Source organism: Petaurus breviceps, unplaced genomic scaffold, assembly GCF_028583685.1.
Source record: "Petaurus breviceps papuanus isolate PSGF00001 unplaced genomic scaffold, PetGlider_PUasm1.0 207, whole genome shotgun sequence".
Classification (NCBI taxonomy): domain Eukaryota; kingdom Metazoa; phylum Chordata; class Mammalia; order Diprotodontia; family Petauridae; genus Petaurus; species Petaurus breviceps.
Window position 1 is genome coordinate 13,336,839 of NW_027185850.1, and position 55,079 is coordinate 13,391,917.

The 55,079-nt window shown below is 46.0% G+C and overlaps 1 protein-coding gene across 1 annotated transcript; it reads left to right on the forward strand.

The window, feature by feature from the left end:
- The first annotated feature begins 3,513 nt into the window (after positions 1–3,513).
- LOC138164909 (KN motif and ankyrin repeat domain-containing protein 4-like) lies at positions 3,514–35,233 on the forward strand. Its single transcript, XM_069092868.1, has 9 exons — positions 3,514–3,599; positions 10,639–12,402; positions 14,756–14,867; positions 18,078–18,308; positions 20,361–20,448; positions 21,082–21,301; positions 27,595–27,737; positions 32,755–32,955; positions 34,237–35,233. Exons 1-9 carry the CDS (start codon positions 3,584–3,586, stop codon positions 34,339–34,341), a joined length of 2,880 nt encoding a protein of 959 aa, XP_068948969.1. The 5' UTR covers positions 3,514–3,583; the 3' UTR covers positions 34,342–35,233.
- The last annotated feature ends 19,846 nt before the right edge of the window (positions 35,234–55,079 follow it).

Sequence of the window (55,079 nt, forward strand, 5' to 3'; positions counted from 1 at the left end):
GAGAGAGAGAGAGAGAGAGAGAGAGAGAGAGAGAGAGAGAGAGAGAGGAGAGAGGAGGGAAAGAGAAATAGAGAGGAGAGAAAGAGAAATAGAGAGAGAGAGGAGGGAGAGAGAGACAGAGAGCGAGAGAGAGAGAAATAGAGAGAGGGAGGAGAGAGGAGGGAGAGAGAGAAAAATAGGAGAGAGAGAGAGAGAGAGAGAGAGAGAGAGAGAGAGAGATGGGGACTTTGGATGAGATGTGCGTTCACATTCTGCCCAGGTGGGTGCTTAATTTCTCCGTTTTCTGAGCCCTTCTTGAAGTCTGTACATAGCAGAGAAGCTGCACTGGTAAAGGGCATTTCCTCACTGGTTAGCTCCCTCTCTCACTAGAGTCACAGGACTTGTGTCAATTCCTACTGAACCACTAGAATTGTGATAAGATCGTGTAAACTGACGTTGCCTCCATCCTGGTCATTCTCATCCTCTTCCTCCTCATTAGCACCCTATGGTTTAGAATTATTATTATTATCAGCATAGAACTGTCCCAGGCACAGGCACCACAGCAGAGACGAGAAGTCTAAGAAACTGCCCCATCCTTAGACTTAGAGTCGGGATTGGGAGGAAAAAGGGGATATACCGAGCTATTAGAGAACAGTATCAGACCCGTGGATACAAATATAGAATGGAACACTGGGATCATTGAGGGCGCTGGGAACCTCCAGCCTGATGGGGGCTGACAGGTGGTCCGAGATGGGAGCTTCGATCTCACTTTAGGAGCAAATTCAGAGATTCTTTAGTCCAGCCTCCTTCCTTTTACAGACAAGGAAAGTGATTCCCAGAGAGGTTGTGACTTGCCTGATGTCATACAGGTAGTATCAAAGGTAGATCCTAGCCCAGATCTCCTCTCTCCTGGGTCAGTGATATTTTGATAAAATCAAGCACTAAATACTTAATATATTCTGGGCATAGCATTGAGTAGTAGGGACCCTGTGCTCAGGAAGTTTACATTGTATCAGAGAAGACCATGAATATGTACAAGCATATTCAGAATAAAATACAAAGTGATTAAATATCAGCTGGCAGGGAGGGCACTGGCAGTTGGTAGAGGGGCATCAACATGGACCCTGGGCCCTTCCCTGTCCTGGTTGACCCTCTGTGGCCACTGTCCATTTCATCAATGTCCTTCATAAATGGTGGTGCACAGACCTAAGCCTGGATGGCCAGATGTGGTCTGAGAAGGGCAGAGTCCCATGGGAAGGTCTCCTCCCTGTTCCTGGAGGTTCTGCCTCACCTTATACAGCCCAAGGTTGTAGGTCACTGTTTTTGGTTCTCCATGGGCCTTCCCAATCCCCTCTAGATGTAATAAACACACAGTATGGTATCCCACCTTTGCACCATCCCTACATGGGAGGCAACAAAGCTGCTTTTCTGTGTACACACCTATAAATTTCTCGGGCTGGGATGTAAACTCCTGAGAAAACGAGGTCTCTCAGGAGTCATATGCAAAACACCCAGGCAGTGAGCAGTCCAGTACAGAATCAAGCCGATGGCAGTCTAAACTCTGGAAGACCCTTATTCTGGGCCTCTAGCTGCATTTCCAAAGCAATGATTGAGTCGACATTTAAGTTCAGTAGCTTATGTTTTTCTGATGTTGGTTTTTTGTTTTTTTAAAAGCCTTCTAATCATTCAGTTCAGCCACCAGTCAGCAAGCATTTCTTATCAGCTAGTAAACATTTATTAAGCACGTACTATATGCTATGCACCATGCAAATACCCTCAAGAAGCTTACATTCTAATGGGGGAAGAAATGGGTGGGGGTGGGGGGGCAGAGACATTCTCCAGAAGAAGGAGACCTGGTTGGCCTGAGTGACTGTCCAAGAAGTGAAGGGGATCAGGAAACCGTCCTGAGGATGGTGGGTCTTTAGCTGGGACTGGAAAGGAGAAGATTCCAGGCAGAGGGTGGAGGGGGGCACAGCATGTGAAAATGTCTGCAGTTGGCAGCTGGAGGGTCTTGTTGGAGGAATGGCCGGGAGGTTGGTGTCACTGGATCCGATTATGTGGGGGTAGGGTGCGAGGCATGGAAGGTTTAGTAAGAAGACTGGAAAGGAGGTCAGACGTGCTAGGAAAATTGGAGTGGCAGCCGTGTGGAAGATGATTTGGAATGCTGGGAGACTTGAAGTAGGGAGGGACACCAAGCATCCAGAACTTTGGCAGTACTAGGGTCACCGCTGCTTGATTATTGGAGGGAATATAGGCTGAGATGGGACGGGAGGGCTCTTCCTGGCCATTCTAAACCTCCTCATCCCTCTCCTACTGAACCATGGACTTTGTCCCCCTGCACCCATCCCAGGCTCCCATAGGGGAGCTCTCACCTCATCTTGCCCAGAATTAGGTATATGTGTCCCTTAAGGCTACTTCCAAACCATGTCACCATGTCATGTCCCTCATTCCCTTTTCTAGCTTCTGTTATTTTCCTTCACAATTAGAATGGATGCTCCTTGAGGGCAGGGACTGTCTTGCTTTCTTGTATTATTATATCATTGTGCCTGACACATATTAAGTGCTTAATTAATGGGGAAGGGAATAAACATTTATTATTTTTTAAATTTATTTATTTTTATATATTTTTATTTTTTAATTAATTTGTTTGTTTTCTTTTAGTTTATAGGATTCAATTCCACAATTCCTTGAGTTTCACATTTTGTCCCCTTCCTCCCCTTCCTCCCCTCCCCACCATGGTGGCATATAGTCAAGTACAGGATCTGTAAATACTTTCACATTATACATTAGTCAGGTTATAAAGACGGATTGTATCAGATGGAATGAAAAATGGTAAAGAGGACATAAAACCAAATAAGAAGGGGAATAAACATTTATTAAGCTGTGTGCCAGCCATATGCTAAGCACTTTTTATAATTATTATCTCATTTAATCCTCACAACAACCCTTAGGAGGTAGGTGCTGTTATTATCCTCATTTTAGAGTTGAAGGAAACTGAGGCAAACAGAAGTTAAGTGACTTGCTCAAGGTCACACAGCTAGTCAACTTCTGAGGTCATATTTGAATTCAGGTCTTCCTGATTTCACGCGTATTGCTCTATCCTCTAAGCCACCAGCTGCCTTTTTACCCTTCATTCATTTGTGCTGTGGACATGGAAATAATTAAATTTGGCTACTGATTAAATGTAGGCGGGGGGGGGGGGGGAGGGGGAGGATGGGTGAGGAGTTAGACGATGTTAAAGTGGTGAATCTGGGTGTGTTGAAGGATGATGACATCCTCAACGGTAACAGAGAAATTTGGAAGAGTGTTGGGTTTGGGGAAAAGATAACGCCTTGTTTTGAATATATTGAATGTTAGATCTCTATAGGATTTCCCACTAATAAGAGAGAAAAGATCATTAATAAGAGGTGAGTAAAAGAATTGTCATGCCACGGTGGCTCCCACCTCCGTGTCTTTGCACATGTCCCACACAAGGCTGGCTCAGAGCTTCCTCCTCCAAATAACCACACTTGGACTTGTCTCTCACGGCTTACAGAGCTTGGTGACCACACCCCGTGGACTCAGCCGATGAAGTGACCAAGACTGCCCTTCGAAGCCCCCCAGGATGGAGAAGACAGACGGTAGGTGGTCTGTTTTCTCACTGACTTCAAGGAGAGTGTTCAAGCCACTGTGGGAAGGTGTCTGGCTTACCCTGAGTGTGGGGGCAGATCTCAGGGTAACCAGCGTTCCCCCAGCTCCATCTCCATTGTCACGACGAGAATATCAGCTTACATGTGTTCAAAGTGTTTTCATAGACAGTTTAGTACAGTGGCAGGGGAGATAAATGTGGAGTCGGGGGACCTGAGCTCACATCCCTCCTCTCCCTTGGCTTCAGTGTCTTCATCTGTAAAATGAGCAGAGGCTCTGAAGCCTCTTCCAGGTCTAGAATCCTGTATGTGACCTTGGCTAAGTCACATTCCATGCCTCAGTTTCCCCATTAGTAAAATAAGGGAATTGTAGTAGATGGCCTTTGAGTTCTTCCAGTTCTGGAGCTATGTATGGACTTCTGACTATTGGAGTTAGAAAGGACCTTAGCAATGATTTAGGCCAGTCCCTTGATTTTTGGGCAGCTAGGTGGCAGAGTGGACAGAGCGCTGGGCTTGGAATCAGACTCATTTTCATGAGTTCAAATCTGGCCTCAGATACTTCCTAGCTGTGTGACCCTGGGCAAGTCACTTCACGCAGATAACCACAGAGTCCTCATCTGTAAAGTGAGTGGAGAAGGAAATGGAAAACCACTCTAGTGTCTTTACCAAGAAAATTCCAAATGGGTTACCCTGGACAAGTCACTTAACCCTGTTTTACTCAGTTTCCTCATCTGTAAAAGGAGCTAGAATAGGAAATGACAAATCACTCCAGTGTCTTTGCCCAAAAAAAAACCCCAAAATAGGGTCATGAAGAGTTGAACACAAATGAAAAATGATCTATTCACAAAAACCCTCAATTTTTGGAAGCTGCAGCCCAGTTATTTAGTGGGTGAGTGGTGCTCAGCGGGGCTGGCCTGGCTCCTTGCTCAGTGCCCCTTCTGCCCTGAGGGGCTGTCTGCTAAAGAAGTAAGAGGAGTTCCCATAATTTTCCTCACCCCAGATGGCCTCTCACCAGCCCTAGCCCCCTCCAGGCCTGGTCCTCTGCCATCTTCCAAAGGCTGTCAATCACCATGTCTCACATGTGCCCAACACATCCATGGCCTAGCCCTGAGACATCATGGGTCTTCCCCTTCCCATCTGTTCAGTCGTGTTGGACTTCTTGAGTTCTGTAGCCTCTGGTTTACGAGGGTTCCCTGGGCCTGCCTGGGGAAAGGCCCCAGCTCTCCTTTCCTCCGTGAATTTCCCATCTTCCTTTTGGGGCAGATGAGGACAAGGGATTAACAGGTCCGATCTCTCTCCTGGCTTCTTCCTGAAAGAGACTTAATTCACCTTCGATTTGACTTTTTTCTTTTTGATTCCTCTCTGGTATTTGTTTTTCAGATCATTTTGGAAAAAATCCATCTAAATCCATTCTCCTCTTCTCCCTCCCATTCAAGGCTTCTTGGGTCTGGCACCTTTCACCCTTGTGGCTGTTTCCTCCTCAGAATCTGTGTGGCCACTGTCTCCCTTAGGGTTCACTATCCCAGCGTGATTCTGTTGTAGTCATAGTTTGAGAGCTGAGAGACCACAGAGGCCAAGCCCTTCATTTTGCAGAAGGGTTAAGTAACCCACCCAGTAAGTGACTGAGTCAGGCTTTGAACCCAGGCCTTTTGTCCCATGCCCAGGGTCGCTTCACTGCAGGGAGGCCAGTAGGGCTGAATTGTAGGCTGAGTGGAGGAGCTGATGTGTGAGGAGAGCAGGAAAGCAAGAAGGGCCAGGCTCTGAAGGGCCAGGCACAGGGTTTATGCTTGCCCCTGCATGTAAGAGGGTGATATGAAGCCCTGTGATTGGGCCTAGGCTTTCATAAAATCTCTTTGGCTGCTGTGTGGGGAATAGATTGGTGAACGGAGACACACAGACCAATTCAAAGGCCATTGCAGTAGGATTAGAACTTAATCAGAACTGAACATGTACCAGGTCTCACAGCATGTCTGACCAGGCTTGCTTGGGAGGGCCATTATTCATTGGGGGAGTGGCAATTCAGGATTCTATCGAGAATTCAGGAAAGCATAAGCTGATACCACAGCTGGATGGCTGCTTTAAAAAAATAAAATTAAAATGCCCTAGCGGCAGAGCATATATATTAAACCCATATTTCTGACTTCTCGTTCCAGTGAGGCCTCTTGCTTTCCTTGCTTTTCTCATGGGTAAATTTGCCTTTGAATTGTCTCCACTTTTTTTTTTAATATCATAGATATATATTCATGTTTTTACCCTTTTTTCTGGGGTCCTGGGTGTAAATCAGGACTGTTTCATTAAACTGAAGCCGTAAGAAGATACATAACACAATTTCCCCATTCGCTGAGTCTTTGCCGTCTGGTCCTCTCCTTAACTTCTGCCTCCTTCATTTGGCTCTGTCAATCCCAAGACTTCTGGGTGGAGTGAGCTCTCCAAGAGTTCAGTACAACGTGATTTATGAAAGTAGGGAGCTGGCAAGAGGTAGGTGTGGCACACTGGCATGGACTAGATTCAGAGTCAGAAGATCTGAGTTTGACTCTTAGCTGTGTTATTTACTAGCTAGGTGACCTTGGGCCAAGAATTTAGCCTCTTGTCTTCAATTTCCCAATTTATAAACTGAAGAAGTTGGAGGAGATGGTCTCTAAGGGTGGCTTGTAGCTCTTGATGCCCCTGGGGTAGGACATAGGGCCAAAAGGGTTGTTCAAGGTTATTGCATCCAATTCCCTCTTTTAATGAGGAGACTGAAAACCAGACAGATGAAATCGCTTGTCTAAAGTCCCATAGGTACTAAATGGCAAAGCTTGGATTTGAACTGAGGCCCTCCAACCAACTGCTAACCCAGCCCTGTTTCCACTCTCCCATGCTGCCCAGTCCAGTGATGGACACTGATTGGACCAGCCTAACTAATTTGGAAGAAGCTCCTTGAATGGTTGGTTGATTTTTTTTTTTTTTACCACAGAAGTTCTTAAAGGTCTTGAGTTGCAGAGAGTTTGTCTCTCTTAAAAACATGGAGAAAATACAACCTTGGTCTATTGGGATGAGATTTTTGTAAGTCAAGGCAGGAACAATGACCCCAGAGCTGGTCCTCCACAGGATATGCACTGGAGATTCATTTTCCTGCACAGGTGATGAGTTAGCACTGAACCCTTTGAACTTGAATGGTCCCACCCTTCTTCAAACAGCACATGTTCAAGGTGGCCACATGGGGCTCAGAATGTGCAGCCTCTGGCTGGGGACCAGAGAGAAGTCAGTTGACCCATGTCAAGCTACGATCATGCCCGGACAAGAATGGAGTTTTTGGACTTGATCTGTAATTCCTTTGGAGTGAGGCGCCATCCTCTAGCAGCACAGGTGGGCAAGTGCTCTACAGTTCAGAGTCTTAGAGTGTGACCTGATGCCCTCGGAAGGTCAAATATCCAGCATTTGCAGAGTTAAGGTCAGGCAGTATTCATTATATCACACTGTGTCTCAGCCTTCTGTAGAATAACTGCTATCATCATTACTTCATATACGTGTTGATCTTATCACTTCTTCAAAAAAACTCAACAATGAAAAACAAAAAACCCAACAATGGCTAATAGAGGTGTCCCGGCTACTGTTCCCTTCTGGCACCTTTGCCCGCAAAGCCAATGCCAAGCCTTGTCCAGAAGGAGAGAATTGCTGTGTGCTAGCAGAGGGCAGGCATCTCAGGACCAGCCAGTGAAGTCCCACGAGCCCATGACCAGAGACCCTGGTGAGGTTTTTTCAACCATAGGAACTCACAAAGACCTTACTAAGGTTTTTCTTTACATCAGTGGCTACTTTAATAATATATCTAATCATGGAATATGGCCTGTGATAGTATTAGTAAAGGGAACTTCCAGCGGATTCTCCCTCTACCCCTGCAAAACTGTACTTGGTACACATTTTATGGCATTGGAGGTGTCGGGGGCACAGAGAGGTTGATTTGAGCAGGGTCATGCAGCAGTCTGTGCCAGACGCCATCTTTCTCTCCACTATCCCATGCTTTCTTTCATATTTAAACATGTTATATTTAATCATCCTGCATGCATATTATGACCTCATATCCATATACACACAATTATATATTTGATGACTACATATTTTGACTGTATATAGACACATGGGACAGCTAGGTGGCACAGTGGATAGAGCACCAGGCTTGGAATCAGGGAGACCCAAGTTCAAATCCAACCTCAGATACTTACTAGCTGTGTGACCTTAGGGAAGTATCTTAACTCTGCTTACCTCAGTTTCCTCATTTGTAAAATGAGCTAGAGAAGAAAATGGCAAACCATTCCAGTATCTTTGCCAAGAAAACCCCATCTGGGGTCATGAAGAATTGGGCACTGTTGAACAACAACATTTTATATATATATACTCACAATTATACATTTTATTGCTATGTATTTTGACTCTGTGTATACATATATACACAATTATATTTATGATTGTATATAGGGCTATTCATGTATACATAGTCATGATATATAAAAATGCACAATTGCTGCTTATACATGTACACACATGTATAAACATACATGTATACATGCATGTGTGTATATAGCCATGCACACCCATAATACACACATATGGTATTAGAATCCACATTAGAGTTAGAAGGGTCCCCAGTGATAATCATATTCATTTTATAGGTCAGGAAGCTAAGGCCCAGAGAGGACCAACAAACTTTTGGCTGGATGGAGGGTCTTCCCTTTGCTCATGGGGCCTCCCTCCCCTGGCCCCCTCCAAAGAGGCACTCTTGGATTTCTCAGGGATAGGTCTGGGCATTTTCCTGGCATTCCCTGAACTGGCCTTGTGGGAAGGCTGACTAGAGGAGCTCCTTGTTCCCAGGTGTTTTTTGCCAGGGGCTGCTTCCTCCTCTCCACTGTGTTAGCAGCCAAGCAGCAAAATCTATCAGTTAGTATATAAGGAACATCTAACACATTTAGTTAGGGTCCTGTGTTGTGTGTTAGGCTGGCCAAGATGAAGAAGGGTTAATTCACAGGAGCTATGAGTCCGTGGAGGCTGTCTGCCTCAGTTTCCTCATCTGTAAAATGGGGATAATAATAGCACCTCCCTCCCAAGGTGGTTGTGAGGATAAAATGAGATATTTGTCAAGCTTTTCACAAACCTTAAAGCGTTATGTAAATCCTATCTGTTACTATTACTACTGGTATTTCTGCTATCCTCTAGGACCATGTAAGTGGTAGAGAGGCTAATATATTAAACAGAGAAAGTTAGGGGCTGGCCTAGATCCCTTCAATGCTCAGCTCAACTTACGCCTTCTGCAAAAGGACATTCTGACCCCACCTGATTTGCTAGTCCTTCCCCCACCAACAACTAGAATTGCTCCATATCATGTATTTTGATGTGACTTATCGTCCTGTATACATATTGTGATTCCCCCTCCCTAACCCAGCAGTAGGGTGGAAGGTTCTTGTCTTTGTATCTCTCATGCCTTGTGAACGGTAGGTGCTGAACAAATGCTTACTGGATGAATGAATGACTTCGGGTAGAACAGAAGACCAAAGAAAGGTGAGAGGAGGCTCAAAGGGAGAGGTGTGACACAGGCTGGGATCAGGAGGAAGGGTTACAATTGGAGGGATGGATGCACTTGACTAAATGTCCCCTTAGGACCAGTGTAGCTAATTTGGGAGAAGTTCCTTGAATGGTTGGTTGATTATTATTATTATTATTACCACACAATCTTTCAAAGGTCTTGAATCACAGAGTTTCTCTCTTAAAAACATGGTAGAAAACACTACCTTGGTCTATTGGGATGAGATTTTCGAAAGTCAGGGTGTGAGGAGAGGATGAGAAGAGGACATTCCACTTGGGAAAGGACAGCCTAAGAACTGGAATAAGTATGGTACTGTGTGGAGCAGAAGGTGATGGAATGGGAAGGGCACCACATTTGCCATTGGAAGGCCTGGATTTGGATCCTGCCCCGGGCCAGTTAGTGCTTGTATTTGGGCAGGTTTCTGTTTCCTTATTTATAAAATGAGTGGTTGGGAGAGATGATCTTTAAGGCTCCTTCCAATTCTTAATCATCTGGTCCCATGAAATAAGGTTGGATGAGTGGAGTGGGGCCGCATCATGGAGGGCCTGAAAAGACAAGCATAAATGTTATATCTCCATGCTACTGGCAATCAGCCAATCAATAAACAAGCACTTATTAAGCCCCTTCTATGTGCTAGGCACTAGGGATGCTAATGGTAGCCCCTTAATTGCTTAAATTGGGGACCTTTCTGTCTTCAGTGGCTAGAAAGCAATCAGCATTTCCAGGTGGATTGAGGCCTCCCTGTCATGTGAATTTGTCCTTTGACCATCAGGGGAAGTAGACTCAGTTCCTTTTTTCCAGAGTTGCAAGAGAGCTTAACACATTCCAAGACCTTCAGGTGGAAGGGGTCCAGAGAAAAAGAAGGGGGAATAAGCAGGAATATTCCTCGATCTGGTTCGTTCTCTCTGCTGCTCACATTTTTGGAAGTTTAGCCGTTGAAGAAAGCCCAAACGACAACATTATAGATCACTTAAATCTCTAGGCTCAGCAAGATTTGCTGGACTTTATTTGACTAATGCAGGGTTTTATTTTTTTTGGATGCTCAGACATTTGTGGCTCAACCTTTGAAACCTTCCATTTACTTAATTGCCAATTAGTGGCCCAATTTGGCAAATTCTGGGCTATCTCAGTGTGGCAGTTACATGAGTCAAACCCAGCAGCAAAATGAGACAGTTTTCTTGTTTCTCTGTGGCTGTATCTCCAGGCAGATTCCTCTCCAGCCTTTCCAATGACATGCTGCAAATGGGAAGCAATTCCCTTTCCCCCATCCTTGTATTCTGCCTCAGTATAAATTGATTTCATCAGGCAGCTCTCCATAACACCGAAAAGACCATTAGCATTCCAGCATGTTTCCGATGCTGACGAGCTTTGAAGGAGACACCAGAGAGTGTCGGGAGATAGAATTACTCTTATTGGTCTGTAATTTTTTGGATTTTAAAATAAATAAGTATACGTGTCTCCTTTTTTTTCCAGCCAGAGACCAGCCATCATCCCAAGGGGATGGAGACAAAGAGCCTCCCCAAAGCCACCCATACTCGGTGGAGACACCATACGGTTTCCACTTAGATCTGGACTTCCTGAAGTATGTCGATGACATTGAGAAAGGGAATACCATGAAAAGAATTCCCATCCGAAGGAAGGCTAAGCAGCCCAAATTCAGCACCCTGCCTCGCAACTTCAGCCTCCCCGACAGTGCTGCCAGGCCCCGTGGAGCTTCGCCCCATCACCCCTGGACCTCTTCCTTCTCGGGCCTGCCCACTAGGGGGTCAGAGGAGCCCCCCTGTGATTCCACCCAACCGTTGGCTGCTGGGGGTGAGATCAGCTACAGGAGGAGAGTGCTACTGACCGAGACCATTCGCCACGTGGAGGCTACCCCGCCTGCAGAGGCTGAGCTCGATGGGAGAGGGCGGCCCCAGCTGCTAAGGGCTTCCAGCATGCCAGTGACCCTACTACTACAGCACAAGGTCTCTGATGAGCTGAGCCTGGGCTCCGCCCTTCCTGAGCCCCCAGATGAAGGTGGCTTCTCAGACGCGGCCTTTGGCCCCGCAGAGGGTTTTTCAGACCCCCATAGCTCCAGTCCACAAGCATCCACGCAGCCCCAAGTGAAGGAATTGGCAGATCTGGTGCCGGTAATTCCTGACCTTGTCCAGGACAGGCCGGAGCATAGGGACCAGGATGAAGGGCTGCAGGACCACAGCTGTCTCCCGAGCCCGCCTTCCTTTCCCCAGGACCTACCTGTGGTTTTAGAGAGCGCGGAGGAAGAGCTGAAGGTACCAGAAGTGGAGTCGCTGGCCACGCCTGGGACCCCCACCCCAAGCCCTCCCCCTCTTCCGTCACCCATCCCTGAAAATGAATTCACCCCTGAAATAGAACTGAACATCAGTGAAATCCCCCCTCCGCCTCCCGTGGAGATGGATGTGAGAAGTATTGGGATTAGGGTGACGGAGGAGAGCTTAGGGCTTGAGCCTCGGTGTTCAGACGCCACAGGAGCCGATAGTGTGTCTGCCCTCAAGAAGCAGATTGTCATCCTGGAAGGAGAATTGTCTAAGAGAACCGAGGAGCTAGAGAGGGTCAGGGTGGTCCTTCAGCAGCAAGGAGATGAGATGAGGAACAAAGAGCTAAACATTCAGGAACTGATGGACACCGTAGCTCAGCTGGAAAATCAGCTCAGCCACAGAAATGCCAAAGACAGCCGTAATGATGCCGCTGTGAACACTGACCCAGTCAGCGAGGCCTGTGACAAGAGTGTCCTGGTCAATCTGCCCATCATCACGGAAGCCAGCCCACCAGTCACCCCCGGGCAAAGGTCACCGCTCCAGATCCTTGCACAGGATCAGGACGCCCCCAAACCCAACCACAGCTATCTCTGTACTGAGCTCAAGATCGAAGAGGCCGACCCTGAGCAGGGGGACGCTGAGGCTCCTGCTGGGGGAGCGGCGGGGGGCTCCCCATCAAGCCTGGGTACCAACGGCTCCTCCCCAGGGACAGAGCAGCGAAGCCCCCCTCCGGACATCACCATTGGCCAGTATGTGAAGAAGATTCAAGAACTCCTGCACGAGCAGTGGACCTTCCTGGAGCACGGCTACCCCGAGCTGGCCAGCGCCATCAAGCAGCCTGCGTCCAAGCTCAGCTCCATTCAGAACCAGCTGGTCAATTCCCTTAACTTGCTGCTGTCCGCATATTCGGCCCAGTCACCGCCCGAGCAGGAGGGTGCTGCCAGCAGACCCCCGCCCCCGGGTAAATACTGGCAGGAGGCGGGCGGGGGTGGGTGAATATGGTGAGAAGGGAGGAGGGTGCCTTTCCTTTTTCATACCAAAGATGGGGCAAGGAATTTATTCTTACATCTGACTAGATGAAAAATATTAAAACACCCAGAAAAGCTGCACGGGCATTGAATACAACCGACCTCTTTTCTGCTCTCAAATTCTCCTCTTTGTGTCTTTGCCCAGATCATCCTGGCACTGCCAGAACCCTCGCGCCATCAGTCAGGAGGCTTGGCTTATATAGGAGTAGGAACAGAACCCATTGATCATCAGAAGAGCTGGGTTTGAATCCTGACGGTGACTTCCTGTCGATTTGACCTTGCTCAAGTCATTTCAGTGCCCGCCATAAATGGGGGCAGGGACTGCATGACCTCTGAAGTTGCTTCCCTCCCCAGAGTTTTAGTGGAACAACAGCCTCCCTGGGCTGTGTTCTGGCAGCAGGCTGGGTTCAGATGGTCACTGAGCATCGCTGGGTCAGTGGGTTATGGATAGAGCTGGAAGGGAGGGACCTTCAGGAGTGAGGCCTGAAGACCTGGAGTAATCTACCCAAGCTCGTGCAAATAGAGTTATGGAATTTGGACCCAGGTTTTCTGACTCTAAACCCAGCATTCAGGTTCCTAGGAAGTTGTGGGTCTCACACTGGATATTTCTCTGTGGCTGGTTTGAGGGTGTTATTATTTTGATAGCTTGTTTTACTAAATAAATTGTATTTGCAAGGGAGGAAGGAAGGGAGAGGGAGAGAGGTAAGGAAGAAGAGAGAGAAAGAGGGAAAAAAGGAAGGAGGAGGAGGTGGAAGGAGGGAAAGAGGAGGAAAGGAGAGAGAAAGGAGGGAAGGGGAGAGAGAAAGAAGGAAGGGAGGACAGAAAGGAGGGAAGGGAAGAGAGAAAAGAAGAAGAAGAGAAAAAGAAGGGAGGAAGGGAAAAAGGGAGGGAAAGAGAAAGGAGTGACAGAGGGAGGGAAGGGGGAGAAAGAGAAAGAGAAAGGAGGGAGGGAGGGAAATGAAGAGGGAGAAAGAGGTGAACAGAGTAGACGTGAGGTCTGGCCCACATTTGGAGAGCTGCCTAGTGGCATAAAGGCGTGCTCTGTTGTAACCGATTGCACACCCTTTGCATTTTTGGATAAGTAGAACCAGACTTTGTTTGACTGAGGGGTCAGGTGGTGAGGGCTCAGAGCTCTGGTGGCCGCCACGGGCCCCAATTTGCCTGGTTGCTTGTTGTCTGAGTAGAGACAGGAGGATTCATCACCTTGTCTTTCCTTTTTTTGCCTTTAAAGCACTGGTGTGAGGGAGGGAGGACAAGGTGGGGTAGTGAGTAGAACCTTGCCTTAGGAGGAGGAAGATCACCTTTTGGCCGATCTGAAGGCAAGGGACCTTCCTGCACCATCTTGGCTCTGCTACACCATGCCAATGTAACCTTAGTCAAATCACTTGGTCATCGATTTCCTCATCTATAAAATGAATGCATTGGAAGGACTTTTGAGGTTCCTTCCAGCTCTCATTCTACAATCGTGTGACTTTGAGCACAGCTGTATCTGCCTTTACATCTTTGTACCTGTAACCCTTTCGGAGCCTCAGTTACCTCATCTGTAAAATGGGGTTCATAGGTTTTGAGCTGGAAAAGGGTCCTAAGAGGTCTGGCTTCTCCTCTCTCACAGTTCCAGAGATAGCCTAACATCCTCATTCAAGGTTTAGAGAGGGCCACAAAGATGAGAAATCCAATCCAGCTCCCTCATTCTACAGGTGAGGAAACTGGGACTCGGGGACATTTAGTAGTGGTGTGGTAAGTAGCCTAGGTAGGATTTGAACCTGGGTCCTAAAACCTCAGAGCCCTTGGGTACCATGCAGTCTCTCTAGTTAAAACCAACTCAGTTAACACCTGCTCTGCTCACTTCATGATGTGGCCTGGAAGGTCATATGATAATGGCTAAACAATAGGCACCATATTAATGTGAAATAGAACCATTATTAATCTTTTTTGTTAAAGTCTTAAGGCTGTGCCCGCATAGGAGTCCCCTGAAGTAGGATACTAACTGCAGGATGGAGGCAGGCCGACCTCAGAATCTGGAAGCCGTGGGTTCAAGTCACACTGTCACACACTGACATACTGACTTTGTAGCCTGGGGCAGATACCTTGGTACCAACACAGACAACTTTCTAAGACCAGATCGTGGTGTACTGTTCTGACTTGCATTGGGACAGAGCGCTCCTCTCCTTCAATGCCTGTGCTAATGTCCACCCCCATTCCCAAAGTCCCAGGCCTTCCCACATCTGCATTTGGATTTTCCATTCCCCATGACTGCTCCTAACCGCCTCTGTTGTGTCTGCCTAGAGATCTCCCCGTCGACAAGCCTTAAATCCATAATGAAAAAGCGAGACTATGGCTTCCGTGCTGGAGGTAATGGGACCAAAAAGAACCTTCAGTTTGTTGGGGTTAACGGTGGGTAAGCATCGTTCATAAAGGTCAGACTGCCTTCCAGTGTCTAATGTCAGCTCCGTCTCTTTCCAGTGGGGGTGGAGGGGAGAACCTGCTTTTTTTCTTTCATTTTCTCATGGTTTAATAATATAAAACACTTCATAAACCTGCCTCCTGGGTTTTTTATGAGTTTGGCATCCTAGCAGCCTGGAGAAAAAAGATCTTGGGTTGTTAGTGGGCTATAAGCTCAAGATGAATAAAGCCTCTGATACGGCCTCCTAAAAGAGCTAGCGCCATTTTAAGCCGCGTTAAGGGGCATCTGTCTAGGGCCAGAGAGGTGGCAGTCCTGCAGACCACATCTGGAGTGGAAGGTTCAGTTCTGGGCACTACATTGTAAGTCCAGTGATAACCTGGAGAGGAGTGAGCTGGCTGACTTCTGGCCATACACCACCTGAAAGAAAAGCTTTCTCTAGCCTGAATCCAACCCTGCATTTTTGCTGCCCCAGATTCACTGGGGGTCTGCAATGGCATCATCTGCCTTTTCCTCCTGGCGCCTTTGACACCTAACCCTGCCCAGATGCCTTGAATTAACCTTGATATTCAGGATGCTGTCCCATTGAGGCTAGCTCTGGGTCCCACCAAGCCACGTGGGGGATGTAATCCACAGGAAGTGTGAAATCAGTGACTCCAAGGCACACTTTTTTCACAGATGTGCCTGGAAGGCTTTCTTTCAGTGAATGTTTACTAAGCCCCTTTGCCTGACACTCCAAGGCAGATTGTGGGACTACAAAGGTGAACAGCAACCCTGAACCCAGTGTGCCCAAGAGTCAACCCCTTAATCATCGGGGGTATTTAGCAAGAGCCTGTTACATGCACAGCAGCATGGGGAGAGCTGAAAATGATGGGAGGCGAATGGAAGAGGGTCTGATATGACTGGGGCCCATGACATGGTGGCCTGAGATCTCTTTCTGTTCCAATAGTTTTGACTGTCATTGACACACACATTATATATATATATATATATATATATATATATAAAATAAGTATGTATATATATAATATATATGTATGTATATATACATATATAATCCATTTGTAAAATAGGGTTCATATATATGTATACACACATAATATATATAATTTATTTTTGACATTCATTTAAAAAAATTTTGAGTTCTAAATGCTTTCCCTCCAGACCCTTCCCCACCCATTGAGAAATCAAGCAGTAGAATATTGATTATACATGTGAAATCATGGAAAATATATTTCCATATTAGCCATGATGAAAAAAGAAAAAATAGAACAAGAAAATTAAAGAAAGTGAAAAAAAGGTATGTTTCAATTTGTGCTCAAAACTCATCAGTTTTCTCTCTAGAGGTAGATTGTTTTTTTCTTCATGAGTCCTTTGGAATTGTCTTGGATCATTGTATTGATCAAAGTAGCCAAGTCTTTCATAATTGCTCATTACAATGTTGCTGTTACTGTGTACAATGTTCTCCTGGTTCTGCTCACTTCACTTTGCATCAGTTCATGTAAGTCTTCCCAGGTTTTTCTGAAACATCTCACTTGTTATTTCTTATAGCACATCACAGTCATTTCCCAAAATTGCAGAAGTCTCTTAATTGACCCCCCTGCCTCCCATGTCTACATCCTCTAAACCATCCTCCACTCTGCGTTCTCTTATTTTTATCTTATTTGATTCAGCCCAGTGTTCTAGCCTGAGAAGGTTTTGGGTTACTGATGCTGTTGTCCTGTGGATTAGCTATCCTTCCCAGCTTTGTATCAACTTTTAATTTGTCAAGCTTGCTGTCTATACTGATTAAAGCTTTAAACTGCACTGGGACATTTGGGATACCCTGTATTAGAAAAGGGACAGGCAATTGGAATTGTGATTTCATCCATGTATATCAAAGCAGATCAGTCCCTTCTCTGCGGTTTAGTGTTAGAGGGTCAAGTAGAGAACTTAAGTGACTTTCTCTACTATGCCAGGCTATTTTCTGTAGAGCAACTTTAATGAGCCTGGGCCTTCCTATCATTGTGATCAAAGAATAACTTTTTAGGCCCTTCTCTTAACAGACAATGATCTTGTGGCCATGAGAATGGACACACCACTGGCTCCTGCTTCATGCCCTGTGAAGGCTCTAGAGAGGCCTGGCTGGGTCTTCTCTGCTCAGGGTCTTTTGTAGTTTTCAATTCAAGAGACTGCTCTCAGCAGTCTTTCCCCTGGATACTCTGTCATCCTCCTTCCCTTGCCAAAGGGCTTCTGACCAAGCAAGCTGGAGCCATTTATTCCTTGCCCTTGGCCCTCTCATGTAGACTTTCCTCAGTTTAATCTGCTTCCTCTTCTTCAGTCTTCTACAGAGGGCATAGTTCTGAGAAGCTTGTGTACAGAGAAGGGAATGCAGAGTTTTTGCCCTCTTCCAAGTGGGTGGGGAGACGGGCTGTAGTTCTTAGTAACTTCAATTCTGTGAAAAGAGTGCTGGCTTTGGAGCAAGAGTCCCTGGGTCCAGATTTTGACTCCAAACTGCCTGTATGATTTTGAATAAGACTCTTAATCCCTCTCAGGATGTCTCAGTTTCCTCAATTGTAAAATATGACAAGCTTGAAAACCTTCCAGTTCTAAATCCATCATCCTATGATACAATAACCTCACTTGCCCAGCTTGGATGTGTGACCCTGGACAAGTCACTTGATTTCCCTGATTTTACTGATTTATTGGGTTACTGGGTGATGGGTTGCTTCTTTTGTTCCATCTGGGGAGAGCTTGCCTGAGTACTCATTGTCTCCAATGACCTCTCTGAATCAAGAAGCTTCTCATGTGGACCAGACCCCCCTGGAGGGCTCTTCCTCCCTGTCTTGCCTCATGGATTCACTGGCTTCCTACATGACTCAGTTCAAACCCCCTTCTTCAACCATCCTTTGCCACTTACCTCCTCCCCACTGCCCATGTCTCCCTCTGAGAGTACCCCCCTCTCCATTTACACTGTCTACATCTGGTTTTAACATAGTTACTGGCATGTTGTCTCCCCATTAGAATGGGAGTTCCTTGAGGGCAGGGACCATGTTTTTGCCTTTTTGCATATGCCCAGCACTTACTTGGCATGTGGTAAGTGTTTAATAAATGTTTGTGGCCTGATAAACTGAAACTAATACCAGGCTCCTGCCTACCTAAATAATGCTTGAATGCCCTATTGCAGATTTAGGCCTGTTTAGGGTGACATTTGGTCTCCTTCTTCAGCTATGAGACAACCTCCAGTGAGGAGACCAGTGGCGAAGACAGTGTGTCGGAGGGTTGTTCTGACACCGAAGCAGACAAGAAGGGGGATAGCCCCGAACAGCTGGGCACAGCTGCAGAGCAAAGCCAACAGGTGATCCCGGGCACAGAGGAGGGCACCAGGAGCGTGGGCCCGGGGAGCAGCACCAGCGGGGGAGAAGGCGCAGCTGCTGGTGCTCATCACAAGTCTGAGAGGTACTTTCTGTCCCCACCAGGATCCGATTCCCTAAACCTGATCTGTAAAAACAGGAGATGATTAGGATAAGTGAGGACAATGGTAGCCCCCACCTTCAAGTGAGATAATATTTGTCAAGTTCTTAGCCCGGGGTCTGGCAGTTAGTAGGTGCCATATAAATGTTAGCTATGGGTATTATATTTTAATAACTATTAAAATAAAATTATTTCCCTTTGTAATCTCATTCTTATACTTTATCTTATGCATTTAAAAACAATATTCCGAGAAGGGATTGTCCGATTTTCCCATTTTTGGTGTTGGCCCCTCGGGCAGTCTGGTGAAGCCTGAGGGCCCCTTCTCAGAATCATGTTTTAAATGCATAAAATTCCATAGGATTACAACAGAAATCTATTATATTGAAATGCAGTTATCCAAATATTTTTACAAACAAGTCCGGAGACCTCACGTTAAGGAACTCTTGCATTCTACTATGCCCCTTTTTAGTGCCATTATAATAACTCTCATTTGTGCCAGATGTGGAAACTGAGTCTTGAAGAGGATCTCTCAGTTGTCCAGGGCACCTAGATCTCTGAACTAGGAGTCACGAATAATAAGTAACTTCCAATTGGCAAGCAGGTTTGCAGGCTTCTGAAAAACTGGAGGTTGTCTTCTCTCAGAAGAATGGTTAGGATAAGGAGCTGAGTGAGCCAAGCACTCCATCTGACTATGTACTCAGTAAGTTGTATCACAAACCACACAGTGGCCTTGTAACAGGGCAGGCTTGGTACGCTATCATGGTGGGACTCAATGGCTTAATAATAGATAGTCATTTTTATTAAATCTATTATCAATTTCTTTGCCCTTCAAGGAAGACTAACTTGGAGAAAATTGCTTTCACAGGGCTTGGGTTCTTGGGATTATTAAAGTCCTTGAGGCAGAAAATTCTTTTTGTTGACAACAAAACAAAAAAAGCTTCTTTCCACTCCATGCCCAGTGTTGCTACTCGGCCCATGGACTGCAGCAGCCCTGATGACCTTGCTCTCCACTCTGGCAGTATTAGATCGACCACAATAGTGCATTTGGCTTCATCTCTAGGAGAGCTTGGGAACTAAGCCAGACGTGTCCTCTGTGGAAAAACCAGATTTCTAGATTCTAGGAAGTTCTCCCATCTTGGTGTTCTAGCATCAGAAAGACCTAGTACTATAGAATCAAGGGGGCATATTGACTAAACCTGAAGGCTTTTGATATATTGAAATCAAAATATTGATATTTGATATATTAGGCAGAACTAGGAGCAGAACTATCGAGAAATGTTTATTAAGTTTATTAAGCTCCTACTAGGTATCTGGCACCTCTGTGGGAGCTTAAAATGCAACGATGACAAAATGGAACCAATCCCTGCCCTCAAATGGCTTCCATTCTATCAACAATATATGCACATTGGGGCGGCCAGGTGGCTCAGCGAGTAAGAGCACTGGCTCCAGTGTCAGGATGACCTGGAGATTGAATCCCGGGCTCAGACACTCAGCACCACCCCCAGAAATAACTGGCCGTGTAACCTTGAGCAAGTTACTTAACCCCGATTGCTTTAAAAAAAAACCCCAAAACAATATATGCACGTGTAGTACATAGAACATTGTTACAAGGCGGGTCTTTTGTGTGTGGTAGGGAGAGGCATCAGCAGCTGGGGGAAGCAGGGTGGTTGGTGCAGATGGTGCTTGAGTTGAGTTTTTAGGGAAACTAAGGGAAATTAGAGAGATGCAGATCTGGACAATGGGTAGAAGATGCAAAGGGTGAGCTGTGGGCTCAATGGAAAGATCTTCCCAACAATCAGGCCCCAACAGCGGGATGAGCTGATTGTGGGCATAGCAGCTCTGGACCGAGCCTGTATGACTGTTTTGCAAGAAAAAAGTCATAGTGATTGTTGTGCAGACCAGGGCTGCTGTGGGTGGCCAGTGAGGTCCTGTTCAGCTTTGGGGATTCTGACTCTGTGAATCCCGTTTTAGATTTCCCTGGAGAGCTGGCTACAACCCCTAGGCCTTAATTGATTTTATTTTGCTTTTTCTGTTTAGATATAAGCCCTCAGAAGAATTTCTCTCTGGATGCCACCTGTTGAGCAAACATCTGCCTGAAGTTTGGACTACAACTGACCAGCAACTGGTATCCTTCTTACTCCATGGATCTAAGAAGGGTGGGGATGTTTAAGCAGTTAGTCTTGACCTAGAAACATGCCAAGCCCAGAGTAGGCAGTGTGAGCCCCTGTCACAAGGCTCCCAGGAGCCCAGTGGAACTTTCTACACCTCTCTTTGTCCAAACTCTGCTACTGGGAGCTTGTAATCATAAGGAGGAGAACTGTTATTAGAAAGGAAGGAAAGAAGCATTTATTAAGCGCCTTCTATTTGCCAGCCTTTGTTAAGTACTTTATAAATATTACCTCACTTGATCCTCACAACAGCCCTGGGAGGTGGGTGATATTATCCTTCCCATTTTACAAATAGGTAAACAGAGGCAAACAGTGACTTGCCCAAGGTCACACAGTTAATGTGTGTCTGGGATCAGATTTGAACTCAGGTCTTCCTGACTCTAGGCTCTATCCCCCATTCTACCTAGCTGCACAGCATAGGTCTAACTCTTGAAAGTCCTTCTCAAAGTAAACAGTTAGTGGGAATGCAGAACCCCAGGGAAGCTGATGGGTCACACTTGGCTTCAAATCCCCAAAATCCACCACCTGAGGCAGGACACTAGCAGTCATCCAAACTGGGCACCAGTAATCAGGCCATCTTGGTGTTTCAGAGGCAAAGCTTGAATACCATCAGTCAAGAATGGTTCCGAGTCTCAAGCAGGAAATCCTCAAGCCCCTCGATCGTAGCAGCCTATCTCAGTGAGTTCCAGCCCAGTAACCCCAGCTGCCTGAAGATGCTCGTCAACCTGGCAGATGACAATGGGAACACGGCTCTCCACTATAGTGTTTCCCACTCCAACTTCCCCATCGTTAAGCTGTTGCTTGACACAGGTCAGGACATTCCCTTGCCTTGTCTGCCATTTTCCTTTCCCTGTAGAGACCTCATGACCTCCCTCCTGTAGCCCTCTCTGTGAGAGGACCTGCCAACAATCAGTAATCAGTAGCATCCAAAGGGAAGGGTAGAGGTGGGTGTCTTTTTAAAAGACTGGCTGGACTGGGAATCAGGGGGTGAATTCAAATCTCAACCCTGATAGTTGTTCAGCTGTGGGCCTGTCAACAAGTCAATTTATTTCTTTGAGCTTGTTTTCCATGTCTGTTTGAAAAATCGCATTACTTCTACTCTCTACTTCATGGTGCTGGCATGAGGATGGTACTTTTGAACCTTGAAGTACTTGAGCAATGTGAGCTATTCTTGAAAATTTATCCTCCAAGTACAGTGAATATGATCACTTTCTATTAACCAGAATATTCAATTAACCAGAGCATCCCAAGGTGTCTCAGGTTTCTGCTTACATGAATGGTTACAATTGTGTAGGGCTTTTTCAAGAGTACATCATGCCTTATGTAAGCACTCTGAAAGAATAATAACAATTTCTTTCATTTAGCAAGTTTTACTAAGTGCCTACTGTGTGCCTATTGGGGATGTCAAGCAAAACCAAAATGGCCCGTACCCTAAAGGAGTTTATATTCCATCAAGGGAGCCCAGTTGAATAAACACAAAGTTCGCAAAAAGTACTTTCAGAGTATTGCTGCCCTCATCTCACAGAGCGGTACATTGAGGTTACCGCTGGCCCTCTGCCTCCATGTATGTCAGTCTTTCCAGAAACCGCACTGGCTGGGCCGCAAAAGTACAGTTCTCATATCTGCTGCTCTCAGATTCTTCTGGATCAAGCTAAAGAGTCCCTATTAAACGGAGTCATTTAAAAATTATTTGGGGATTTTTCATTTAAAATGGAAAAACCCGGTCAAATCCCGGCTCCATCATCGCGCTCAGAGGTTAAAGAATGTGTCTCAGGTGATTGGGGCTCTCATTTTGTTCTTTTGTGTATGGCTATTCTCCCTGACTGGTAGGCCTGCAGGGGCTGGGACTTATGTGAATGGGGGCTTGGGAGCAGGCCCTTTAATCGTTTTAAATGACAGCCTGAGGAGGGAGGCTTTGTTGCTCCAAAGCCCCGTCAGCAGCCATGATTCCTCTCTCCTTCCTCCTGCCATCTTTCTTCCCTTGTTACTGGCCCAAAAGGGGTCATTGAAGTCACCCAAGGTCCCTCATTCTCTATCAAATCCTCACCCAAGGGAAACATGCATACAAATGCAGGGCATTTCCTTAGATCTAACAGAGACTCAGATCTGAAGCTCTCTCATTTCTTCAGAGCTGATGTAAACTAACCATATAGTTAGAAACAATTCATTAATATGGCAGTACAGACTTGAAGTCAAGGCTCGGAAAGTACTCTGCTCCTCACTTCTGATTGGTCAGATGCTTTCAGAGGTGCTCATGAACCTGGAGGACGGAACCAAAGTCAGTTAAATAATAAATTCTAACCTGGAGATTTCACACTCCCTCCCTTACTTCCCCCCCCCCCCCAACTACAACTACTACTACTACTACTACTACTACTGCTACTACTACTGCTACTGCTGCTGCTGCTGCTGTTGCCAGTGCTACCACCACCACCACCACCACTATCACATACTTGTTATTAATTCTACTCTGAGTGTAGTAGTGTGTACGTGTGTGTGTGTGATTGGGTGGAGAAGCAAGCTCTATTTTCCCCCCTTTCTCCATCCCTGTAGCTAGCCCTGAGTTCTGCCTTTCTGTTAGGAAGTCTTGGGACAGTGGATACTCACAGACTCCAGGAAAGGCAGCCACCATGAAATGGTACAAATTTCAAGAAATGTTATTTGGAAGAAAAAGCAGAATTGTGCCTCAAAATCCAGATGAGAAATACTACCTAGGTAGTCTGGTTTTCATCACAGTTAAAGTGAGAAGAACCTTTTTTGGAAGAAGGAACTATTTTGCTCTGATGTAGCCCTTGTAACAGAGACACAATGCTCAGGCTCACATTAGCAGCCTTTGTTGCCTCTCTAGGCTTTTGGCTTCTAGCCAGGAAATCTAGAACGATACATGCATGAGCAGATTCACAAATAGTTATTTTTGTAGCCAGAGAAAGCAGCATGAAGTATATTCTCAATTCAGCTTTTTAACATTCTAAATTTTAGCACCCTGGACAAAGCCCGAGTTGCCTTGCCTTAGTTACTGCTTAATGCAGGGTACTACATGTTATTCACAATATTATACAATGGAAATCTTTGTATCAAAAGCAATTGGTCCCAAAGAGGTATGACAATCCCCACAGCCACTTAACGGCCCTGAATACGGGATCCTCTGGCATAACCCTTAACCCCCTCATCCTGGCTTCGTTTACTGATGGTAGGAGGAAGGGCAGGGGGACAAGGGCCCTCATCTTGTCTCTAATTTCCCGCTCTTCTTCATTGTGCTTTTAGCAGTATCTATGCATGACTCCCCAATTCACAGAAGATGACAACGAGGCTTATTTGTCAGTCTTTCTATAGCGGAAGAAACCATCGTGGTCACCATCACCCAAGACCTTAATCTCTGTCATCCTCCGCTCCTCACTCTTAGACACCCTACGTACCCAGGCTGTGGCCAAATCTTACTGTTTCTCACAAATGTCTCTTGTATGTGTCCCCTTTTCTTCACTCCCATAACCACCACTGGAGTGTAGGCCCCGGTCTCCTTGCTTCCAGACTATCCCAGCAGCCTTATAGTCAGTCTCCCTGCCTCAGCTCTCCCCCTCTACACTCTGCCCTCTACACAGCTGCCAGAGTGACCTTTCTGAGCTGCAGGTCTAACCATCTCACCTCCCCTCCTCAATAAACTTCAGCAGCTCCCTGTTGTCTACAGGATCACATAGTAACTCCTCTCTTTGGCTTTTAAGGCCCTTCATGACCCGTCCCCTTCCTGTCTATGTGGCCTGTCTCCATGGCCCCCACAGCCCAGTCATTGCTCACGGGTTATCCCACACACAGGGTACCACATCTCCCAACTCTGTGATGCCTTTGGATTGGCTGGACCCCGTGCCTGGAATGCCTTCCCTCCTTGTTTCTGTGTCTTAGAATGCCAGCCTGCCCTCCAGACTCCACTCCAAGTCCACCTTCTATAAAAACCCTTCCTGAACCTCAGAGATGCTAGTGCCTTCCTTTATAAGATCACCTTCCACCTCTCTGTGTATGCTGTTTATGTGGTGTCTCTCCCATGAGAATATCAGCTCCTTGTGAGGGCAGGGATGGTTGGGGTTTTTTCTTTGTATCTCCAATGCAGTGACTGGCCCATCTTGCTTATTAAGTGCTGGTTGGTTGATTGTTTAATTTATTATTTTAATTAATGAATCAGTTTCACTTCTTAATGCAGGATAAAGGCAGACACATCTAGAGTCTTTGTCCTCTCCTCTGTTTGCCTGTGAGTTATTCTCTAGTCCTTCCTTCTTTTCTTTCCCTTTCCCCAGACTCTGTTACTACCCCTCATCAACTCCAGGCATCTCTGTGCCAGATCTGAAGTCATAGGGCTGGGTTCTAATCCTCCCTGCCCTTCACTGTCTGTGTGATAGGGGTAGAGCAAATTCCTAGCCACCCTGTACCTCAGTTTCCCCACACGTAAAATGAGGCATTTGGGCCAGGTTACCCCTAATATCCTTCTAGAGCCCTCAGGTAAGTGTCCAAATGAGGGAAACAGACAGTGAGTATCCTGGGATCAAATAAAAGAAGCTAGAATGTAGAGCTTAGAAGGACCTTTGAGGTTCTGAAGATACTGAGGCCCACATTGATTAGGAGATCCACTGGGGAGAGTCCCTGAGGTAGGGATGATTGGAGGAGACCTTCACGGAGAACAGAACATCCCGGGACCTTAGAAATGATTTAGTTCCACTCCTTGATTTTACAGAAATAGAAGCTGAGGCTCAGAGAAGCAGGATAATTTGCCCAAGGTCATGAAGCTGGAATGATGACAGAGCCAAGGTGGTGGCCTTTCAAAAATTTGGACTAGAAAAAAAAAACTAGAGCAGAGGGGAAAGTTTTCCAGAAGAGAATGACAGGCCTGGAATAAAGGAGACTCATCTTCTTGAGTTCAAATCCTGCCACAGTCACTAACAGTATGACCCTGGGTGAGTCACTTAGCACTGTTTGCCTCAGTTTCCTCATCTGTAAAATGAGCTGGAGAATGAAACGGCAAACTACTCCAGTGTCTTTGCCAAGAAAACCCTTAAAAGGGTCTGGAAGAGTCGGAAACAACTGAAAACAAGTGAACAACAGCAAACATTCCAGAAATAGGGAGAAGTATGAACAAGGCACAGAGGTGAATGCTTGTGACATTTGGGGTATGGTAACAGAAAAATTAACCTTGATTTCTGGTGGGGGTTCTTAAGCAGGTGTCTACAGAACCCCAAAGAGTCCGTAGATAGATTTCAAGGAGTATGTGAACTTGGATGAGAAAAATATCTTTGTTTCAAAATAGTTGACTTTAGAAACATGATTCTGAGAGTCCATAGACTAGGCATTTTGTCAAATGGATCCATGTCTCACACCTACACCCATACCCCCCCACACACACCCATACCCTCCCCCCCCACACAGAGACACACACACCCATACCCACCCACACCCCCACACACATACATCCACACCCACACACAAACACCGCCCCCTCCCCCCCCACACACACACACTGCTAACCCTAGAGGTTCATGTTTTAGAAGCGTCAGCTTAGTCAGTGACGGTGCTAGCTGGGAGTCTTTGAAAGGTGCCATCCTTGACAACTGAGAGCTACATCCAAGTCTGAGTTCAGGGAACACTAAGATGACGCCCAGAATTGGTGAGCTGGGCAGAGTTGCCCAGTGGCATTCTGAGTGTTCCTGAGGAGGGAAGTCTGCAGATATTGTCAGCCTTGCTGCAGGCACTGATTGTCCCCTCAAGTCATGAATGGACCCACAAACTATTGCAGCTGAAACACAATCTACTCCAGCGACTCCCCAGGCTCCCTCCCACCACCGTGTTGGCTTGAGTTTCCCTCTCCTCTCTGGAGCCCATTCTCTCTGGGCAGATCTGTTTCTTTTCCTTCCAAGAACCTTTCCTGCTTTCCCTCCTAACTCAGGTCTGTACTTTCCAGGGTAAATGCTCCTTTCATTTAGTCTCTGGTCTCTGGGTGGTGTTTCATGGTTCCAACATCCATTTAAATGCCTCTTCATTTTTCATGAAATTTCATATTTTCCTTTGCCTGGGGCATTGGCATCGTCTCTTTCACCCCCTTCAAATTCATTTCCACTTTCTCTCCTTTGCACTTCCTCCCCTCTCCCCCAGGCATGGTGCTTTGCTCTCAGAGGGCCAGTCCTCCACCTTGCACTTATCTGTTCATTTTCTTCTCTGGGTTGGGTCTAGTGCAGCCCTCCCAGCATTGTGTAGCTTGTTCAGTGATACCCAGAGGTTCCTTCTTACTTCTGTGTCCCCTCCACCCCCACCAACCAATCAGGTGCTTGAAAGTCACTTTCCTTTGGATGAAGCTGACCTGTGACTGTGCCCCACTGCTCCCCAGCCTGAACCATCCACTAAGGTTAGGGGGTCAGTTCACTTACCAAGTTCGTGCTCCTCAACCTGGAATTAATGACATCCTAACCCCTCTGCAGTTAGAGTGAGGAGAATGAAAGAATGAATGAAAATCTTTATTAAAGTGTTTATGGTGTGCCAAAGACTCTGCCAAGTGCTGGGGAGATAGATATGAAAAGGTTATAGCATCACGGGCACTTCTCTGGTGGGCATTTATTTCCCTAAGAAAGTAGGGCTTGGGCCACCTTCCATCTCAGTTTGTTCCATGGCCTCTGGCCATGAGCCTTAGAAGCTGAAACTCTGGGACATTGTTTGATGTCTTTGGTCTCCTTTAGGATGTGGCTCTCCTGGGGTAGGGAAAGGGCTTTTGGCTGGGTAAAGAAATAATGCGAGGATCAATCAGTCAGTCCACAAGCATTTAGTAAATCTCTGCTGTGTGGCAGGGACTGAGCTGTGATGCAATCTCGAGATTCTAAGAGGCAGAGGTGAGCAGGGAGGGCATTCCTGGCTTGGAGAGGCAGGAGAAGGAAGTCTGGGAGGCTGGTGAGCCATGAAGAAGAATGATCGGAGTATGGCTTGGAACGGTAGGCAGGCCGGAGGGCCAAGGGGCTTAAGCTCGTCAGTTACCTCTTGGTAATGACCAGCCCCTCGGGTGGGCTGTGCAGGGCTCTGCCCACACTTGCCCCTCTCTCTGGGATGCTTTGCCAAGTCTTGACCTCCTTCTGCAGGTGTGTGTGAGGTGGACCGCCAGAACAAGGCTGGGTACACGGCCGTGATGATCACCCCCCTGGCCTCGGCAGAGACAGACGAAGATATGGAGGTGGTCGGGAAACTGTTGAAACAAGGAAATGTGAATATACAGGCCGCTCAGGTAGTCCTGGCCTTTGGGCCACTTCCTCTTATTTGAATTCACATTGATGGAGTGCCTACTGTGTGCAAGGTGCTCAGCCCAGCACGGAGGGCACAAAGATTAAAAAACAATGAAGTTCCTACCTTCAAGGGACTCAGAGGGTGGGGAGGATGCCCCCTATACACAGGGAGGGAAGGTATCCATCAATCAACATGCATTAAGCACCTACTATGTCCCAGCCACTATGCTAAGCACTAGGTATACAAAAACAAGCAAAAGACAGTACCTACCCTCAAGGTGCTTACAATCCAATGGATGTGATAGTCTAAAGGAAAATCAGACAGCATGTACAGGAAAACTTGAGAATGAAGAGGGAACTTTGAGTTGGGAATGCAGGGTTTGTGGGGACAGGGAAGGCTCTGCAGGATTCTAGAAGTGGGAAGGACAGCAGTGCCTAAGAATCCCAGCTGCACCATACACTGGCCCCTGCCTGAAGACTCCCAGTGAGGGGAGCCTCCCATGTCCCACTTGGGAACAGCACCAGTGCTGAGGCCATGGCCTTCACACTTGCCTCCTAGAAGCGTTCACCTTCTTTGTTCTTGGTTTTGTCCCCTGAGGCCATCAGAGTAAATCTGATCTCCTGTGTGCTGAAGTACTGGAGATCCCCACCTTGCCCCCCAGAAAGCCCCTGCTTCTCCACCTGGAGGCAGGTGCACAGAGAAGTAAGGTTAAGGTTAAGTAAGGTAAGGGAGCTTTTGATGGGGGAAGGGGAGGCCAGCACTCACCGCTGCACACTGTGGTTGCCTTCCTCTCGCTAATCAATGCCCTTCCTCCATGATGGCGCCCACAATGGAAAACACTGTCCTCCAGAGGAGATCTGACCATGACATCCCAGACAAGCAGACATCTGTGCTCGTCCTCGCAGGGAGAGATGAGGACAAAGGACATTCTCAGCATGAAGACCACCTGGGCACATGAGCAGAGGCTGGAGATGACACGCTGGGTCTGGGGAACAGTGGGATAGTTAGGAGCACGGTGTGATGGGAATGTTGGGAGCGTGAAGGGGAGTGGTGTGGAGCCAGCCTTTATGGCCAGGCTGGGGGCATTTGGGTCCTGAAGTAAATGGCAAGGATTCATCCCAGGCCTGCCTGGGAAGAGGGACTCACCCATACCTAGCAGAGCTTGATGCCAAAGGAAACCGTGCAGCTCCCAGCCTCCCAAATGGCATCCTTCCAAAATGCAAAGTTTGCTTCCCTCAGAATGCTGAACAGGCTGGGGCAGAAGTCGGTGAGTTCCTGATCTGTGCCCCAACCTGGAGCTGGACAAGCTCCATCTGGGCGCTGACTTTTGGAATATTCCACTGGTACAAGTCACGAGGAAGCATTTGCAGACTTGGCTGACCTTGCAAAACACCTGGAAGATGCCCATAATTCCTCATCACACACATATATGCCACACACATGCATGTGCACACATGTGACTGCATACACCTGTATGCAACATGCTCACACACTACACATGCATACACACACCACACACATACACCCCCCACACACATGCCATACATACACCCACACACACACACACACACACACACACACCTGCACGCTAACTCAGTTGTATCTCTGGGGAGCTGAGAGCCCATGGCTAGAAGGGGCAGTGAGTGTCTGCACAGAAGGCCCTGTCCTTTGAAGAGGACCTTGATCCTTAACTTGCCAGCTCCTCCCTCCACCAATGCTACGAGGGCCAGGGCCGAGCTGGGTTGTGCTGGTAGGGCCCTTCACCAAGCAGTGCCAAGATTGCCCACACCCTTTAATGCTGGCAGGTGATAGGCAAGTACAATAGTAATTAATTAATCCACCAGGAATCCTTTTTGGAGAAAAACAAAGAGGGGCCATACACACGCCTCACCAGCTTTGTTTAAAAAAAAGGCGAAAGGAAAGAAAAGGATGGGTTCTTGGGAGAGAAGGGGCAGCTGTCCCAGGTGCAGTGCAGTAGAGTTTGAGTGGTGGGCTAGGCAGACTGTCTATAGACCCAGCTGCTACACTCCTCCCTCTTCATACCCCCTTCCCCACCCCTCCCCCCACCCAGAGAGAAGCAGGAAGTGGTCATGTTGGTATGGCTGCCTTCCCAGAGCTGCATCTTTATGTACGGAACAGTCCTTTTTAGTGCAGTGAAAAGCCAGCTAGCTAGATGTCATCACCAAGGACCTGGGTTTGGATCCTGACTCCACTGTTTTCCTCCTGGAATGCTCAACTGTAAAGTTAAGAGGTTGGGTTCAGGGGTGGGGAACTTGTGGCCTTGAGGCCACACGTGGCCCTCTAGGTCTTCAAGTGCCACTCTTTGAATCCAAACTTCACAGAACAAATCCCCTCAATAAAAGGATTTGTTCCGTAAAGTTTGGATTTAGTTAAAGGGCCTCCCTTGAGGACCTAGAGGGCCACGTGTGGCCTCAGGGCTGAAGGTACCCGCCTCCAGATCTCTGAGGTCCCTTCCAGCTCTAAATTGCCCCTATCTCTCCTCTGCTCTCCACTCTCCACAGTCTGATATTGCCTCAGACATAAAGTCCACATTGATTCTAATCTAACCATTTATTATATAGAATAAATTTCTTGAGGAGATGTAATTTGGGGGGACCCCAACTCATACAGTATGGGCTCCCACAGAGCATCACTATATCCCATTCAAAGTATTTTCCGGGCCTAGACTCTTATGAGCCCCCACAGATTTTTTTACTGTTTAGTAAAAAGGCACAGTTATTTCAAAGCAGAGATATGATAAGAAAATTAGCGACTTGCCCATAAATGTGGGGTGCACTTTCCTGAGTAAACATACTATTCGTGGGAGGAGTGGAGTTTGAAAGTGGAGAGTCACATAGAGGACACATGCAGCCGATGCACCTCAGTCAATCCCAGGTTTACTCTGTTAGATGCTGGAAACAAGTGGAAAAATTCCTGCCCTCAAGGATCTTACATTCTATTGGGAGAAAACATCTATACAGATAAACAACATAGGAGATGTACAAAGTAAATAAAAAGCAATTGATTCTGCTGGAGAAATGTAGCAGAGGCTTTAAAAATATTGGCTAAAAAAGGGATTGGTCTTTTTCCCAGAAGACATTGTAACATTGTAATAAGTGGGATATTAAGTAAAGATACTGTAGCAACACAGATGTAGGTATGATTTCAGGAAAAACTTTTCTAGTGATCAGTTATCCCAGAATGGAGTAAGCCTCCATGTGTGTGCTCCGACCCCTCAGCCTTCAAGCAGAGAGAGGCAGGCTGTCCACTTGTCAGGAATGTGGCAGGAGGGATTCTTTTAAGTTTGGATTGTGTGGCCTCCTAAATCCCTTCCAAGGCTGAGATCGAAAGTACCTGCAGGCTTGCATGCCTCTGTGTGTGTGTTCATTGGAGTTAGGAGCAAATAGACTTTGATTTAACCTCTCAAGAGGTGATGTGTGTGTGTGTGTGTGTGTGCGCGCTATAATTGAAGTCACCAGGTGTCTGAGTCGGAGGAGCTGGGTTCAAATTCTTGTTCTTCCTGGGATTACTTCCCAGAAAGTAATAAAAACAATAAGTAAAAATAATCCTTCCCATTATTAACTTCCTGCTGGACCTTGGATGAGCCAATTCATTTTGCTCTAAAGTTTCTCCATTTGTAAAATGATTTCTAAGGCTAGATTTAGCTCTAAATCCTAGGGTCCTTTAAGCCCACTTGGCTTTTTGGAAATCAGTGAAGCTGAGTCTCCCACGTTTCTGGCTTATAGGGGATTCCAAACTCTCCACATACTGAGACCTTTCCAAGATCACCCAGGGAGTGAGTGGCCAAGTTAGGATTCCAGCCCCTTCCTTTGAGCCCAAACCTTTGGGGGGGGTAGGAACCTGCGTCCAAACCTTCAACTGCCCATCTGAGCTAATCAGCAAGCATTTATCAAGTACCTTCCCCATGCCATGCCCTCTGCTAAATGATGGAGATACCATGACAAAAGTGGAATGTTCCCTGCCCTCAGGAAGCTTGGTCTCTGCTGAAGAAAATAGCAGTGTTCAATATCTACACTTTCACTTCTGAATATAGTCTTCCTCCCCTCCCCCATACTCAGAGAGCCATCCCTTAGAGCAAGGAAGAGGAAATACAGGAAAATGCAAAGCAAAACAAAACAATTCAGCAAAGACAGTAATAGTGGATGGCATTTGCCTCTTTAAGGTTTGCAAAGCACTTTAAACCTGTGCTCTCGTTTGCTTCTCACAATGACCTTGTGAAGTCACGTGTGGTTATTTACCCCCATTTTATGGAGGAGGAAACTGAGGCTGAGAAATGAAGTAACTTACCACAGTAAGTGTCTGAGGCAGCATTCAAACTCAGGTCTTCCTAACTCTGAGTCATCTCTAAGATCTCCTACAGTTTGAAATCGATGGTATTCTGATTCTGTGTTCCAGCTGTTCCCTTTACTCAACAGGCCATCTCCCATCACCAGGCTTTTGCATATAGGCTGTCACTTTATGCCTAGATTGCTCTGTCCCCTCTCTTCTGCCTCTCAGAAACCCTATCTTTGTTCAAACCTGGAAGGAGGTGATGGTGGCTGATGCTGTGGGATTGGTTGGGTATGAGATGGAACACTTGTGTGACTTTTGGAAATTATCCACTAGACACACTCTCAGTGATGCTCAGCATGGATGACCTTTTCTCCCTGGTACCCTTCCCTGGTGCCATGTTTTACTCTTGATCTTCAGACTTCCTCGTTGGTGTTGGGTTCTAGCTGGGTCACACTTCTCATCCTGCAGTTCCAGGATAATCTAATATCCTAACAGAATAAACAGTTTCTGACTATCCGAGCCTCCCCTCCTTGGAAGGAGGAGGGGCTGCATTGGAGGCAGTAGGCTCCCCCTGACTGGAGGGTCTTCCAGCTCTAAGACGGCCAGGATCCATTGGGAGGGCTATTCCTGTTCTCTAAGTCACTTGAGTTGGTAAAAACCAACTCTGTTTGTGTGGGGATTCTGTGATGGGACGGTGGCTCATTGTTGTCCTTCCCTCTCTCCAGGGAGGTCAGACAGCGCTGATGCTAGGGGTGAGCCACGACAGGGGGGACATGGTAAAGGCTCTGCTGACCTGTCATGCTGACGTCAACCTTCAGGACAATGATGGGACCACAGCCCTCATGGTGGCTGCTCGCCATGGCAACACGGACATGGTGAAAGTCCTCCTGGCTCATCCAGGCTGCAATGCCACGTTGACCAACAAGGTGAGAGGGTCGTCCTGCTTTCACAACTAGCCAGTCTAAGAGGGGAGGGGGGACTCCAGATGGGAGGTGGTGGCCCTTGGGCTAAGTCTGGGAGGGAGGTGGAACGCAAGGCACCCCAGCCAACCCAAAGCCATCTAAAGGCTGGCCCATGTGGAGGTGCATTCATCACACACTTGGACATGCCTTTTCTTCAAACCAAACCTGTTGGGGTTTTTTTACCCAGATGTAAAGTGAGCTTGGGATTAGGACTTGCTGCTGGTTCCAAGTCACTCCCTGTCCTGTACATAGCATCCTAATAAGTAACATCTGAATTTCCTCTGTGCTATTAACAATCCAAATTTCTTGTCACACCTCCCGGTGGCCAGGATGGCATCCTTATCCCCTCCTCCCCCCCCCCAATTTGTCGGCAGATCCCAAATACCTGGGCTTGGCCCCAGCACTGTGAGGGAAATAATTAGAGGGTCCAGACCATCCCAAAATGAATGTTGGGGGAGGGACGGTGAGGGGGTTGCTGCCAGGAAGAAATGGCGCCTTTCCTAAATATTAGGCTGCTCTCCCCTGGAGCCACACAAAAGGGGCTGTGTTAACACAATGCAGCCCCACCAGCCCTATAATCAGAAACAGGCTTTGACATCAAAGGACTATACTGTGATGGGAGGGGGGCCCATTAGAGTCAAGGGATTGATAGGTCACTGGGGAGGGGTGATCAGCATAGCAGCCCAGAACTGGCTTCCCATTCCTGGAGGACAAGGCAGGGCTGGAAGCCTGGTATCAAAGTGAGAGAAAGAAGGGACCTTTGACCCAGTGTATCTCTGTCCCATCATTTTATAGAAGAGGAAATTGTCTGAGGAGAGATTTAGATCTGGTATTCCTGCCTCGCAGGTCCCATGTCCTATACACTATACCTTGGGTGGCTAGGTGGTGCAGTGAATAGAACACTGGCCCTGGAATCAGGAGGACCTGAGTTCAAATCCAGCCTCAGACACTTAACACTTACCAGCTGCATGACCTTGGGCAAGTCCCTTAACCCCAATTGCTCTACCCTCCCCCCTCCAAAAAGCAAAAAAAGACAAACCAACAAAACTATAGACTGCACCTTAGTGCTTCTAATTCTGAAAGAATAAAGTGGTTTCTGTGAGGGGGCCATGGAGCTGTGTAGCCAGCTTAGCATCCTGGAAGAAAAAGGAACTCATGGCCCATAACCCCCCAACCCTAACTCCCTGTCACGAGGCATAACTTTTCAGCCTGGAAAGAAATGAATTTCTCATTTTCCCACTTCAGGCTGGCCACACGGCCTTGTCCATGGCCCTGACATCACCCGCCCACGGGGAAATTGCTGAACTCTTGTGGGCCCACGCAGAGCAGGGCAGGTCCCCTAGGCCCTAGAAGAGCTCGAGAGAAGCTGGCACCCCCAGACAAAAGGATCGCTGTTGGACTCCTCCATTCCAGCCATGTGAGGGGGACGAGCCGTAACTGGACGACTCCTTCCCCAGCTTCTCAGGGGATGATGTGTCAGCTCCGCCTCCCCATTCCTGGTGTATCATTCTGCTTATAGGGCGCTCGGTAGTCTTCCCAAAGCCTGGCCCACGGAGGGCAAGGACTGCAGGACACTGGGGGGCATCGGCCCTTCCCCTTTTTTTTATTTTAACACATTACTATTACTATTACTATTTACTCTGTATCCCTTATTAGCACAACGAATCTCCCAGGCTAACAAGATCACATTAGCAAAGCAATACTTTTTTACATGAAAATGGAAGAAGTGTCTTTTTCCCCCTTTGTGTGAACAGGAGTGAGTGCATGGAGATGGGGAGATCTGGGTTCAAGTCTTCCTTTGACACAGGGATTCTATGACTTTGGGGAAGTCATTTACATCTTGGTACCCAGATAACCTTGGGAGACTAGAAGTGATAGAGGAGCTGTTGGTCTGCCTTGGTGGAATGCATGCTCCCCACTGGGTAAATCACTGATCTAGCCAAATGAATGCACATGTATGTATAAACAAGCACATATCATAGTTTTAGAGCTACAAGTGCAGATAAACACATATGTCCCCACTTCAGATAGGATCGTAGATTTGGAGTCTGACCCTCTTCTCATTTTACAGATGAGGAAACTGAGGCAAGCAGGGTTAAGTGACTTGCCCAGGGTCATATAGTTAGTAAGTGTCTGAGGATGGATTTAAGCCCTTGTCTCTTGACTCTCAAGACCAGGAACTTATCCACTATGCCATATGTCTGTTATTTCTTTGTGTCCCTATAATATATCGCTATGTGTATATGTGTGCGTACACATGGAGAGAGAACACACTCATGATCCTGAACTGGAGGGCTCACTGTGGTACACAGCCTTGGAGGGTAGAAGATCTGTATTTAAGACTACTCTGATACGTTCTGGTCAAATGATCTTGGGCAGATCCTTTTGTCTCTTGCTGTCTCAAGGCAACTTTCTAAGGCTAAAAAGTTGTCAGTCTACATCAATGCAGCGAGACTCCATGGTGGGAATTCCCTACACTGCTAAAATCACTCCCTCACCATACATGTGTGTGCATACATGTAAGTGTCCATCAACAAGCATCTTATGAAGCATTTACTGTGTGTCAGGACCTGGGCTAGGTGCTGGGGACACAAAGGCAAAAACATGATTTCTTCCCTCAAGGTTCTCACTGTGTGTGTGTGTGTGTGTGTGTGTGTAGCAGTAATCATAGCAACAAGAATGATGCATTGTAGATAAGTTATTTCAGTCATATCCAACTCTTTGTGACCCCATGTGGTGTTTTCTTAGCAGAGATAATGAAGTAATTTGCCATTTCATTCTCCAGCCCATTTTATAGATGTGGAAACTGAGGCAAACAGGATTCCATGACTTGCCCAGCCAGTAAGTGTCTGAGGCTGGATTTGAACTTAGGAAGAGGAGTCAGCGCTCCGTCCATTGTCGTGCTGCCCCACTGCCCACTGAAGATAGAGAGATGGTCTAAGAATTAGAAAGACCTTTACTGAGGTCTTGCTTCTGACAAATCCTGGCAGCTCTAAGATTATAAATGGCAGGGTAGTGGCTGATTTGCATTGGTAGAGAGGAGACCAAAAAGTTTTCTATACACACATACTTATGTACACTTAATAATAATTTCATTTACATAGCACTTTAAGGTTTGCAATGCTCTTCACAAATATTTTATCCTCACAACAGTCCTGGGGGGGTAAGTGCTATAATCATCTCTTTTACAGATGGGGAAACAGAGGCAGACAGAGGTTAAGTGACTTGCCCAGGCTTACACAGCAAGGATGTGTTGGAAGCAAGACTTGAACATAGGTCCTTCCAGCTGAGTATACTTGGGTTCGAATGTTGGGACATGCGCCAGCCCTGGGAATTGGTCATCAAAAACTTATGAGTGCAGGAAGAAATGCCAAGCAGGACTGGTGGAATGGAGACTCTGGTAGATGGGACCTTGCATGGAGGTGGGGCTGAAATGAACACGTCAAGTTCAGACAAGGCAGGAAGCCGCAATACAATGGTACCCACTCCAAGCACATGGGTGTTATGCTTTCTGAATTAGCCACTGCCATATGGCTCTTATTTTTTCCAATTAAGTCAGAATTACCCAGGAAACACAATCCGTCCAAAGCCACCAGGTCTTTATAGAGTACTTGGGGATGGCTGGGAGAGATCAGCTCTCCCTGACCTGGCATAAGAAAGCGATAAGGGGGGGAATAAACTTCCCTGTGGGGTTGGGTAAGTCCCATTTCAGAGGCTTCCCCCACCATTTCCTTGGGAACCATTTCCAACGACAGTTTCTGGTTTCTCCTCCCAGGGGCCCCTCAGCTGAACATCTGCTCTTCCTTTACCCAAGGCCCTGCCCCTGCCCCCTCACACACACACGAACCTCGTGTTGCAGCAGGTTTGCCAGAGGGAACTGACTGGAGGAGGGGGCTTTTCGTCCTGGGTCTTACCTTCCCTCATTTCAGTGTCTTCTTTCTTCCCAAGCTGCTATACTTGGGGTACCACAGACTACAGACATGGGACCAACAGTTCAAAGTCACCTAAAACTGGAATAAATTTTCTTTATTTGCTTTTTCTTGATGAAAACTTCCAGCTGCCCAGCCAAGAAAGGCATCCAAGTGCCTGGGATCAAGCAAAGGAAAGTCGGGAGCCAAGAGGTCTTGATATGATGGTGCCACACTGGGTGGCCTCGCATAACCACTCTAGCCTTTGATGGAAAGCATTTAGAGAGAGGCGATCAGAATGATGAAGGGTCTACAGTTCATGGAGGAAGGAACTGGCAGTTTTTAACACCAACAAGGGAAAATCCTGGGGGAGCTGGAGAGCTGGCTTCAAGTAATTGAAGAAAAAGATTCATAAAAGAGGGATTAGCTTTGTTTTGGTTGGCCCATGGGCAGAACCAGGAACCCTGTGTGGGTGGAGGTGGCAACTGGACAAATTTAGACTGTTTTAGGGGGGGACTAAGAAAGGGAGGAGCTATCCAGAAGCAACTCTGTGTTGTGAGTGTGCCAGTGTGTGCATATGCATGTATGTATGTTGTGGGTGTATGAATTTATGTGAGTATGGATGTATGTGCGTGCATGTATATGTGAATGTGTGCGTAAATGTGTGTATGAGTGTTATCATGCGAGTGTATGTATGTATGAGTGTGTGTGAGTGTGTATATGTGTGTAAAGGGTAGCTGATAGAACCCCTGGGACTCAGTTTGGAAACTACAGGTGTTATCATTATAATATAAATATCAGGATCACTCACTCAGAAGTAATGGCACCAAGACCATTCTTGAATGAATAACTCTCTCTTGACCTTCCTACGTATTTCACAAACATATTTACTGGACTTCAGTGACTCTGGAAGTGAGAGTGAGGCTGACAACTTTGCACAACCTGTCTCACTTCAATGCACACATTTGATCCTCTTTGAAAATGAAGGGCAAACATTTCAGAAGCAAAACTCCATTTTATTCTGCTCAGATCAGCCCACTACGCCTCCTCCTAGGGGCTAACACTTATCTAGTGCTTTGAAGTCTGAAAAACAGTTTGCCTTCAGCAATCTATTCCCATTTAACAGATGAGGAAACTGAGGCTGAGAGACATTAACATGACTTACCCCATTGTGACGCAACTAGAAAGTTAAGGTAGGCTTTGAATTCCAGTCTTCTTCCTGACCCCCAAGTCCAGCGCCCTTCACCTCAGCTGCTTCCTCATGTATCTTGTTAAAATGTCTCCTCGGTATTAACTATTCCATCCTGAAAAAACACTGCCCTGATCTTTCTATAAATCATCACTGGGATTATTTGCTTTGGATCTAAATGGAACCAACAACCACTGTTGATCCTGCACAATGATAACTCCAGGTGCTTTCTTGAATCTGGTCACTTTATGGACACAAAACCCCACATTCTGGTCCCACCATGAAAACTCTTGATTTTCAAGGACAGCAGGCTCGTCATCAGGAGGAGTGCATTCCCTGGGTGCAAAAAGGGGAGGGGGGGAATGCTAACTTTTCTCTTTTAGACATTTAATAAGAAATACAATTTTATAGGTTCAGGTCTGGAATGTTAATATGTCACAGCAGTCATTGAATCACCATTGTTAGGTCCCCTTAGAATGTCTCAGGTGGGAGAGAAGACAGATACAGGTGTAATACACAGTGAACTGGACTTTAGGAAGTGCTACTGTGTGCCACAAACCAATTGGTCAGTCAACATTTATTGAGTGTTGAACAGGGTGCCAGGCACAAAGAAAGGCAAATGCCCAAGCCTGCCCTCAAGGAGCCCCCAGTCTGACTCGGGAGACAATATATTAATTAATTAATTAAAACATATTAATGTATACAAACAAGACATAGACAAGGTAAGTTGGAAATAGAAGAAGAATGACGAGGAGAAGGCTTCTTGTGGAAGGTGGGACCTTAGCAGGGACTTGAAGGAAATCAGGGAAGTCATAAGGGAGAAGATTCCATGCCTTGGTGACAGCCACAGAAAACGCCCAGAGAATGGGGACAGAGTGGTGCTTTGGGTGGCCTGGAGCAGGTACTTCCTATCTCTCCCTTGAGACGTCTTGCTGCTTCAGCTAGATTGGCTTATGTTATTAAGCACCTACTATGTGCAGGTACTGTTAGGTGCTTGGGAACACAAAAACAATTTTAAAAATCCCTTTAAGGAGCTTACATACCTTGGGAAGAGGGAGAGATGACATTTACATAGATGTGTAAACAAAAGATAATTTGGGAAGGGAAAACACATTGATATCTGAGGGAAGAGAAACGCTCTCTTGTGCTAAGTAGCATCTGAGCTAATTTTCGGAAAGAGCAAGATTCTGAGGACTGGATGTGGGGGCAGATATTCCAGGCACAGATGATGGTTTGTAAAGTCACATGTAACCCACAACCTAGAAGCAAGTCTTTGGGCTCCCGAGGACTGGATTTCTTAATGATCCTCTTTAGCTCAAGCTCCAAACAGTTTTCTTTGGGAGCCTCAGAGATGGCTTGTGTCTTGCTCTGACCTGAAGGATTCTGTCCATGGGAACTTCTCAGTGTGGCTCACTTGTAGGATAGTCAAGTTGGTTTCCCTGCCAGCAACCAAAGAACATTCTGAACATCGTTAGAAGGAACAGAAACAAGTAAATCTCAGACCTGCCTCCCAGAGCCAGAACCAACCTCACAACATCGAAAGGGAAGTCCAAACCATCTGAGGGTTTGCTCTGTGATGACTGTCCTAGGGCAAATGGAGGGTCTGTGTTCCCATTTGGGGAGTTACTAGATGTGGAATCAAGAGAGTCAGGAGCAAATTCAAGTCACTTCGAGTTCTTATACTTATATAATATATATGTATAATATTTATATTATTTTCCCTATATATATAAATATATGTTATGAAGGGAAAACACATACTTATATAAAAGTAACACAAAAAACTTACATAAAATATATATTTATATATATACTTATATAAAATAAAATAACTTACATAAAAAAGTAACTTATATAAAAGTAACAGCACTTTTCTCACCGAGGGTGATAGAGATCCAATGAGTTCATGTTGCAAAGAACTTTGTAACCATCTTCCACCTTCCTATTCATCCTATCTCTGGTTTAGGGCTCCTCAGCTCTCACTTTGTCCTCTACCTGGAAGGCTCTCCCTCTTGTCCTTTGTCCCTTGGAATCCTCAGTTCTCATCCAGGAGACCACTGAGCTTTTCCTGAGCCTCCTAGACCTTACTGCTCTTCCTGTATCTGGGAAAGGAATTTATGTCTTTTAGTATTTACTTATCTGTGGACTCTCCCATATAAGGTGTTTGAAGGCCTGGCACCTCCACCCTCCCTCCTGCTTGGGGTCTTTCTTTTTAGCTCCTTCTAATGGTAGGAAGGTAGTGACCAGGTCATGGCCAAAGTGAGTGAAACTGACATTGCCCTTCTATTGAATGATGAAGACAGCAGGTCAAGGTTGTTGGCTCATAATCATGGAGGCCTCTTCTCTGATTCTAATTATAAGCTTTGAGTCCCATCCCCATTTGGAAGCATTTACTAATTGCCAGCTAGGGATTTATGAGGAACAAAACAAAACTCCAGTTTTATCTCTGACTTTTCTATAAACTTCCAACCATGTCGCTGTTATGGACCCTCCACCTCCCTCATCCCCTCCATCCTGTTCTCTTCCCTGCATTTTCCCTCCTTTTCATTTCTTAGGGTCAGGGCTGCTCTCCCAGTATAGTCCCTAATGATCTAGTTTTTCCCAGTCTTGTACTTGGGACAATAGATGAAACAAAGCTGACCCCCACTTTGAGATTCAACAACAGCCCTTTCACATTTCTTGCATTCATGAAGTATATGCATATTCAATTTATTATAAGCATTAATTGTTGACTATGTGCCTTACAACCCGGGGTTACAGAGACAAAAAGACAGGGGTTTCTGCCACCAGGAGCTGACATTCTATTAGAAGAAAACAACCTTGATACCAATGAATACAAAATACTTACAAAACCATGCTTTGAGGAGCAGGGAGTAACCGGGACTGTCCTCAGCAGCCTGGATAGAGTAGGCAGGAACGGAGGGCTCAGGAGCAGGGGAGGGATGGACTTGACCTGGAGGTCATTGCTCTGTGAGCCCAGGACAGAGGAAGCTAACATAGCCCAAGTCACGCCCTCAGAGCAGAGGGCAAAGTAGAAGTGAGGTCAAGATTTCCCATGTGCATGACTTCCTTATTCGAAGAAAGTCTTCTTCCCAGAGCCCAGATGTTTTTCTCCTCAACAGTGGCCTGTTTGTTCTCCATATGGAAGAATTCCTCACCATTTCCATACTGAGGATGTTTTGCTACCCCCTGCTAAGGTGCTCAGCTGACCTGGAAGAGAATGGACCCAAGCCAGGCTGACTGAATGTTCCATCCTGTGTCCAGGAAACCCCCAGCTTCAGCACCACCCTGTCTGGCCTCCATGCCTCCAATTCCCATCTCCCAATGCCACCTTCACCCAACCTCGTGCTTCCTGTGTCAGTCAGGCCAGAAGGGCTATACACTAAGTTGAGCATAGTACTGCACTAGATTTGAAGTCATAAGACCTGGGTTCAAATTCTAACTCTACAACTTACTAACTGTATGAGCTTTTGCAAGTTAACATCTCTGTGCCTCAGTTTGTCCATCTGTAAAATACCAGGGCTGGAGTCTTCTAAGGACTCTTGATCCCATGATCCTAACTTCCTTATAGTTAGAGCTATCCCAAAGTGGACAGTGAGACAGCTAGGTGGCACAGTGCATAAAGCACTGGGCCTGGAATCAAAAAGACTCCCTGAGTGCAAATCTGGCCTCAGACACCTCCTAGCTGTGTGACCCTGGGCAAGTCACTTAACCTTTTGCCTCAGTTTCCTCATCTGCAAAATGAGCTGGAGAAGGAAATGGGGAACCATTCCAGTATTTCTGCCAAGAAAACCCAAATGGGGTCACAGAGTCAGACATGACTGAACAACAACGAAATGGACTGGGCTTCTGGAGGGCAGTGTGCTCCCCTTCATTGGAGGTCTTCAACAAGAGGTTGGGAGAAGAGGAGGTGTGTTGTAGGCAGTTGGCAAATATTTAATATCTAGCTCTCAAAAAAAAAAGCATACCTACATAATGCTTAACCCACACTATTAACATTTTCTTTCTCATTTTCTTAAGACCAGACAATCAACAAAACAATAAATAAGCCCTACTTGTAGCTTTTGCTGATTTTGAGATGTAAATGATCACACTGAAATTTTAACAATGGGCTTTTGAGAGTCAGTGCAAGCTGACTCCATCTAGCTCCTACCAGGTTCTAGAAACGGACTGATCAAGGGTCCGAGTAGCTGGACACTGATGTCTCCTCCAGTTCTGTCTATCACTCAAGGTTTTTTTTTAGAGTATATAAGCACACTGAGGGCACTGCCTCATTCATACAAAAACCGCATGCCATGTTTGCACTCTCCACTTCTCCAACATTCCTACTTCCCTTCTTTGGTCTGTTGAAAGAAAATGACTTTGCACATGTAGGTAGCTGAGTCCCAGGAAACCCAATCAGTCCAAGGTGACTGAATGTTTCCGCATGGCACACACACACACATACACATGCATTTATACCATTAAAAACAACTATGCCAACAGGAGCTCAAGCACTGTGTCCCTGTTTTGTACTAAGGCATGTGATTTGCATTTGGATTCCGTCCTGAGGAGCCTGACTCTAATGAGAAGAGACCTCTTTCTGTTCTCACATTCTGGGCTCATTAAATAGCCACCCGAGGGCTTCAGGGATGGTTTTACATATACTAATGGTTGTCATCTAGGGTTTCCCCAAAAAGAAGAGAGTAAGAGGTCTTTAATATACAATATTAATCAGATATGGAATGGTAATTTATTCCTATGCACACACAAACACACACACAAAGAATACTAAACATAAGAGACAGAGATCCTCAGCAGAATGACTTAATCAGAATTCTGTAATTTGGGACAACAGTTACAATCAGCTAGGAGGCTGATACTCAAACCTCATCAGAAAACAAACTGCCACTTTAGGCATTTCACACTTAACCTCAGCTCCGAGGTGTCCAAACAATTCACATGCTTCCAGCTGGTAAAAAACAATCATTCCTCTTGTTGATGGTCATCTTCACCAATGCGGAAACTCCCCAGCTCCAACCCAATGAAACTCGAGAACTCTACACTTCTCAGACTCACAGGACCATCCATCCCCTAGCCTGGACATGTTGAGACAGATACTTCATGGCCCAAGATCAAGAAAAGAATAAATGTAAAGGAGGTCATGTAAACCTGGGTTTGCCTGATCTCCAGGACATGGTGTAGATGCCATGTGCTCATGGCTACACTGAGGCTGGGGGAGAGGGTAGCAAGACTAGGGATAAGAGTTACAGTGCAAACCACTTCTCCCCCCCTGCTTCCTTCCAGCAGAGAAGGAAGAGAGGATGAGGAAATGGGCTCACTCGCCTCTGGACCTCCACTGAGTCATTAGTTCTTATGCATCTTCAGCCAAGGGAGGTTCTTTGTCCTCTCCAAGTGTAAGACCCTCAGAGAGGAACCACATATGTGGAGAAGCAGGTTTTCCCTCCTTCCCTTCCCCCCAACCTCTACCTTCAATGTGGTCACTTGGAACCCAGAAAAGCCCACTAAGAGCATGCTCCATGGGGTGGCCCTTGCTAAATTAGGTGGTAAAGGGGCAGCCAGGTGGCTCAGTGAGTAAGAGCACCAGCTCCAGTGTCGGGATGACCTGGATCAAATCCGGGCTCAGATACTCAGCACCACACCCAGAAATAACTGGCAGTGTAACCTTGAGTAAGTTACTTAACCCCAATTGCTTTAAAAAAAATACAGAAGATTGTAACTATATTAAACTGCAATTAAAAAAATATATATATATATATAATAAATTAGGTGGTAAAGGGTTTTGAATGCCAAGAAGAGGGGCTTATATTTTAAGTTAGAAGCAATTGATGTGAGGGTTAAAATAATAACTCACATTTCTATGACAATTGAAGGTTTATGAAATGCTTTCCATTCAATATGCTGTGAAGTAAGTATAGCTGTCATACCCATTTTAGAGATGAGAAAAGTAAGTCAAAGAAAGACTGAGGATGTCACACAGTGTTACGCATGGAGGAGGTAGCAAGGTAAAAATTCAAGCCCATTATTTCCTGAGTCCTAAGATCCTAATTCTAGACCTGAAAGGGACCTCAGAGGCCATCTGCTTGAACCCCTTCATTTAACAGAAGGGGAAACTGAGGCCCAAGGAGGTCATATGACTTTCCCAGGTTACACAGTGTCAGAGTTGGGATCTGAACCCAGGGCCACCAAGGCATCAGCAGTAAAGGTTAAATTCCAGCCACAGCATTGCTAAGAAAGAATTCTCTTTGTATGTACTTCTGTTATCATGGGAAAGGGTGCACTGTGTAGTGGACAAACTAGGAAGACTGGGGTTTGAGTCCTGCCTCTGACACCTACTGGTCATGTAATCCTAGGCAGGTGTTCTAGATGACTGTGGAAGGCGCAGAGAAGTGACCAATGTACGCCGGTACAGGGAGTTTCCACACCTGGGAGTTCCCTGTACCAGGGGGTTCCCTAGACCTAATCCACAGATTTTACAGATGGAAGAGACCTCATGGGTCATCTAATCCTGATGAGGAAACTGAGGCTCAGGGAGCTTAGGTCACCTGCCTAAGGTCAGTCAGGGAGTGATGGCCCAGCTAGGGTTCTGATCATTTCTCTCCAGTTATGTCTGAAGTGATTGAGCTCTGTGTTCAAACTCACCTGAGCTTGGATCCTGGATGATTTCCCAACTGTCCCCACTAACCTCAGTCCCAGACCATAATCACAGAAAGCTTCAACCTTCCTGTTTGAGACTCATGTCCCCAGCTTTCATTTCCAGCCAGAAGCAGCCAAGATGCCTTGTAACCAAAGGACGTGTATGAGCAGGATCCGTGTGACCTTTCCAGCAGGCATTAGCATTCACTCCAGACAGTCCAGCTCCATTTCAATGGAATCGCTAAAGCGCCAAGACGAAGGTGTTATCATTCGCGAAAGCTGCTGCACCAGGGGGTCCTGGCCTTCTAACAGCATGCATGTAAGCATGGAAAGGTCACCGGCCTCCTCCATGTAACTCTCACTTGGCCAATCGTGCACGCTTGCGGGCACACACACACACACACACACACACACCTACATTGTTCCCCTGAATGACTCTCAGTGGCCCACAAAGGGGTCTGAGCTGGCTTTCCTGGGTTTCTGTCTCAGGCAGGGCCTTGTGCCTAGATAGATGGTCTAATGAAGACCAAGCTGCACAGGTAAATCCTCTCCTGCCATCATCTTGGCAATACCAAGTTAGTGTCAAAGAAAAGGAGGAAAACAGGGGAAAGCCTCATTAAGCTGGCTTTTATTGATTTGGAATGCGGGCTAATTGGGGACATTGCGTGCCGGACTTTCCCTTTTAAGACTGCAGACTCTTGAAAAGAGTCTTACAGAACCTGCTTCTGGAGAGGCATGATCGTATGTGACAGAAGAGTCCTGGGCCCCGTTTGAAGCAGGCAGATGTCCTGTGGCCACCACCAATGACGAGGAGCCTTTTTGACTTGCTGTAGGGCTGAGACTTGGGTGAATGTGGGCTTCTTTCTCGTTCTAGGTGGGGATTAATGATGGCGCTGGCCTTGGGAACTCCAAAAAGGTCAGGAGAGTAAGGTTCTGGAAGAAGTCAAGGAGCTTGAGGCTATGCTGGGATTTCCCAGAAGCCAGATGGTAAGGACCTGCCTGGACTAAAGGAGCCATAGGGGACACTCAGACTCATCTACCCACTGGCCATTTTGTATTTGAAAGGGAACTTGGTGGAGGCAAAAGCAGTGCAGAAAGGGCATTTGTTTGAGCCCTTGCCCCCCCAGGGATAGAGGTAAGGGAGGGAGTGCTGATAGATGTTAAGAAGAAATGTTTACACTTTACCCTGGCCACTTCAAAATAAACGTCCCTTTGTGCTGGGGATGTTAATTGCTTAAATAGCACTGGGGCATTCATTTTTGGCAGCTAAGGGGGAGGGGGGAGGAGTAGGACACACCCGAATGGGGCGTTAAGCTGATAGCACTAGAAAAAGGCTTTCTCAGCCCTCTAGAGTGTCCCCAGAGGTCATGGGATTTTAGTGGGAATTGAAGTGAATTATAGGCTCCTTCCTAGGAAGCTTGTGCCCAAAACTCCCCAGGAAATTTGTAGGGGAGTCCTACAGCTAGCTTGTACCAGCTCTCGGGAGCTAATTCCATGTTCCCCAAAATGCCTTTTCCAGGTTGTTCTCTATCTATCCCAGTCTAGGGATGATATCCTTCAGTCTTTCCAATTGGCCCTAGTATCCCTAGCTCCTGATATACCTTATGCCCCCTAGATTCTGTCTAGAATGTCTAGGGAAATTCAGTCCCTTCTCATTCCAAAGTCAACACCAGTCTCTTTCCTGCGTCAGACTCTAATCCCAGACTAAAGAAGATGGTGAGATGCAGGGTATTGTAGACTGGACTCAAATTCAAGGGATCCGGAGTTAATATCCATTAGTTCTGTGACCTTGGAATAACTACCTTAACCCTCATTTCCTTAATCTATAAAATGGACATCGCAATTCCTGATTCACCAACCTCAGAGTGTTGCTGTAAGACTGAAATGAGATAATATCATGGAAGTGCTCTGTAGACTTTAATTGGTTGTTTTGTTGTTTTTCAGTCTTTTCTGACTCTTCCTGACCCCATTTGGAGTTTTCTTGGCCAAGATACTGGAATGGTTTGCCATTTCTTTCTCCACCTTGTTTTACAGATGAGGAAAATGAGGAAAATGGGGTTAAGTGACTTGCCCAGGGTCACACACCTAGTAAGTATCTCAGGCCAGATTTGAACTCAGAAATAGAGTCTTCCTGACTCCAGGGCAGGTGCTCTCTTCATTTAGCTGCCCCATGTAGACCTAAAAGTGTTGTTATATAAATGCTAGTTAGTGATATCTATCTAGATTTCAAGGAAGCATTTGGAAAGCTCTCTCACACTATTCTTGGGAAAAAGACAGGACAGATGTAGGCAGTTGTCCACCAGGTGGTTAGCAGACTGGAACCACTTACAGAATGTCTATCCCTACTTCAAAGCCTCTTTGAGGTATAGCCCTCACAGGCCACATCACTCTCCCAGGGGGAAATTGCATCAGTACCACTCAGAACATGCTCATAGGGACTGAGCTCATTGGTCAGTCCTCCATTACACCATCTTTATTGCTTCTGGCTATTTTATTTTTGAGAGAAGATGGCTCCCAAACCTCGCTTTAGTTAAGTATAGTTAAGAGAACAGAATTGGAGAATGTCAGAGACCAATCAGCCCAATTTGAACCTTAATGAGAACCTCCCATATAATGGATACAACAGGGGTCATCCAAGTTTTTTTGAAGGTCTCTAGGGATAGCAATCTTTTTTTCTTTTTGCCTTTTTGGAGGGCAGTTGGGGCTAAGTAACTTGCCCAAGATTACACAGCTAGTTTTTCTGTGTGGGTAGGGATGGCAATCTTACCATCTGGGGGGTAGCCCACTCAACTTTGGGACAGTTCTAAGGTAAGAGAGGTCCTGCTGATGAAGCCCAAATTTGCCTCTTTACTTTGCTGCTGGTTGTGACCTCTGGGACCAAGAAGATCGAGTCCAATCTTCCCTTCCTATGACAGCCCTTCAGATACTTGAGGACAGCCATCACATACCCTCTGAGTCGTCTCTTCTCTGACTGAATGTCCCAGTTCAACTGATCCTCACACAGTGATGTAATGGTAATGAGGGATTCCCAAAGAGCTTGCCCTTAGGAATCCATGCAGTATGCTCAGCTTGATGCAGTCCCCGAGTTGGGCAGACATTCTGTGACTGTTTCCAGTTCACTCACCACATGAACATGTACTCAAGACCCTGCACTATCCTGATTTCCATCCTTTGGAATCTCTCCAGTTTCCCAGTGTTCTTTCTATGCCAGGGTGCCCCAAACACAGGTGTTTGTTATGTGCCTGGTAGTTCCTTTGACCAATCATCATATGGCATGAACTCAAGGGCCTTCATTGTCCTGATTGCTGTAAACAAGATAGATTCCAGTTTATGGAAATCTTTCCTAAAATGTGGCATCCAGAACTGAATAAAGTAATCCAACTGTGACATCAATGGAGAAGACAGAGAGAGATCAGGTCCTGGACAGAGCCTCGGGAGAGGGCACCTAGTGTGAGGTGTTGTGATAGTAATGGAATATAAAGATTCCCCTGTATTGGCTTGGTTTTCAAATTGATTGTGTTAAAACCCAGAGCTTGTTAATCCCACCTGTGGGATGGACTTGTTAATGTGAAAAGAAAGTCCTGAACTGGGAGGAGCTGGTGACATAGATTTGGAGAGACACAAGAGAGAGGCAGAAGAACTTTTTGGAAGCAGCACCTCGTGGAGGCAGAGAGAGAGAATGAAAGGATTGCTGGGGGCCACTTTGAATTGCCCTGGACTTTTGAGACCTGCCCCCTGAGCTGCCAAGGACTGAGGAGACATGGCTGTTTTGCTGGTACTTTGTCTGTCTGTTTTGATGTTGTTTTGCCAGATTTGTCCACTGGTGAAAGACATTCCTGCTGTTGAAGAAGTCCTGGAACCTGGCTGCTGGCTAAGAGATCCTGAGACTGTCCTGCAGACAGAGAGTGAATACTGTCCACTGGTGAAGGACAGTGCTGTTGTTGCAGGGGTCTGGAGACTGTCCTGCAGACAGAGTGAATACTGTCCACTGGTGAAGGGCAGTGCTGTTGTTGCAGGGGTCTGGGAACCTTTCTGTTGGTTCAGAAGCCCTTAAGAAGGATTTTCTTGTTGTATGTTTACAGAAATCTCAGGAGAGGGTTTTGCTAATGTTTTCAGGGGTTCTAGGACTGTTCTACAGACAGAGGATGAATTAATGAAGGGACTGGCAATGTATCTTGTGGCCTTGCTAAGCCTTGTCTCCCCAGGAACTAAGATTGCTGAGAACTTGCCTCTGTCAAGATGAAGAAAAGACCTCCATTTGGGTATTAAATGCTGTGCTTAAACTTGATGTAACTCTGGGGTAGATTCAATTGGGATCCAGGGGTGGGGAACTTTTGACCTTTTTGTGTTCTATGGTTGAACAAATGAATGTACTTTACTTATGTTTGGAAACTAATCTCCATTTGAGAAGAGGGGCTTTGTGGTGGACTAAATGAAGGTACAGCCTAGGGGTGGAGTAGTATTTAGAACAGGGACTTTGTAATTGATTGAATGATTGGAAGGTCCTGGGGTGGGGTAGTCCTTGGAGATTATTGAATCACACTTAGTAAATGCTGTATTTGGAATGATGTCATGTTTTGATCTTCTCTGTTCTTGGTTTGTCACTGAATAAAATGGAGAGCACCTATGCTGGTATTCTGAACCTTGGGAAGTTGCCTTTCCTTGGCATTACATTACTGGAGTGGGGGATGGGATTCTCAATTTACAAAGAAGACTGAAAAGGAGCAATTACACCCTTAGGAAGTGAACTGGGAGAAAGCATTATCATCTGCCTTTGACACGTCCCTATGCCTCTTGCTATTTACATGTGGGCATATGGGGTGTCTGCCTCCTACTACCTACATGTGGGTATTTGGGGTGTTCAGGAAGGATGAGCACCTCTGGTGGGAGGACTGCTAAGCCCTTTTCAGGGCCTCTCATCGACCTTTGGTGTCCATTGGCCACCCAACTCTCGCCTGTGGCTCCAAAAAGCTATAGCATGAGCAGAGGCCACATTCTGGTAAACTTTCTTGGCAGCTGGGCTAAACCAGGTTGAGGGTAACCAATGGATCTCAAAGCCATGGGTGAGTTAGGGGGCTGTCTACCCCAAGCATGTAAAGGCTTCCCCCAGTGGAATGGATGGATGACAATAATTTGTTCCAATGGCCATGAAGGCTTGGTCAGACATGGACTGCATCCCAGGCCGTCACCAGCTGTCTTGACATTTGTCCTGCCACTGGACTTTGTTGACTTAGGAAGAGAGAGTGAGGCTGATGACTTTGTGCAACTCAGTATCACAAATCTAAATCACAGAGCTATTCAAGACATCACCCTGGTAGAAGCAGGAAAACTCCGTGAGCTCCCCCCATAACCACCTCAAATACCTATAAAATATGACTCTAAACAAATTTTCAAGCTACAGGACCCACAAAGTGACAGAGAGAAACAAATCTCTCACTGAAGGGCAGCCCGGGAGGCAGACAAGAAGGGTCCATTGCATCGTGCTGGGAGTTGAGCCTAGCCCCACATGAGCCCTCTGTTTTAGCCTCTGGGTGGCCCGACCAGTAGCAGCTAGAGATAACTTTGGGAGAGTGGATCAACAGCAGCTGTGGTGGTTTCCAGAATTATCAACCCATAAATGCCAAAGGCAAAGTAAAAGGTCAGTGTAGACTCTGTGGGAACAGGGGGATCAAGAGTGCTGTCTGGTCTCTGCTCCTGGGGAGAGAAGGCAAGAAACTTCGGAGGTGCTGTGGCCGGCCATGCAACCACCACCTTGTGGCTGCTTCAGAGCCCCTGGCCTGCAGATTGTACAGGGACCAAGCGACCATTCAGAGGGGTAATTGCTCGTGCTTTAACCTGCTTGGATCTGGATCGCTGTCTTGGGTGGAGGTCCTGGGGTGTGTGACCAGTGAGCCAGAGTGTGAGGAGGCTTCAGAGAGGGCAGCAAACTAATAGCTCTGGCAGCTGTGAAAACTCCAGTGATTTGGAACAAAGCTCTCCTCTCTGGAAGCAGAGTTCTACTGTAGCAAAAAGCTCAAAGTCAAGTAATTGAGTGGCAACATGAGCAAGCAAAGGAAGCAAAGCAAGCACAGCAGTCAAACCTTAGATTCCTTTTTTGGGGACAAAAAGGATCAAAACTTGGAACAGGAGGAAGACAACAATGTCAGAACTCCTGCACCAAAAGCTTCCAAGAAAAATACAAGCTGGTTACAGGCATTAGAGGAGTTTAAAAAGGATTTTGAAAACCAAATAAGAGAAGTGGAGGAAAAATTGGGAAGAGAAATGAGAATGATGCAAGAAAATTATGAAATGAGAGTCAGCCACCTTACTGAAGAAAATAACACCTTAACAAATAGACTAACTCAAATGGCAAAAGAGGCTCAAAAAGCCAATGAGGAGAAGAATGCCTTACAAAGCCGAATTTGCCAGATGGAAAAAGAATCTCAAAAGCTCCCTGAAGAGAATAATCCCTTTAGAATTAGATTGGAGCAAATGGAAGCTAATGACTTTATGAGAAATCAAGATACTATTAAACAGATCCAAACAAATGAAAAAATAGAAGGCAATGTGAAATATCTCACTGGAAAAACCACTGACCTGGAAAATCAATCCAGGAGAGATAATTTAAAATTTATTGGACTACCCGAAAGCCATAATAAAAAAAAAAAGAACCTGGAAATCACCCTTCAAGAAATTCTCAAGGAAAATTGCCCTGATATTTTAGAACCAGAGGGCAAAATAGAGATTGAAAGAATCCACCAATCACCTCTTGGAAAAGATCCCAAAAAGAAAACTCCCAGGAATATTATAGCCAGGTTCTGGAGTTCCCAGATCAAGGAGAAAATATTACAAGCAGCCAAGAAGAAACAATTTAAATATTGTGGAAACACAATCAGGAAAACACAAGATCTAGCAGCTTCTACATTAAGGGATCAAAGGTCTTGGAATATAATATTCTGGAGGTCAAAGGAGCTAGGATTAAAACCAAGAATCACCTATCCAGCAAAACTGAGTATCATGTTTCAGAGGAAAATATGGTCATTCAATGAAATAGAGGACTTTCAAGCATTCTTGCTGAAAAAACCAGAGTTGAATAGAAAATTTGACATTCAGATACAAGAAGCAAGAGAAGCATGAGAAGGTAAACAGGGAAAAGAAATCATAAGGAACTTATCAAAGTTGAATTATTTACATTCCTACATGGAAAAATGATAATTATAACTTATGACACTTTTCTCAGTATGAGGATAGTTGAAGGGAATATAAATGTATATATGGAAGTATATACATATATATGTCTATATATGAGGGTATATGGGCATATGAATACATATGTGAGTGTGTGCATATATGTGTACAGCTATACATAGACAGAGGGCACAGGATCAATTGAATAGGAAGGGATGATATCTAAAAAATAAAATTAGGAGGTGAGAGAGGAATATAATGAGAGGAGATAGGAAGAGACAGAATAGGGTAAATTATCTCATATAAAAGAGGCAAGGGAAAACTTACAATGAAGGGGAAGAACAAGAAGGCAAAAGGGAATGGGTCAACCTTACTCTCATTGAATTGGGCTTAAGGAGGGAATAACATATACACTAAATTGGGTATCTTACCCTACAGGAAAGTAGGAGGGAAGGGGATAAGAGGGGGAATGATAGAAGGGAGCGCAGATTGGGGGAGAGGGTAGTTAGAAGCACACACTTTTGAAAAGGGACAGAGTCAAAGTAGAAAACAGAACAAATGGGGGGCGGGATAAGATGGAGGGAAATATAGTCAGTCTTTCACAATATATCCACTATGGAAATGTTTTGCATAACTTCACATGTACAACCTATATTGAATTGCTTATCTTCCCAAAAGGGTGGGTGACGAGGGAAGAAAGGAAAGAATCTGGAATTCAAAGTTTTAAAATCAAATGTTTCAAAAAATTATTATTATTATTATTTTTACATGCACTGGGAAATAAGATATACAGGCACTGGGATATAGAGATCCATCTTACCCTACTGGAAAGTTGGAGGGGGATGGGGAAAAATATAGGAGAGAGCAGACTGGGGGGGGGGGGGGGGGGCGTGGTATTCAGTGGGATTGCTGTCCTGGGGTGGTGGGTAGAGGAAAGACAGGGAGAAAAATTTTAACTCAAGATCTTGTGGAAATGAATATCGTAAACTAAAAATAAACAAAATTAGAAGAAAAAAAAAGACATCGCCCCAAGCTCTCCTTCCATCCTCTTCAAAAACAAAGGCCAAACAACACCACCACAGATCAGACCTTGGGCAATTTGGCCTCCATTTGTTCATCTGAAAATAAAGGCAATTTCACTTCGTTTGAGATCTGAAGGGACAGATCTGAGACTCCAAGTGAGAGCATCGATATTTCAACCTCTCCTCCCACCGCTTGAATTCGAACAAATCCCCTTTCATCACTGAATAAACTATAACAGCCAGAATTTGTTTGAGGCTTTGCCAAGTGCTTTATAGATGTTACCCCATTTGATCTTCACAACCCCCCAGGAAACTAGGTGCTATAATTATTCAAGATTTTACAAACAAGGAAATGGAGACTGAGAAAGGTTTAAGTAATTGATCCAGGCTCATGCAGTGTCCAAAACTGGATTCAAATTCAGGTCTTCCTGACTCTAAATCCAGTGTTCTGTCCACTTTGCCACCTAGAGATCATTAGATGTGTGGTAGAATTAAATATCTCATAGTAATGATAACAATAATAGCTGGAATTTATATTAGTGCTTTGAACATTTGTTAGGCAATTTACAAAAATTATCTCATTTGATCTTCACAACCATCCTGGGAAGAAGGTAATATAAATACCTCGTTTTATAAATGAGGAAACTGAGACTGAAAGCAATTCAATGACCTGCCAACGGTCACAAATGAAGTATTTGAGTATTGCTTTCTTTAACCCAAGTCCAGCGCCACCCAGTGGCCTTCTGAGCATTCGGCCCCATACCCTGAAATCAGAAAATAGGATTTAGAACTGGAAGGAACTTTACAGACCTGATGAGGAGTTCAGGTCCAGGGAGAAGAGGAGACTTGTCCAGAATCACACAGCTAGCTAGTAAGAAAGTGCATCGATGACCATCACAAAACCAGCAGAGACCACTCTGGATCCCTTGCCCACCCCAGGAACCCTCAGTCAAAATGATGGCAACCAGACCTCATCTTATGTCCTTTAAAAACATGTAAATAAGAAAACAATAACTCTCAGAAACAAGTTTCTTGCCCCAAACTAAGCATCTACAACACTTTGTACCGGGGCAACCAGTGCTTCCAAATAGTCCTTCCAAAGACTTAGCTCAGTGTGGCTTGACCATGGAATACTGGTTAATGTCTGCCACCTCGTGGTGAATGTGGAGAAAGCACCTTCTCCCATTCCTTGACCGACCACTCTGCTCAGCTCTGCCTTTACCTGGGTCTTTCTCTGACCTGTCCTATTCTGCCCTGCTGTGTCTTGCCCTGCCCTGGTCTTCTCCACTCACGGTTGAGGGCTAGGAATATGGGCCAAGAAAGTAAGGGCAATGGAACCCTCTGAATCTGCCACATCTAATAAGATAACTTTCCACAGAGGGTGCCAACAATCTGGAACTTGAATCAATTGATCAATAGAAAACATTTATTAAGCATTTACTATTTGCCAGGCATGGAACTTTACCTACATTAACACACTTGATTCTTATGACAACTGTATGAGGAAGGTACTATTATGATCCCCAATTTTACAGATGTGTTAATAATAAAAATGACTAGCCTTTCTGTCATGCTTTCAAGTGTGAAGACACTTGGACATACAACGATCCTATGATGCAGTGCTATTCTCACCCTTGCTTTACAGATGAGGAAACTGAGGCTGAGAGAGGTTTAGGGGACTTGTTCAAGGTCACCTAACTAATAAAGGTCAGAGGCAGGATATAGAACCATAGATTTAGGACTAGGGGGACTATTAGAGGTCACAAAGACCCATCCCCTCATTTTACAAGTGAGGAGCTGAAACCCACAAAGAGGACCATAGTTGTGCCTGTTTTCAGCTAGTAAGGGACAGAGAAGAGATGTGAATCCAGATCGTCTAGACTTCAAGGGCAGCCCTTTACCTGCCTCTTCATAAATGGACACAAAGCACAATCTCTCACGTAAGATTTATCTATATAGGAACATGGTCATCTAGCTGAGCGCCCCTCACTCTACAAAGGAGGAGACCGAGGACCATGGCCAGAGCCACGCAGGTAAGAAGCAGCAGAGCTGGGATGCTGCCTCTAAAGCTGCTGTCTATGGTGTCCATTGGGCAGAGCTGGGGTGCTGCCTCCAAAGGTGCTGTCTGCCTATGGCATCCACTGGGCAGAGCTGGGGTGCTGCCTC

Excerpts from the sequence above, each read along its gene's own strand:
- LOC138164909 (XM_069092868.1), top strand. Across the intron at positions 14,868-18,077 it reads TTTGTTGGGGTTAACGGTGG|CTATGAGACAACCTCCAGTG; the intron begins GTAAGCATCGTT and ends CTCCTTCTTCAG. Across the intron at positions 32,956-34,236 it reads ATGCCACGTTGACCAACAAG|GCTGGCCACACGGCCTTGTC; the intron begins GTGAGAGGGTCG and ends TTCCCACTTCAG.